Genomic DNA, 72,089 nt, shown 5'->3' with positions numbered 1-72,089 from the left:
TTAGTAACTAATGTTTCCGCCATTAGAATAATCATGTACATGTCCAATTATAAATCATATGCATAAGAGCATGATGATAGACTTGGTGAGCCAAAATAGAAACGTCATGAATTCTCAAGTAGAATCCGATGAGCGATTTCAGTGTTTGACGGAATGTTCTATTGTGTGTCAAGAGGTTGCACATATTGTAGAAAATCCGAACACATATGAGGATTTATGAGAATCCCAAATCTTTCAAGCCCAGAAAAGAGAAATGAGAAGTTTTGGAAAGATGCTTGGTTAAGTAAGAGGTTATTCAAAACAATCTTTCCTAATAAAGCTAGGACTTGTCAGAAGTACTAAGCTAATAATCTTGTCAATTGTTACAAGATTCTACAAAACATATACCTAGTGCATTGTGTGTGGATGGAATACTTGATCGGTACAAGTTATATTATTCATCGCCAACTCGTTCGTTATGAGATGAGCGATGAGAAAGTTCTTTCAAGTTAAAGAACCAAAACCAAGGTCAAGAACCTTAATGTGTACTTGGTAAGATTCATGCTATGAGAACATGAATGTGAAGGAAATTGCAAGTGCAAGAAGTTTGAACACATGGACACATGGGATGTTAAACTTCTATTGCAATCAATAAGTGTTTACACTTATGATAAACATCACAAGGTTGTAATATGATATTGACTACCCGAGTGTGATGTCGACATTTGTCGTTTGAGTTATTATTAACTCACTTGGTACATTGTTATATCCAAACGGGTTGTGGAGACAATTGAACCCCGTTAAAGTGAACATGGATTAACATTGTTTTTGCCCATAGTTACTTATATGAGGTGACGTCTCGAAGTGACTAGAGTGTGATGCGATTGATGGCAAGTTCAAGTGCCATAGAGTCATGTGAGATGACTAGTCGATCACATAGGCAGATGTTAGGAACATTTTGTCGGGCCTTATGACCGCTTATAGAGTTCCGGCAAATTTATATAGCCTGGTCGTGGCGAGAGCTACTATAGTATTCAAATGAGTCGATTCTTTTGACTAAAGACTATTCGCCTAAGATGGCACGATTTCAGATTAACTTTGATTTGTGTTACTACGACCTTCGTAAATGGGGTCAAATGGGCATATTTTGGGTTATGATGGTGTGGCTAGTCGAAGGGAATGAGTGCGATAGGAATTGTCCACCCCTAGTCAGGGTTATAACAATATCTCGGGGCCACTCGAGGAGAAATGAATCGGAAATGCGTGGCCACGCTCGGAAGGTATCCGAGTGGATAAATCCGGTCAATCGGTTATTCTCCGGATCGAGGAAACCACTCTCGATATGATCACTTGCAAGTACGACCTGAAAGACACCTTGCATTGAGTGGGAGATAGTAATAGGACAAGAGAATTGGTGACGCACACTTGTCGAGGACAAGTGGGAGATTGTTGGAATATGTGTCCTCCGACAATAATGCGATCACGACTGTTGATCATGATGATCACATGTTTAAGTCTCATTAAAATGAATACAATTGGGAAGTAATATTGTTTCTTGTCAATGGTCAACATATATCGGTAATGATTGGCTGACTAGAGTTTGACATTACTGTCGTGTGACGGTGGTGATCAGTTGACCCCCTAGGTCATACCTAAAGGGCAACCCTCTTAATTGATTATTTAATTAATCGTATAATGTTACGAGTTAATTAAATTACTTGAAAATTGACGGACAATTTTGGAAGTAAAATTTACGTATCATATTGAAATGTGATTAAATATGATACGGTCTGAGTAATTGAATTGTATCATTACTCGGATGAAATAAATTGTTTAATGTAACAATTAAATTGAATGAATTGTTATAAATACAATCTGTTGTGATTTATAAATGGTAAAATATTTTGGCACAAGTAATTATGAAATTACTAAGTCGATTTTTGTATGTGACGTATTTTTATTAATACGTTGATTTTTAATATGATAAAAATACATGAACAAATATATGTGACATGTGACATGTAACATATAGACAATTGACAAAAATAATATGGACACCATATTATGCAAAGGGCCGAAAATTAGAAGGTGTTTTTAGCTAATTATAAGTTGTGTGTAATTAGTGGAAAACACAATGATTATAAAGCCACCTAGCCATGCAAGCCTATTGTTCCTTGTGAAGAACAATTTCTCCATGCATTGGCTCACCCTAAAGCCCCTCTTACACGGTTTTGGGAAGGGAAAAATGATCATTGTTTTCTCTTATAATTTTACCTAATAATACTCTAAAATGTTTTTAGATTATTCATTCAACTCATCCAAATATACAAGTTCTAGAGAAATAAAATCCTCTCTTTATCTCTCATCAAAACCGAAAATACTTAAGTGTTTATAAATATTTTTGGTTCAATTTTCTTCTAAGAATTAATATTATAACTAGTATTTGTAATATTAATTTAATTAAGAGGTGCCTTGGGTATTATACATAGGGAGAGATCTTACCCTTAGATCTTTGTTCTTCCATTGGAAAAGCTCAAGAACAAGAAGAGAAAGGTGATCTCTCTTGTGCCCTAATAACCGAAATTTACCATGTAAGGACATGATTTCTCCTCTATTTATTTTATTGTTTGCATGCATAAGATCCGTTTTAATTTATGACAAATTAATTAGACATATATGAGTATGTTAAATATGTATATGAATTTACATTTCCTTCAGCTATAAGGATGAGGTAGTAGATTAACTAAATGCTTGAGCTAGATAATTATTGGTTATACTTTGTAAGATTGGCCATTATTCCCTTTATGGATGAATAAAATGGCTTGATTTTCTTGCAAAAAAAAAAAAAAAAAAAAAAAAAAAAAACTTGGAGGAATAAGTCCCTCAAAGTTAAAGCACAATTAAAATATACAAACAAGTAAGAACTTAATCACATAACACCGTCCCCGACAATGACGCCATTTTGATGGTGAGCGCGTCGTTGTACGCCCAATCAAACACATTTATATTCTCAACAAATAACTAGTAGTGGTTAAGTCGAGGTCGATCCACGGGAATGTGTGTTTTGGGTTCTAAGTCTATCTATCTCAATTTATGCTAGTGTCACAATTGATTTGGGTTTGTAATTGTGTTATAGACTAATGCAAGCAATAAAGCAAAATAAGGAACTAAAGGAAGGATGTAAACAAATGATTAAAGCCACTAGGATGTCATGGATTCATAGGGAATTCATGGTGGTGATCATACAAACATGTTTAAATAGTTGCAAGCAATTAATGTTGTAGAGGAACCGAGTTGGTTTATGTCTTACGGTTCATAGGAAGAGTTGGGTCCCGGAGCCGAACCGATTGGATTGTACAACACCTACAAGTCGACTTAATTTCCTCCTATTTACTTCTATGCATGGTCTAACAAGACTCGAGTTGGTTTATGTCTTACAAGTCTTGTTGAATAGATAAGGGATGGGTAAAAATGCAAGGATTCATAGGCTTAGCATTTCATCAAACATAACATGTGCATAGGTTGACATTACAACAAGAAAGCAATCATAAGACAACATATTATATTAAGCATGGATCTACCCCTATCTTATAGTTCCCCTGATCCCCCATTAATCCTACCTAAGGAAACTACTCAATTATTATCATGGGGAACATGTTATTAATGGTGTCAATCATCACAACAAGTATAAAAATGATAAGAGAGTGAAGAAATAAAGAGTAAAGGAATTATACCAAACTTGAGATGAACAAATTGAAAGGAAAGAATAATAGAATAGAACTTCATTGATTGATGAAGAGTTGTCAATTCTCCAATAATAACCTAATAATCTTCAATTACCCAATAATAATAAACTTGAACAATGATTAAGAAAAGATTAATATGTAATTTTGTGGAATGATTGAGATTAATCTATTCTAATCTACTCCTAATCTAATCTAAGGAAGGTTTGCCTCCTTTAAGAGGGCTTTTTTCTAGCTAAGAGTGCTTGGTTTAATCTAAGGAAAACATGATGGTTTGATTATTACAAATGGAGTATATATAGTTTACATCATTAGGTTAAGCAGGGGTATATTAGTAAATAACATTGCTAAGTGTTAAGTAGGGAAATGCAAGTCTCGAAGGGAGATGTGCATATCATGTAGCTAATCCCGCCACGATCCGCCCGGATCATCTTGAAACACGGTCGGTTCTGCCAAGGGATCCGTGCGTCTCTGGGAGAAGACGCGCGGATCATGGGTCTTGGACACGCTCGTCTCTAGTACGGAACGCTCGGATTGTACTGTGCCAGTCCGCTTCTCTCTTTGCTGAGCCGCTCGGATTGTTGCACAGCATCATCCTCTTGCTCCGTGGCCACTTAATCTTTGCATATTCCTTATTCTTCCTTTGTTGGTCGTTTGTTCCTGCCCCCTCCTTCACACTAATCCATCTATGATTGTCAATTTCCTTTCAAATGTGCACGGGAGATGGGAATTCCGTGTAATACCCATCCTTTTATGGACTCGTTGACAACCGTTGACTGACCTTGGGGTTATGTGAAAGCCTTTAGGAATGCGTGCAAGAGTTGCCTTGCGTCATGATAGACGTTGGGGGGATGAGTGGTACTCGATCTAGTAGAGGTTACTCGATCGTGTAGCTTTGGTACTCGGTCGAGTAGGGGCCACTTAATCGAGTAAGTTTGTTACTCGATCGAGTAGCGTATTTACAGCGAGGGTTTATAATCGTGTTTTGATAGAATCACAAATCATTTCCGCATGTTTCCTTCAGACCTAGATGTCGCCTCACCTTCCTCCTTTCACCTTAATCCCTTCCATGGGAGCCTTTGAGGATGCTTGTGCCTTGGGGATAAGATACTTGAGTAGGGTAGCGGTCTTGACGCCGATATACTATGCGTAGGTATGTCATCATCATCATCTTTGTCGTTGTTTTTCCTTGTAGGATGGTGGTGGTAGTAATAGGCTTTTATGCTGTTTGTTTAGGGGTTTTGCTTGCTTGGTTGATGACGTGATTGATCAAGGAATTGCTGCGGTTGGCTAAAGGTAGGTTCGCCTACTCAGTTTCTGTTGGTTGTTTAGTGTGACGGTTGTTGTATTGTTGCTGTGTTAGTGTGGTTGATCGTTTATGGTAACCGGTTGGTGTTGTGTTGTTTCATTGGTTGTTGTTGTGGTGCAGCTGTTTGGGATTGATTGTCTATGGTTCTCGAGGTGCGTCCTCGACTGAGTGGAGTCACTTGCGGGAGTGGTTTCACGCCCTAGTTTTGCCCTCCGTGGAACCCGCCACGGGAGGGGATGTACACATTAATGGGACAGGGTTGTCGCTCAGTATGATGAGCGCGGCTTAGGTGGGAACGGTTGCGGTCCCCCACAGGCAGGGCTGGTCCAGTGGACAGTCGGTGATGGTGATTGATTGCAGGAGATGTGGCTTGTGTTTATGATGTTGTTTCTGTATTGTTCTGTTAGTGGTTGATGTGACTCTTCAGTTACTGACCTTGTGTGTTTTGTCTTTTGTTTGTTTTGTTGTGTATGCCGTGATCCCTTATGGTGAGCAGTTAGTGTTAGTAGGTGATGTCTTGGATGGTAGCAGGAGTCTTGGCGGGATGAGTCTTCACGAGTCATATCAGGAGTAGTTGCATAGTATTGATGAGATGTATCTTTCATATTAGTAGTTTTGGTTATATCACTTGTAAAATAATTATAAATGTTCTTTTATCGACTTTTGATGATTACTTTCCTCGGGAAACCGAGATGGTGATGTCCTTATATGCTAGGGAAGGTCTTATTAAGGCTCCTTGGTATGTGGGGGTGTCACAAAGTGGTATCAGAACGACGATTTTGGAACCTGTAACAAATGAGCCTAATGAATGTAGTGAGTCTAATAAAATGAACCTGGTGTATGTATATTGGGAGCCCCAGCTGATGCTAGATTTTGGGTGAGTAGACCGCCCTCATTTCAAAATCATGGCCCCATTATGCTTAAGCCAGTCAATGGGCATGGGGATGTTGAGTCGGCAATTATGTGCCTAATGTGTATAGTGGTCATACTAGAATGATTTGTAATAAAGTTTCTTTTGAAGTTAGCATGTGTGTCATGTGATACCCGTCATTGTGAGTACCAAAAATAATATTTATAATTCCTATTAAAACTAACCTAGGCTAGTGGTAACAGGGTCGAACCACAAGGAGGCGAATGTAATTAAAAATTGTCTAAATTTATTCTAAGGTAACAAGTGTGGGGGTTGATTTGATTTGGTCTATAGCTAATAACAATAAAAATTAAACTAAAGAAATATATTAAATCAAATATAAAGAAGGGTACTAGGATGGTCGGTTCACTATAGTTTCGGCGGCAGCAAACTAAGTCGGTCTAAATCTAACACATGAGGCGGGAAAATAAGAGGTCCTCTCGGTCCACTCTTAACAGATAGCATCTTTCGATCTCGCTATAAGTCCCTAATATCACTAATACTGACTCTCGTCCTGAAAAGTGACTAACAATCTAAACTTTACCTATCTTTCGATCTCAGCATAGTTTAGTCATTTTAATTGGTGATCTAACAACTTTCCCTATCTTTCGATCTAATGGGTCAGTCATATATTAAGCATTCAACTAGTCGCATGCATTCGATTCGTCAAATACAACATTTAAATCAATTAAAACGAAGGTAAACCTCACGTGGTCGGGTCGATCGACAGTGTGTGGCGATCGATTGATCGACACGCGATTTCAGGCCATGTTAATTCTATTGCCGCCTACACTATAATTCCCCTACATCCTAGCACGAATAAATTAGCTACTCATACTAAGAATGATAACAACAATAAGATTGACTATTAAATCTATTGAATTCATGATTAATACGGAAAGATAAATAAATAACATAAGACGGCAAAATTGGCTTGGAATCTAACTAGCAATTTCTATACTATCAACGCAATAAAGATGAACTGAAATAGAACAGAAGGAATACCAAAATTGCAGAGGAATTGTAACGGAATGATTAGAAATACGAACGAAAATTCGATGCAAACCAATATTCCGAACCCTAATTATTGATATTCTAAAACTGATAAAACTGAATGAAAAACTTAGATAATAATTCGATCCCTATTCTGATGTTCTAGGTTACGTTATATAGCAAACTAACATAACTTTTATTTCCAAAAACCTAAAAAATAATGGGCTTCAAGTTTCCCAATCTTTTAATTCTCGTCTGAAGTAACGTCTTGGTCGATCGACTGCTGGGACCGGTCGATCGACTGGGATGCAATGTACAGTAGCTTCTAGATCCCGTGGGTTGGTCGATTGACTAAGGTTACTGGTCGATCGACTGCTTTAGCTGGTACTTGACTTCTATAGTCTCGTGGATTTGTCTTTTTGGGCCTTGAAATGCGCACCAGGCTCGTTCCTTAAGTGAATACTTCACGTCAAATGCAATGTAGGATACTCGGGGACGGATTTAGCTTAATTTCCGTTGAATTCTTCACATTCCTGCAATAATGTACAAAAACACGAAAGTAGACGGAAATAGGGGAAATGGTATCTTAAACTACACAAATGAGCTTTGAAATGCGTGTAAAATGAGGTATAAAACATCATATAAATGACACGCATCAAACTTCACCAAACCAAACCCTTGCTTGTCCCCAAGCAAGAACTAGACTCGATCTAATGACCTAATGGAACGAGTTCAATCTCAGAGCGAATTACAACATGTAAAGCCTAGACCATTTTAATGCAATAACCAACAATCAATTAGCAATTATGAATCATGCAACCGAGTTATGAAGTCGTTAAAAACTGCTGAAGCATCAACTATAGAGACTTATCAAATTGGACTCTCACGGGTCGCTCATATCACACATAAGCATAGGTGAATATATAAGAGGATAGAAAGAATTCATTTTGTAAAGACTCTCACCTAACTACGACCTATAAGAACATGCCTGCAATATAATATGAAAACAATCTCTACAACCGTACATATGCATTCCAACCAACAAAAGACCATGACACGTGCCGAGGTATATATGTGGATTTGTGAGGTATGGGTAAGAAGAGGCAAAACATTTATGGAAAAGTGGAGGTACAGGTGATCAAGCTAGTACCAAAACGGAACCATATGGCAACATCCAACTTCTTGCTCATAAACAATCGAAACGGTGCTATAGCAAGCACAAAACTCACAATCTCCAGTATAAAAGTAACCAACTAACTCCCCATAAGATACTAATGCAACATGGGAGCAAAAATCGCCATAAGATAAGGATTTTGAATTTATGCGAATTGATTTCTTCTTTTCTTTCGAACCTCAGTCGATCGACCAGAATTGGCAGTCGATCGACTGCTTTGAACAGTACAGAACTCTTTTTTTTTTCTTTTTTGAATCATTTTTCCTTTTTCTTTCTTTGAACTTCTTTCCTCCTTCATTCTTATTATCCAACAAAATCTCAATAAGAGCAAATGCTACCAAAAACTAAGTAACAATCCCAAGAACGTAGACTACTAGCTTGACAAGGGCAGGCTAAATGTAGGATGTAGTTAACGGGACAAAAAGGATGTTTTTGGCAGTGTGAAGCTTATGGGCAAAACGAATAAAGGAAAACCTCTACCACATGTGTCAACAAACCACAAACCGAATGCACACAGGTATTAAGTAGATCAAGTTCATATTTATGCACATTTATGTAACATGTCTCGTAAGGAGTACTACTCACAATCCTAGATAAACTGGTCATGAATGACACCAGTTATGAGCTCTAAATCTCAGAAATATGATGTAGCTTGCCAAAATTCTAAGTCAAGTCTCAAGTTCAGCAAATAATTAACGAAAACTCGTAGATTATGCATATGATTCTACTAATAACATGTCAATTAGCAAGGCTTAGGCAAAAAACAGATGCAAATGCAATGTCATCAATGAAATACTACCGTTCCGACTCGACCTATATGCTAAAATAAACGTGCAATTTTTGATTTTTTCCGACATTTTTCATTTTTTTTTTTTAAATTTGTATATATATATAGAAAATGAAATAACAATGCAAGGCAAATAAGTAAACGTGAAACAGAAATGCAATAAAACATATGAATGCAATGCAAAACCCTTCCCCAAACCAAATCACACAATGTCCCCATTGTGCAAAATCATGTAATGAAATAAAAGGGAAACGGGAATTTGCGAGAAAATAAACTAAACAAGACATGAATTAAGGACTTGGAACTCACAAGACTTTAAGCGCAACAAAAGGAAACCTCCCCAAACCAGCGTGAGCTAGGAGGTTTCAGTAGCCAACAGTGCTACCAATAAGTACCTGAAAAGACAAAAAATACCACGCGTAATCTCAAGAAAGCAAAATTGGGACAGTAAAATTATGTGCGGAAATGATAAAACAAAAGAAAACATAAATTAAGCGGAGAATAAAGTGGAAGGAATACTCCCTTGTCTCCGCAAATCGACCAAACACAGCAGGGGAATGATCGAAAACAAGTACATCAGCGAACATGGTCGATCGACCACATCACCCAGTCGATCGACCAAGATGAACAGGAATAGAAGCCCCTGGAATTTGCAACGCAGTCGATCGACCATAGGTGGCAGTCGATCGACTGGAAAACCTGCTGTAAGTTCTGATTTTCTTCAAATTAACTCAATAAATTGAGCCAATGTCGTCTATAAACCTGCAAACACACATAATAACGCGCCCAAAATTGCGCAAAACCCAAAGTAACTGTCGAAAGTCTAGCTAATTATTAGAGCACACAAAAACAAATAAAGCTAAATGTTCCAAAACCAAATTAAACGAAATGTTTCAAACTCCGGGTTGCCTCCCGGTAGCGCTAGATTAGACGGTCCCAGCTCGACCCATTTTCCGATCATCAAAAAGCACAAATCACTGGCCCACTGCCAGGCTTCTGACTGAACGCAGTGGCTTCAGCAACTGTCAAATCTACTCCCGGCCTCCACAACAAGGCAACGGAAGAACAACAACGTCTCGCAGCATCCAGATCCCAATCTTTCACCTCAGCGCACAGCTTCTTCTTAGACGGCATATCCTCATCAAGACCTCCTCCTGGATCATATATACGAGCAGTTCCAGTCTTCGAGCTAGGAATACCCAACTCACCTCCGGGGTCTTTGAACTTGTCAAGACCTGTAGAAAGAAAAACAAAGCGATGTTCCTCAATTTTGTCCCCAAACTGGGGCGAAGGCGTCAATTCTACAGCAGCAAATGGTTCAACAGAAGGACTAAGAAGGTATACATAATCGACTAAAGGAGTGGAATTACCTCTAATCGGATAGGAATGGTCTTCATTTATCTTCTCATCGTCATCCGGAATAGGCATTGGTGACGATTTAACAATTCCCAAGGATGCAGGGGTTGATCGAACAGCGTCACTACTCGATCGAGTAATTTCCTCCTCCAGCATAACTGGTCGATCGACCACTGGTTCCAGTTGATCGACCGTTCTCCCTTCTACAATGTCATTCGTTCGACCACAAAAATCTGCTTGATCGAATTCTTCATGTGGCACAGCATTGAAGTCTTCAATTGACGCTTCATCTTCCTCCAAATCATCATCCTCCCAGTCATACATATCATCATTTTGCTACTTGACTACTTGAGCCAAGAGAAGCTCAAGTCTTTTGAAAGAAGCTTCTCTCTGTTCAGCCTCTTCTTGCATTTGGAGTTTAAGCATCTCCACCATAGACTTCAATTTCGCACTCTCTTCAGAAGGAAGAGGGTCTTGCTGAGGTGGTGCAAAGGAATATGAAGGCTCTTGAAAGCCTTGTTGATAGTACGGATGTGGTGGCATATAAGGACCTTATTTATATTGCCAGTAAGCATAGACTTGGCCCATATCTGCTCGGCATATAGCAGAATCATGACTCTCAGCGCCACATCTCCCACAAATCTCCACATGCTGCTCCCAAGAATGGAACATGAGTGGACTCTCCTGAAGTACTGCAAATAAACAACACTAAAGAAGAAGATAAGACCTGCCTCAAGGTACTCAGTCTTCCCTTGAGGCGAAAAACAGACTAAAAATAAAACAACTAAAAATTAGTACAATTGCCTCCCCGACAACGGCGCCAAAATTTGATACCCGTCGTTGTGAGTACCAAAAATAATATTTATAATTCCTATTAAAACTAACCTAGGCTAGTTGTAACAGGGTCGAACCACAAGGAGGCGAATGTAATTAAAAATTGTCTAAATTTAGTCTAAGGTAACAAGTGTGGGGGTTGATTTGATTTGGTCTATAGCTAATAACAATAAAATTAAACTAAAGAAATATATTAAATCAAATATAAAGAAGGGTACTAGGATGGTCGGTTCACTATAGTTTCGGCGACAGCAAACTAAGTCGGTCTAAATCTAACACATGAGGCGGGAAAACAAGAGGTCCTCTCGGTCCACTCTTAACAGATAGCATCTTTCGATCTCGCTATAAGTCCCTAATATCACTAATACTGACTCTCGTCCTGAAAAGTGACTAACAATCTAAACTTTACCTATCTTTCGATCTCAGCATAGTTTAGTCATTTTAATTGGTGATCTAACAACTTTCCCTATCTTTCGATCTAATGGGTCAGACATATATTAAGCATTCAACTAGTCGCATGCATTTGATTCATCAAATACAACATTTAAATCAATTAAAACGAAGGTAAACCTCACGTGGTCAGTCGATCGACCAGGTATGGCAGTCGATCTACTGACACGCGATTTCAGGCCATGTTAATTCTATTGCCGCCTACACTATAATTCTCCTACATCCTAGCACGGATAAATTAGCTACTCATACTAAGAATGATAACAACAATAAGATTGACTATTAAATCTACTGAATTCATGATTAATACGGAAAGATAAATAAATAACATAAGATGGCAAAATTGGCTTGGAATCTAACTAGCAATTTCTATACTATCAACGCAATAAAGATGAACTGGAATAGAACAGAAGGAATACCAAAATTGCAGAGGAATTGTAACGGAATGATTAGAAATACGAACGAAAATCCGATGCAAACCAATATTCCGAACCCTAATTATTGATATTCTAAAACTGATAAAACTGAATGAAAAACTTAGATAATAATTCGATCCCTATTCTGATGTTCTAGGTTACGTTATATAGCAAACTAACGTAACTTTTATTTCCAAAAACCTAAAAAATAATGGGCTTCAAGTTTCCCAATCTTTTAATTCTCGTCTGAAGTAACGTCTTGGTCGATCAACTGCTGGGACCGGTCGATCGACTGGGATGCAGTGTACAGTAGCTTCTGGATCCCGTGGGTTGGTCGATCGACTAAGGTTACTGGTCGATCGACTGCTTTAGCTGGTACTTGACTTCTATAGTCTCGTGGAATTGTCTTTTTGGGCCTTGAAATGCACACCAAGCTTGTTCCTTAAGTGAATACTTCACGTCAAATGCAATGCAGGATACTCGGGGACAGATTTAGCTCAATTTCCGTTGAATTCTTCACATTCCTGCAATAATGTACAAAAACACGAAAGTAGACGGAAATAGGGAAAATGGTAGCTTAAACTACACAAATGAGCTCTGAAATGCGTGTAAAATGAGGTATAAAACATCATATAAATGACACGCATCATCATGGAAATGAAAAACGTGAAAGTTTGTGCTCGAATAGTGTGTGAAAAGAGTGGGAGTGCGGAATAATGTATAGGATGTGGTGACGGTCGTGTTTGCTTCAAATAGTTGGTAATAGTAGTTCGTATAAGAGTTTATAAGTCTTATAAGTAGTAATAATAATAATATTTAATAAGTTGTGGATATGTGTTGACGATTATCAAAATAATAAGGGATGAATGTGATATATGATTGGTTGAAAGCTTCCGTTTGTGGCATGATTAATTTAAGTAAACTAAATTGTTTATGTTGAGGCATAGTTACATTTCTAGTAGACTCGGATGATACATGATAGTTTAACGTTGGGTGAGTGCTTAGGGTAATATGAGTACAAGTTTTATTATTGAAGTTAGAGACGAAGAATTAGACATGAAATAATGCGTTGAATATATGCGTAAATGAGTTAATAGCGTGGTAAATTGTTTTGTGTGACGTTCGCTATAGAATGGAGTGATATGTATCGTGGTTGGGTGAAAACGTTGCATTACATTTGAGTAGTAATAGTGTGTTGTGAATGAGTATAGTAACCTGTGACGATTTCCGAATTTGGTTTGGAATCGACACGTGTTGTTGTTTTGCAGGAATATTAAGTTAACCTAGTATTTCCAATCTAGTTAGGAAGCTATAATGTCGAAAAGGTTGGATCTGCCAGCAGAAACTCGACCGAGTAGCTTCAACTCAATCGAGTAGAGGTCACTCGATCGAGTATCCTACTTACTCGATCGAGTAAGTGAACAATACCCGGAATATCGCGTGTTTCATAACCCTCCTTCCTTCTTTCTTTACTCTTCATTCTTCATTCAAACCAAACCCTAAAACCTCTATACTTCTCTCTTGTGCCTCAATCCTTGTTGTTGGGTGTTTAAATCTTGCGGTTTTCCCTTACTTAATTCGTTCCTTTGCCTATTAATCAATCAAGGTATGAATATTTATGCTATTTTGATGTTTTTATTGTTTAGAAGCATGTAGGGTGTTGATGATTGCTGAAAAATCGATTTCTATGTGCCAAATCGTGTTTGTAGTTGTGGTAATATAGTCTAGTTGCTTTACTTTGCTGAATATTGACATTGGGTATGCAAAAAATCGAACCAAATTGGAACTTGACATGACCCGAATTTTCTAGGGTTTGCAATTTTGAATTGAATTTTGGTTATATTTTGTATGTAAAAGGATGAAAATTGAGTAATATATGTCATATACATCATGTTTAGAGATGATTTTGATGATTTTCTCTTAAAAATTTGTCTTAAAACTTCGTCTTAAGAGTGCCCCAAACTGAAACGCGTCTCATGTTATGGTAAACTTGAGTTGTAAATGAATATGTTTTGAAGGTTGAGTCCTAAAAGTGGTGGTGGTAGAGTTAATTCATGCTTATAATGTTAAATATTTTATAGCTGTAGAGACCGTCTGATTTATAAAATTGGAAATGTCACTTGTAATTTTGGAATCGTTGGTGATAGTGTGTACTTAGATGATTCTTTTATGATCAAATATGTGTACTTTGTACGTTTTGGTGTATATGTGGTGGTATATTTAATTGTATTCTGAAACAGATGCCGGGACTGAACTTAGGAACCAGGCAGAGTAAGAGGGGTAGGGCTTCCGCGTCCGAAGTTGGGGAGGGGAGTGGACCGGTAGTTCCAGCTGTACCCGAATACCCGTCTGTGGTATTTGTAGACATCACAGAACGGGAGAAGTTTGTAGTCTTACAGTCCCGTAAGATGAGACCGACCCGCTGTGTTGACACGACCCTCTTAGAGGATCTGGGTGTTGAGACCGATGTCCGACACATCTTTGAGACCTTGGTGTTCACCGGACTATATCGCCTACGAAAGCATTCGTATGCCTTTCTCACCCTAGAGTTCATGAGCTCGTTTAAATACGAGCCGGTGGAACAAACTGTGCAGTTCCGTCTCATGAACACCAGTTTTGTCTTGACTATAGACATGGTTGCCTCTTACCTTGTCTTGGCTAAACCTCCCAAGGGAGCCCTTTGTGACATACCGACTGAGTGTGGGGTTTGCAGCCTTATGCCTTGTATCAACGGGAAATCAGCTCCCACTACAAGTAACATGTTGATCAATGATGTGCAACATGTCACTTTAAAGATCTTCCTTCAAGCTGTGTCGTGTCTCCTCTACGAGAGATCAGATATGAGTAAGTTAAACTCGCATGAGTTGATGCTTCTAATGACGTACCTTAACCCTGAGAGGACTGAGAGAGTGACCTTTAGTACTCCCGCTATGGTGTGTGCCAGTCTTGCCTTGATGGCCTCGTCTGGCACTAGGATCTTGAGTTGTGGCGCTATTGCCACACGTTTAGCTGAGGAGCTAACTTCCTTTGAGGCTTCCTCGGAGTACATCCCTTTGGCCACCCCGGTACCTACCATGGACAAAGCTTACTTCCTCGATCTGAAATGGTTGAGAACTTTGGAGGACGGTATTTTAGCATGGAGGGTGTGGGGCATGAGTTGGATGAAGATACCAGCTCCTGAGCACCTCCCACCGACAGGGCCTTTAGCCGCGGCAGTGGTAGCTGCCGATTCTGATGAGGAGGAGGATGAGGATGCACGTCCTGCAAGGCAGACGTACTTCATCGACCCGGAGATTCTCTGAGTCATGCCTGAGCCGAGAAAAGAGGAGAACGTGATAGCTGAGGAGGATCGACCCAAGATAGGGAGAGGGCCACGCCGAGTGAGGAAGAGGATGGCTGAGACACAGCCAGAGCCGGCAGCACCACCACAGTACCCGGTTCCTAGTTACCCTTTTCTTGATACCCTGGAGACACGTGAGAGATACTTGGTAGAGAGAGTGTCCTCTACCTTGACGCTCTGGAACATGCATGAGATGGCATATACTCAGGGCATTGTGACCTCCGGACCGCATCCGGTTTGGTGGAGGGGAGTCGGGGACTACATCGGAGTTTTCCACTCCTACGGGGTGGATATGTCCATATGGGGAGCACCTCAGCTATACCCTTACGCCGGCTTGACTCCATGGTACGTGAGACCAGATGTTGGAGTCGGTGGTGATGTGGGGCTGGGTGCGTCGGGAGCAGGCACCTCGGGTGGTGAGGGAGTTGAGGATGATGTCATGGATGAGCAGCAACAGCAGGAGTGATACTCCTTTTCTTTTGTTATGATTGTCAGTGTGTTGGATAGTAGTTTATTTCGGTTCGTACTTTTCGTATTTGGTTTGTATTGGTGGCCATAAGGCCGTACTTGCTTTTTCTAGACTTGTTTTACAGGATTTGTGGTTGGGTTACCATCCCGACTCGTGATTATGCGATCATATATATTGTGTTAGAGAAGTTTTGAGTAGCTTTTGACCTGAAGCCACTCGATCGAGTGCCCCTCACTCGGTCGAGTAGCTGCATGTGTGTTATTTTGGGAGCATTCTGATCTCGGGCAACTCGATCGAGTAGCTAAGATACTCGATTGAGTAGGGCCAGCTCAATCGAGTGCCCAACCCACTCGATCGAGTATCACTGTTACAGGAACTTTTCGAAAATTAAATCGTTCAAATGCTTTTATTTTGAATATTTCTACACTAGATTTGGGCGGTCATGGTTAGTAACAGGGTTTTGTCTCCTTGTTAGTCATGTTTTTGTTTGTGCTTGAATTATAAGTGGAATTTGTAAGACATAAGCGTGACGGGACAACGACACATATTCTTGCGGGAACTTGACATGCAACGTGATGTTGTTTAAGTTCATTTTTGTATGTGTACATACCTTTACCTCGTGAGTAGTGGTTACGTGACATCCGATGTCACGTGTGGACATGGATTTTGAGCAATTCACACAGTTCTAGTAGCATTTGTATTAACTTTTTGTCCGTATGCGCGTACCATCTGTCATGGTTAATCGAGTAATATGTTTATAATGTTCTAACTGCTTTAGTGTGATTGTCTGTTATCAAGTGGTTGAGAGGTTACTAGTCTATCACAAGATGTATATACATATATATGTGTCCGTGAGTAACATATGGTTCCAATGGTTTACGTTTGTATGGGTTGTGGTCACGTAATATCCGTTCGTGAAGTGGCATGTGTATATAAATAATGTTAGTTGTGATTCATGAGTAATGTCGATATGGTGCAATATGGGTCGGGTTAAGGGGCAGGAAAGTTGTTTGATGTTGAACTTCGGGGACGAAGTTCCTGTAACAACCCGGATTATAAAACAAGGGAAAAACTTATATAAAATAAATATTAGGGTACGATACTGAAAAACGGTCAAGGTGGCGGAAACACCTGACCAATCTGGTTCGCTACTAAATCCAAAACAACTAATACATTATTCAAAGGTTCTTAAAACTTAAAAGCAAACTCCTATTTTATTATTAAGCTCGCTTCGCACATTCCCCATTCAAAGGTGGTAGATAATGAAGGAAATATTGAAAAGGTCAGCGATCCAATTCAACCGCATGATGTATGGTGTACTAAGGGGAGGTATTGTGTCACTTTTAATGAATTTCATCAGCCACTCAAAAAGGGAGGACGCATCCTCGTTAAATTCATTGGTAATATGGCTCGGAAGGAAAGATTTTGTCCAATTGGAGAGACTAATTGGCACCGTGTGCCTGAAATTTTCAAAGTTGAAATCATCAAGTGCATTCGTGTAGGTTGTTTCTAACTTCATAACATGGATAATTGTGCTAATTTAGTCAGCTCATATTTTTTTGTTTAAATTAACCTTTTTTTTTCGAAGGATCATTTTGTTATTCGCGATGGTGATGGCTATGACAAAGGTATTCTGAAGCGTGTAGGCAATAGTGTGAGACAATATAGGCATGACTTGAACAAGACTTTGTTTAAACCCACGAAAAAAACTAAACAAGAAATCTATCAAACTAAACCAGGAGGGTCCATCTTGATAGTTGAATTCATTTAGTGGAATATTGGTATTCTGACAAGGGAAAGGAGCCAGTGCTTTACAAAATCATGTTCACACAACCGGGTCAATAAGCTATGCTAATATACGGGCGGAGTTTGTAAATATTTTATCCTTTATTGATGATTACCACCATCTTTACAATTATTTAGAATTAAATACAAGCTTAGGTGTATAAGCTAATTACTCACTGATGACTCACAGAAAGAAAAGAACAAAAGGGAACCAACTGAATTGGAAGTTTTCAAGCAAACGCATAATAGGAAAGATGGGTCATATGTGAAAGATACAATAACGGAAGAATTTGTGGTACTCATTTATAATAAAAATGTTTGATGTACTCTAAAATTTCTTGTAAATTGACACATACTAAGCATTTTTTTAATGTGTGCAGTTGGATGCTGATACTTATGTTCAATCTAAACTTGCAACTAATCCTACCAAGCCCAAAACACAAATCCAAAATGAAGCTTTCAGTAAACTAATTTATGGGGAAGATATCCCTAAACGCCCGTTAGGCTATGGTTTCGGCGTGAAAGGAAGTGATGTATTTGGGGTGCACGGTATTTTAAGGAAAGATACTTTTAAATCTGGAGATAGTAGTTCTTTGGAACTCAAGCATGTGGAAAAGGTGCAAAATATGGAAAATGCTGTTCTAAGTTTGAATAAGGACAAAGAAGAGCTACAAACCAAGTTGAATGAGACGAATAGCATTTTGTATAAAATCTTGGAAGTTATGAGTTCGGGAATGCCGCCCCCCGAGATAGCCCAACTTGCAAAATCATCCTTGAACTCAAAGGTATTTTTTTATATTTATGTTGTCTTTAAATTTAATATAGTACTGAATCGTAGTATGATGCAGTTTGGTAGTTTTGTCTATGCTGAATGGTTCTATAGGAATGATGCTCGGTTATATGCCTTAGCGTTAGTTGTTACCCGCAACCCCTTTCATTCTTAACGTTATTTAAAATAGTTGTGAGATGTCATAAACTTGTGACCGTCACAATTCACAAGTAAGAATTTGTGACCAATGTGTAAATTGTTGTAGTTAGATGTAAAACTTTGTTGGTTTCCACTAGGGAATCCCCTGATTACTATTACTATTGTTATTGTAGAAGCGCGAATTAGGTTTCAGATTTTCAGGGATTCTGTTATTGCGTTGAGAATTGAGATGTAAAGTGCTGCGAATTTTTGTTGTTTGGAGTGTGGAGGTATATTGATCATTTAGCCACAAAGGCGTGTGCAAATGACTGTTAGTTAGTATTTCTGTTGTTTGGAGTGTTGCGGTATATTGATCAGTATAGCCACAAAGGCGTGTGCAAATGACTATGAGTTGGTATTTTGGAGTAGACTTGAGTACTTGTGGAGGTAATTGAAACCTAGAAATATCGTAGCATTGGTAACGTGAACCCAGTCGGAAGTCACGTTTTCCTATAACATAATATCAGATCCTGAGAAAAGGCGCATGTATGATTCAGCTGGTTTTGAGGTGAGAAATAGTCGGAGGCATCTTATAGGAAAAAAGTAGGTTGAGTGTGGTTGTCATTTAATATTATTTGGTATTGTTACAGTTGAAATGTAGCTCACAAAAAAATTGGCTATTCCGTTTACAATCCCCATATGTCTAGTTGGTCTAAAAATATGTATTTGTCCCTTAGGCGGTTGAATCTGAAAGTCAAGAGCTCGAGTTAGATCTTTCAAGTTTGGGAACTATAAATACAGTATTTGCCGCACTGTTTAGGTTAGCTGCTTTTGCTTCTCTGTTTGAAATGTAAATCATTTGGAGTTATCTATTTATATGAAGTTTGGTGGTGAGAAATATTACGGGCCTTAACCTTATATTACATGTTTTGTTCTTCACCGTTGAACTGTAAACTTGGTGTACCTATCAAGACCACGGTCTCTGCAACAATATTGGAAGAGGCATTAAATGGTAGGGTAACTGTATCACCTCTTCCCTTTGGGTCACCGTTGTTAAGAAAAGTAAGTCCCGTATGTCTTAATCGCACAAATTCTTATTAATCTATTGGTTTGAGCCCTCTTTGCTTTGCAGGTTGATAAACAATCTGCTCATTTTTATTCTGTTTACAATCAAGATGATGCTCGAGGTGGACTAGTTTGTCGGGTGCAATCAGATAAAAGCAAATTCAAGGTATGTGTAATATCATGATCTGATATTTTAATCGTGTCGTGTAGTTAATCATGCTCATCAAGGTGGCGGAAAGACCTGACCAATCCGGTTCGCTACTAAATCCAAAACAACTAATACATTATTCAAAGGTTCTTAAAACTTAAAAGTAAACTTCTATTTTATTATTAAGCTCGCTTCGCACATTCCCCATTCAAAGGTGGTAGATAATGAAGGAAATATTGAAAAGGTCAGCGATCCAATTCAACCGCATGATGTATGGTGTACTAAGGGGAGGTATTGTGTCACTTTTAATGAATTTCATCAGCCACTCAAAAAGGAAGGACACATCCTCGTTAAATTCATTGGTAATATGGCTCGGAAGGAAAGATTTTGTCCACTTGGAGAGACAAATTGGCACCGTGTGCCTGAAATTTTCAAAGTTGAAATCATCAAGTGTATTAGGGTATGTTGTTACTAACTTCATAACATGGATAATTGTGCTAGTTTGGTCAGCTCATATTTTTTTGTTTAAATTAACCTTTTTTTTTCGAATGATCATTTTGTTATTCCCGATGGTGATGGCTATGACAAAGGTATTTTGAAGCGTGTAGGCAATAGTGTGAGACAATATATAGTGGATTATTGGTATTCTGACAAGGGAAAGGTATTTGCCCAAAATTAAATAGTTGTTTTCATTATCTTCACTATTTTTTCATTATGTCAGCACTCTATGTAATGTCTATTTTATTTAATGCGGAAATTTTCTGAATGCAGAAAAGAGCCCGTGCATCACAAAATCATGTTCACACAACCGGGTCAATAAGCTATGCTAATATACGGGCGGAGTTTGTAAATATTTTATCCTTTATTGATGATTACCACCATCTTTACATTTATTTAGAATTAAATACAAGCTTAGGTGTATAAGCTAATTACTCACTGATGACTCACAGGAAGAAAAGAACAAAAGGGAACCAACTGAATTGGAGGTTTTCAAGCAAACTCATATGAGGAAAGATGGGTCATATGTGAAAGATACAATAACGGAAGAACTTGTGGTACTCGTATATAATAAAAATGTTTGATGTACTCTTAACATTTCTTGTAAATTGAAACATACTAAGCATTTTTTTAATGTGTGCAGTTGGATGCTGATACTTATGTTCAATCTAAACTTGCAACTAATCCTACCAAGCCCAAAGCGCAAATCCAAAATGAAGCTTTCAGTAAACTAATTTATGGGGAAGATATCCCTAAACGCCCGTTAGGCTATGATTTCGGCGTGAAAGGAAGTGATGTATTTGGGGTGCACGGTATTTTAAGGAAAGATACTTTTAAATCTGGAGATAGTAGTTCTTTGGAACTCAAGCATGTGGAAAAGGTGCAAAATATGGAAAAGGTTGTTCTAAGTTTGACTAAGGACAAAGAAGAGCTACAAACCAAGTTGAATGAGACGAATAGCATCTTGTATAAAATCTTGGAAGTTATGAGTTCGGGAATGCCGCCCCCCGAGATAGCCTAACTTGCAAAATCATCCTTGAACTCAAAGGTATTTTTTTATATTTATGTTGTCTTTAAATTTAATATAGTACTGAATCCTAGTATGATGCAGTTTGGTAGTTTTGTCTATGCTGAATGGTTCTATAGGAATGATGCTCGGTTATATGCCTTAGGGTTAGTTGTTGCCCGCAACCCCTTTCATTCTTAACGTTATTTAAAATAGTTGCGAGATGTCATAAACTTGTGACCGTCACAATTCACAATTAAGAATTTGTGACCAATGTGTAAATTGTTGTAGTTAGGTGTAAAACTTTGTTGGTTTCCACAAGGGAATCCCCTGATTACTATTAGTATTGTTATTGTAGAAGCGCGAATTAGGTTTCAGATTTTCAGGGATTCTGTTATTGCGTTGAGAATTGAGATGTAAAGTGCTGCTTATTTTTGTTGTTTGGAGTGTGGAGGTATATTGATCATTTAGCCACAAAGGCGTGTGCAAATGACTGTTAGTTTAGTATTTCTGTTGTTTGGAGTGTTGCGGTATATTGATCAGTATAGCCACAAAGGCGTGTGCAAATGACTATGAGTTGGTATTTTGGAGTAGACTTGAGTACTTGTGGATGTAATTGAAACCTAGAAATGTCGTAGCATTGGTTTTGGTCTCTGTCGGAGTTTTAGGTGTGTCTACTTTTTGTAGATATGACGATTCTTGAGTATATTACTGAGTGTTACCCCTCCCCCCCCAAACTGCTTGATTTTTATCATCCGGATATCTAAGTGAAAATAAGGGTGATAAGAATGAAAATGGTAAGAAACTAAGAACAACGTGAACCCAGTCGGCCAGTCTTTATATGAAAATTGTAAGAATCAGAGTCGGAGCTGAGGGAGTAGCATATTTGGCATGTAATAAATAGCTAGTAACTGTAGCGGTTAGTGTAAGGTAAGTGCTAGCGCTGTTTAGTGTTCATTAAGGTTCATGTAATCATCTTTTTTTTTTTTTTTATGTATGGTTTCTTAAGTATGTAGTATTTTGATTTCTTTTCGTTATTAGTAGCACAACTTCCTACTTGATTGCTTTGTTAATGATATTTAATTTCCTTGCATGTAGATATCAGACTCAACTAATGGTGGCGGTGCATCCGGATAGAAAGACCAAATTTCGAATTCACTTTCTGGAGTAGATTGGTTGCACCTTTTGGCTTAAATCTAATCCTTTCGAAACAATTTATTATTTTTGCGTAAAAGCATTAATATGGATATTTCTTATTTCTATTGTTCGGATGAAATAATTACGATATTTTTTTTTTTTTGAATTTTGAAAGCATGTAATTTGATAATTGCAATTTTAATTTATGGTATAAAATTTTGTTTTGGTTCAGTCAAATTAATGTTTTTTATACACACTTTAATTTATGATATCATTAGCTGATAATTTATATGATTTAATTCAAATCGTATTGACGAAGATAGTATTAGTGAATTTGTCTAGTGACAGGAAAAAAGCTAGCGTAGAGAAATTCAAAATTTCGACGCAAAGAAGTGTAGATAAACTTTGACGCTTAAAACTGTCGCTGCTCTCGACACATAAAAGCGTCGATAAGGTTGACGCTAAAAACCGTCAAAAATTCCTAACGCCCCAAAAAACCACGCTTTTAAAAGCGTCGAGAAGTAAAATGGCGACGCTTTTAAGCGTCGAGAATAGCCCAATAAAGCGTGGGCAAAGTAAGGTGTGTGTAGTAGTGGATGATCAGTTGATTGCTTTATACACTTGTCTTACTTTGATTATTCAGTAACTAACCCCGTTGATGTTTTATAAAACCTGTGGTGATCCATTCGGGGATGGTGAGCAGGATGTAACAAGTGATGCAGATGTTTAGCTATGGGACAGTCTTGGGGAGTCACCACTTCAAGTCTAGCTTCCGCTGTTACGAGTTTAGCTGTCTTTATTTCAGTTGTATTGAGATCCTTGTACTTTTATTAAGAGTTGGTCTAAGACAATGTAATCGCTAACTCTTTATACTTCAATAAACGTTGTTTGGAATTGGTAACTTTGATATACTAACCTCGGGAAACCGAGATGGTAACAGCCTTTCATGCTAGGGTAGTCCTTGGTAAGGTACCTTGGTATGAGGAGGTGTTACAGAAGTTGGGGAAGGGGAGCAAGAAGAAGAAAAGAGAAGTAGACAAGGATAAGGAAAAAGCAGATAAGAGAAGTAGAAAGGGACGAAGAAAGAAGAAATTCGTTGGGTATTAGCTGTAACACGTTTTGACAGCATCTTGTACGTTTTTTTTTTAATGTTGTAACAACCAATAGAAATACAACACTTGGAAGGTCACCAACATTACCATTGTCTCAACTCAAGGTCACCAATTGGCCCTATCTAATTCAAGGTCATCCTAAACAACATCGATTTACTAGTTAATTACATCATTAGTGTGACCCAACAAGGCCAAGGTCACGACCCGATTGGTGACCTTGCTTGGGCATGGTCTAAGTGTTACTCAATACTAGTGTATGCGATCACAACTCGTTACTAATACAGCATGGCTACATAATCACCCTTTACAATGAAATTCGGAATACCACCACCACCAATTAAGTAAAAACAAAAATCACATCATGAGTATCATCTCTTATGACTTTATTAACTAAATTAGTTGACATCTACTCTTGGTTAATAATGTTAAGCAGTAACTAGATTGTAACTAAATTAGTTGACATATATTTTTGATTAATAAGTTTAAGCATTAACTTGATTATGATGAGAATAATAAAAGTTGAAGATATAGTTGATATTTCAAAAATGCGTAAGAAAAAAACATTCTAAATAAAATATGGGTTTTATTTTGGAAGCTTTATGATACAAAATTTCTTCCTTTTTTAATGTATGGAAAAAAAAGTAGTTTCTCGCCCTGTGCATCAAAATTCTCATAACCGGCCCTAAGTATAAAGTGTAAGCGTTTACAAAATAACTACCAGTTTGTTGTTATTACTTGTATATGCCCCGTGCAATGAATGCACAATTTATACAAAATTTTGTTTTTTAGTTTATTATTTGTAGATTTTAAATTGATGGTTCATTAATTTTTTTCGTTTCTCATCCATGTATTTTAATTTGAGGAAAAAAATTAAATTAAAAAAACAATTAAGAGAAATAATTAATGTCATGAAATGTATATTTCAATGAAAATAAAATTTTTACACAAAATAAATGAATTACTGTATTTTGTAGATTTTTTCTACTGCCATATTTTTTAGTTACAACAATTTTTTTTAAAGTCGGTGATAATTTTCATCATCAAAAGTCAAAAGACAAATATTTTGTGTGGGAAAATTATACAAAATCTCGTAAGAGCAAGTGAGAGAGAGAAGGGTGTGAAAGATCTTTTGATCGTCACAAGCAAAATTTGTGCCTTTATGGTAGTAAGTGGATTATACATAGAGGCGGAAATCACTGACACGACCCGAAAACACGACACGAATCCGACACGAAGTTAGCGGGTTAGGGTCGAGATGTTGCAACCCATTTAAGTAATTGGGTTGACTCTACACAACACGAAACTTAAATGGGTCAGGTTAGGGTTGATGTCTTTTGACACGAATCCGACACGAATAACCCATTTATTTAAATTTGTCATAATATATTTGGCTTGAGTCAATAATTCAACAAGACAACTAACAAATAGCATTTTCATGTATCATTTTGTGGGATAATAGTTTTATAACACGTAGTTTATTGTATTAGTTTATTGAGCTAAACGGGTTAAGCGGGTTAAAATGACCTGCTTAAAGATAAATGGGTTAAACAGGTCGGGTTGGCTTATAGAAAATTAAATGGGCCGGGTTAGGGTTGAGACAAATGACCCGTTTATGTAATTGGGTCAGGTTAGGGTAGTGGTGACCCGTTTAATATTGACCCGAACACGAACACGACACGACCCGACCTGTTTGCCAGGTATAATTATACATCTGATGTAATACATCAGATGGTATAGTTTTTGAGCATTAAGATAAAAGTTTTTGAGTTTTAATCTAAAATTTTTTAGTTTTATTATAAAGTTTTTGAGTTTGTTTACTTAAACTTTAATCTCAAAAAGTTACATATAAACTCAAAAAAGTTACATATAAACTCAAAAAAAATTGATTTTTTACATTATAAAACTAAAATGTAATTTATACTCTATAGTACTTGAAAAAAATACCCAAAAACTCAAAAAGTTATTAAGTATGATGTAGTACACCAAATCTACAATCCTTTTTCTCCCTTTATGGTCATAAAAATAGGCCCACTTCTACTTTGTGATGTTTTAAGTGTTCAATTTTAGAACTTTTCTTATTCTTTTGAAGATAAGGGATTTTAATTCTCCTAAAAACATTGATTTGTTTTGATTTTTATCCATTTTTGATGAAATATATCCTGAAAACTTAGAAAAAACAAATTAAATAATTAAATTAAAATAGTTACAAATCAAAGTTGATTTCTTCCTTTAATATTTGTCAAAATTGAAAAATTTAGCTAATTATATTTTCAGTCTACCAAAGATTAAGATTTTAGAATAGACTATAAATAGACAAGATTTATTAGAAAATAAGTGTATTAATCCAATTTATAGGTGTTAACATTCGTGTCTTCCCCTCAACTTACAAATATAATATATGGCTTCACAATCACCCCTTACAATGAAATTTGAAGTACCAACACCACCAGCTGAAGTGGTGAGTAAAATAAGTGAAAAGGAAATCACAGAAAAATATATCTACAGTTCAGGCATAAAGCAAGAGAACTCGTCGCTTCCTTACATGGATCCAGCCTTAGTTGATTTTCAATTACTTTTACATTCCGACGAAGAACTTCAAAAATTTGGGTCACTTATCAATTCTTGGGGTTCTTTTCAGGTACATGTTTTTATTATATTGCATTACATTTGTTATAATAAACATCTTGATAATATACTTCAGTTACTATTATTACATTTATTTTACAAATAATACCACAAAAATATATCAACAACTTTTCAAAATATTTTTTTTTATGATACATATTAGACAAACCGACATATTAAAACCAAAAACAGTTAGTATATTATAGGGGCTTTCCCTCCTGTATCTCTGAAATACTAATTGCACCCTTAAACTTGATTAGTCAAGTTTAAGAGTATAATTAGAACTATGCCAACCGCAGGGGTACGATTAGAAAAAATGAAAATTTCAGAGATAAAAGAGAGAAAAACCCTATATTATATAACCTATATATTTTATAACGCATTACAAGTGCTCTATGATTATAAAAACCAAGAGAAAGGAGATTCACTCCATCAAATTTGACATCCACTATCATTCTCCTTTTAATAAAAGTCGTATTTTCTCTTCAGTTACGACCTCGTCTACTTTTTTTCGGTTATACTAGGTAGTCCGGGGTCTCTAATCCCCTTTGTTTATATTTTGAACGAACGATTTGTACTAGTTTATTTTATTTATGAATGTGTATTGTTGTCCAAAAAAACAAAACAAAACAAGTGCTCTAAACCAAGCTATCTAAGAATTGATGCTAGTATGTCATACTTATATACTCCTTCTATTGCGCGATCATTTGTTTACCTATTTATTATTAGGTTTTTTATTCATTGTTCACCTTTACATATTAGCAATATTTCTAATGGTAATTTGATGTGTCACATTCAATTATTATCTCCTTGTTATCCGTTAACATTTAACAACCACCACAAATGGCTCCATCATCGTTGTTTTAACCTTAGAGGTAAAGGTAAACAAATAATTGAGACGGAAAGAATATAAATTCTATGAATAGCGACACTAGCAGAACTTTAAACCAAATTAATTTAAATAAACTTAGGCAAGGTTAAGGTGGATACTCATATGACGCTAAATGATGCGAAGTAAAAGATATAAATAGAAAAGGCATGATAAATAACAAATATAAACACAAAGCTAAGCAAATAACAAAAGTATGTACAATAATTATTTTATAAATAAATAGAAAAAAAATAGTAAATAATAAATGGGTATTAAGAAGAACAACAAATAGAGTGACGTATAGTAGAATTATCTTTTTAATTAGTTTTGTTGGAAATTTTATATTACTACCAAACCTAATCAATTTCACCATTATTTCTCAGTATATAAATTTGTTTCAACTTTCAAATATATCAAAATAACAAGGTGAAATATTTAGTTTTAAATAACTCAGGTGGCCGGTCAAATTTTATTGAGTTTAGATCATTTATTCAGTTTTTATGGTTTATCTTGTATCCGAATACTTTAACATCTTGACACACCATTTTCAAACAATAAAAATCGGTATATCAAAGTGTTTATGTGTCATTAGAAATAGCAATGGGGCACAAGATAAAACTAGGTATGACAATGGATCCAGGATCCGCTCCAAATCCGCAAGAACTGACCCGCATGGATCAGATACGGATCCTAATTTTTGTGACCCGTTGGATATGAATCAAGTCTGGATCCATTACTTATAAAATGAATCTAGAGCTGGATCTCATCACTCAGATCCAAATCCAATATTAATCCGCGGACCCATTTTCAATTAAAAAGAAAAAAACTATTAAATTACTCGTTTACCGACTTCATAAATTATTAGTTATAGCATAAAATAAATAAAATTGGTAGTAAATGACATGACTTAGTAATTGTTACTAGCAATGCCATTTAATTTGGCCGCTGACATTAAATTTTGTAGATTTTATGCCACTTTGTAATTCTAAAAGATGAAGTTGGAATGCTACGATGTGCGTACAAAATGCCACAATATGCGAGTGACTTAGTCTATTATTAACACACTTAATTTGGCATGGGTAGTTAGTGTTACTTAACTCATAATGTTATTGTGTTTGTTGTTTAATTTGCTATTGACTTAGGTCCTTATAGGATCCAAATCTGACCCGGATCCGTCGGATATGGATCTTAGAAAATTGGATCTGTCAGATCTGGATCCATGTGGGAAATGCGGATCTGGATCTGGATCCAGCTAGATCCGGTCCAAATACGACCCGTTGTCACCCGTAGATAAAATAATAAATAGGACAGAGGATTTCCAATGAAATTTTATAGGATGTTGATTTTCACGGTACGCATGTTATTCTCGCACTAATTTTTTTTTACTATTACACTCTTCTCATTTTCCCTTTTATTTCTCTCTAATTTGTTCTCCTCTTAATCCTTATCTCATCCCATTTCCTCCCCACCAACCATCACCATCAACTACAACCGGTAATTACTCCTTACACCATCATCGACCATGATTATTATTATTATTATTATTATTATTATTATTATTATTATTTTATTATAAGATGCGCGCAGCTTTCATTAAAATAAAAATAAAAGGTTTACATGAAATTGGTGGGGAGCCGAGAGACAATCTGGGCTCCCACACCCTTAGCAATAGCGAAGCTAAGTCTAGTAAAAATGTAAGCGGCTACCCGATCACCCGCATCCTGAGATACGGAGAATTTCTGGATCCGCTTGAGCAAGGCAACAACATCCGAACCCAACTCCCCAAGAGAAGAGAAAGAGAAAGGTAGGAAACCATAACCCGCTACCGCGCACAAATCCCCATACTTAGCACACTTTCGCCTGGCGATTTGAGCAAAGATCGCCCACAACCCGGCCCGCACAAAATCCGCCAACCCCGGTCTAAGTCAATGGTGAAGAACCCACATCGGGTCAGTCGACGCACACATCACGCCCCGTCCCAAGAATAAAGCAATAAATCCGCAGGACGGCGAGCCACCATGCCCATCAACCAAACCGATATCAACCTCCTTCCCATGATAATGCGGATCTATAGCAGATTTCGAAAAGAGTGTCCCGGACAAGGTTATGCTGATGTTTAACGCCCACAGTACCAAAAGACAAGAAACAGTGTGGTCCCCAAAAACATCCTCAAGCAAAACCCGAGAGCAAGCGGGGACGGGGCCTAGATATCGTGAATAACGGAACACCCGGACGATACCCCAAAGACACTACGGTAAGTCCTCCCGTTCATAGTCCGCCCCAACCCCGAGATAGGAACCGCACGTAACCAATCGGAGGAGTGAGAACCTGCCGAGATCGCCATAAAGCAAGCTGGCGCGGTGTCAAAGAGAAAACAGACTACGAGGCAAAGCAAGAACCGTCGTGAAATAAATACTGTCAATTTCTTCATAAGTTTGGGGGCGCAATTTCACTAGGGTGACCTAATATATCGAGAACTCGTAGTCGCAGTAAACACTGCGTGGCATCCTCAAAAGCGGGGCCAGCTGACTACAACACCGAAGGGCCGAGGAGCTTAGCCGCAAACCAGATCGCAAGCGGGACGCAATAAAAGCATAAAATAAAACATCTCCCGCCGCATAGACACCAAGTCCACCAAGATGAAAAGGGAATGTAGCAAGGCGCCACCGCCAATCCCCAAAACCCGGCCCGACGCGCGGTGACAATACGTTCAAGCTAGAACGCAGAGCGGCATCAAAAGGAAGATGGACGGACCCAAAAACACTAGGGGAGCAAGTACGAAGGGAGAAATAAAGCTTAGAAATACCAAAGACAAGCTCGAAGAAGAAGCAAATCACATTGCGGGTCCTCAATCCTCGCAACCAAGTCCATTAGCTCAATGGTCTTAGTTACTCTCGTCGCCACAATCTCACCGCTAAAAGCGGGACAAGTCCGACAGGTCCTCCCAATCTTTTTGTAACACCGCGCAATGGCCGAGAAATAGAAGTGGGGAAAACCCCGGAAGCCGGCTCCGTGGGTCCTCACAGCCAAAAGACCTCCGTCTTGGAGACATTAAGGTGTAAACCAAAACGAGGGCCATCCAACCTAATCAAGTCCAAAACCTTCCCCACCTCCAAAGTATCACCCACAATGGTGCCATCATCTAAGTACCATGCCTGCAAAGTGAGGTCAAAAGTGTTCCGGATCTTGCAAACCAAGGGATGCAAAACCAACGCAAAAATCAAAGGCCCCAACGGATCACCCTGCTGAACACCCTGACAAGACCACAAACAAGTGCTCCCCCATAAAAAAGGCGGGCCGGGCTGGAATAACAAAACTCCACCCATCGGGAGAGAGTCGGGCAACGACGGCGGACCTCCTGAAGCATGGTCGAACGGTCAACAAGGTTGAACGCATTCTGGAAATCAACCAGCAGCATAGAAAGCCCCACCTGACCCCCCCGAGCCTCAATGAGCCGGTTCAAGGCATGCAAGATAGCCTCTCCTCCACCGGACACACCCACCCCGAACTGAAGCCCATCAAAATAAGAAGATAAAGACGGGCCAACCATAGAAGCACCAACCTTAGAGACAAGCCGTCTCCAGACCGTACCAACAGCAATAGGACGAACTCCACCACCCAGTTTAACGAGTGGTGTGAGAGGGGCGCTGGCAATGTACTCACCCAGAGGAAGAAGACACCGGCCCTCAAGAAAAAGATTAACCACCCTAGTAATAGAAGCGATCAAATCATCGGAGATAGCCACAGCAGCGCCACTCAAACAGTCCATAAGGTGCTAGGCACGAAAATCATCCCTCCCACATGAAGTACCACGAGGGAAGCTCCGAATCATATCCAAGACCACCGCCGAAGAGGCAACCAGAGGATGATGATCCCCAGACAGAGGAGGCAATGAAGGAGGCGGGGCGACATGATGCTTCTCACGCAAGGCCACGAGAGTGGCATCGGAGTAGGGGGCGACCCCAGAGGAAGAAAGCACCGACAAAGACGACGATATAATGGCCATCAGAAATCTTCCGCCGGCATTAGCGGAGGTTAAGCTCACTCAAATCCAGATCCTCATCCACAGAATATGAAGAAGGACCCTCATCAAAGCACTCCTGCAACAACTGCCCCCCCCCCTGGTGTCCCCAAGCAAGTATAGCCACGGCAATACTCTCCTCCCGATCCGACGCCGAATAACAGACCGACACTCATGATTACTCCGAGGAGCGAAAGTCCTGAGCAAACAAAGTGGTAGAACAAGCAAACGAACCCAGCGGGAGAGATCACAGGGGGCATCAAACACCGCATCCAAGGCCCCTTTCAAAGCCCGGGCAAACCCAAGACGACACTTAGGAGGAATAGATTTCACGGTGCGAAGGCCTAAAGACAACAAACGATCCAGCGAAGATATAGACCACTGAACGAGCTCTACACTATCATCAGAAGAAACCGAAGTAGAAGGAGCCAAAGGTCTCGGAATACCATGAATATGGAAGGTGTAAATGCCATCAACACACCCCGGATGCTCCACAAAATCACCCCGACTATGCCGACATCTTGCTCTAACAGTACGGGTCATAAAACACACCCCATACAGCCAGAGCCCCATCCGTCTCAAAGAACTCTCGGCATTGGAATAAACAGTCAAACTATCAGTAAGAGTCTGACGCGTAAGGTCCAACGCACAGTCATGACAATGTCGGACCTGTAAATGTTTCTGCCAAGCTGCCTTTGTAAGGCCCTTACCATAACCATCCCGACACCCATGAAGACCCGAAAAAGGACAATGGTACCGCACAAGCTCGGGCATGAAGGAAGATAACCTCACACCCTACCTACACAAAAACCGATATAGCCACCAAAACAACCACCCGAACGAAAACCACCACACTGGCAACCGCACAAGCAGCCTGAGGCAAGACCCACTCCTGGACAAGGTGACCACCAACACACCACCCACTCCGGCGATGATCAACAACCACCCCAAGCAACCCCAAACCCCACGGCACTATCACCCCGCAACACCCACCACAACCACCACAAGGCAGCAGCAGCAAACAGTGGCCATACACAGCACTGACAGAGAAAAAGGAGCAGCAACCACGAGAAAAAGAAAAAATGAAACCGTAATGCGAAAAAGACCAAAACGAAACACATAAACTCACCGGAGTGTAAGCATGGGCAGGGCCGTCAGCCACCACAGCTATGACCGGCGACTTGAGGTCTGATGGCCAAAGGGTGGTGGCACCGTGAGTCAACCACCGCAGGCAGGCAGATGGAAAACATAGAAAAGACGACAGCAACCCACGCAGAAAAACCCTAGACGCAATACAACCACTGATAACCACCAACAAAGGGCTCCCCTGACCGGCGACGTGAGGTCTAATGGCCAGTGAGAATTGTGGGTGACATTTAACGGCGGCAGTACGTCGGGAAAACAGGCGAAATGTATGCCCTAAACAGCCGTCACACAAAACCACACAAAACCGAAACCGCAAAAACCCGAACAAAACACCACAGATGAACCCACGACCGACGGCGTGATGGGACCGGCGTGAGAAGACGGTGGTGGCAGTGGGTGAAAGACGGCGGCTGCAGGCGTGGTGATATGATAACAGTAGAGTTGCAGGGCAGTCGCAAATCGCCAAAACGCCAAATCGCCTCTCTCTCTCTCTCCTCACTATAATTATTATTATTATTATTATTATTATTATTATTATTATTATTATTATATATTAGAGTACATTACTTTTTTTGTACTTTTGTCGATGTAGTATATTAGGTGTTTGTACTGGGATAACTACGGCTAAAATATTTTACGGTGTATTACTTATTGAGTAAAAAAATGTAAAAAGAAAAAAAAAACATGCATGTATTGCGTAAATAAATTTTACAATCAAATGTACTACGTATTATATCTCAAGAAAAAAAGGAGAACAACAAAAAAACATGAAAACCCATATAACACCAAATTTGACCATTACCTCCATTGTCCATTAGCGCCAACCGTTAACCGTTGAGCATCGCTTGTTGCAGCCATCGGCCCTATTGGCCGCCATCGCTCGTGCCCCTCTCCCGGTTCTCTCATCCCTCTCGTACTCCTTAGGCCTCTATCTCTGGCTTCCTCGCCGATCACCAGCCATGCTCTCTCAACCGCTCCTCTAGCTGGTGACATTTGCAATATATAACCAGACTTTTGGTGACATTGCAGTTGGTAAATCATGGCATAACAAGCTCTAAACTTGATCAAGTAATTCAAGTCTACAAAGATTTTTTCGCGTTACCTGTAGAAGAGAAGCAAAAGTACATTCAAGTTCCAGGCCAGTTAGAGAGATGGGGAGGTGACACAATGTCTAAGGATCAGAATTTAAATTGGAATAACAGATTCCTCCTATTTATTTACCCGGTGGAACAAAGAAATCCCAAGTTTTGGCCTGATGAAAGCCTATCTAAATTCAGGTAACAAATTCACTTAACATGTGTACATTGATCTTTTCATATAAAATGTAACCTAAATATTTGAACTTTACGATTATAATATATTTACAATATAAATATGCAGGGAAATAGTTGAAGACTATGTTGCGGAGTTAAGAAAAATATTTGAAGTGGTGTGTTAAGCCATCTCTAAATTATGAGGGCTGATTTATATCGACGACGTTTTGGTAAATATCGACGACGTTTTTCATAAAAAAGACGATGACTGCCCTTTTGACTTTCTCTCTCTAAAAAAATTTCTCTCAAACTCAACTAAATGAAAAACAAAAAACAACAACAACAATTAACAATATGTCGGATCTCGATTCAACGGTACGTAAAAAACTTAATCAATTCAATATTTGCTTAATTTTCAATTTTTTTTGCGCATCGTTCATTCTATTCAATAGTTGAATTACTTGACATATTAACTTAGTAGTAGTGAATTTTTGAATTTTTTGCGTAATTCTGAAAATTGTCCCCCGAAAGATGAACCATGGCCAAAAGTTGGAAACCAACGTTCAGACCATGGTCCAAACGGTGGAAATCAACGTTTGCCATGGACCAAACCATGGATTTCCACGTTTGCCATGGTCCAAACGTTGGATTTCCACGTTTGGCCACAAAGATTTTTTTTTTAAAAAAAAAAAATTCTCCGTGGGCAAACGTGGGATTCCAATGTTTGGACCACGACCAATGTTGGTTTCCCACGTTTGGACCACGGCCAACGTTGGTTTTCCACGTTCGGACCATGGCAAACGTTGGTTTTCAACGTTTGGTCCATGGTCGATTGTTGAATCTCAACATTTAGTCCATGAACTAGTTCATTTTTTTTAAATCGTGTTTAATACGTTTATTTTCCGAATTTTTGAATTTATTTAAGTTTTCTAGTCGATGTGCGTTAATTTCTAACATCTTTTAATTGGTTTAATGCAATGAGAGATCGAAATGTAGTTGGTTTTTAGTAGAATTTGAGAGAAAATTATTTAGAGAGAGAAAATAGTGTAATTATGCAAAGGGCATTGTCGTCTTTTGGAATGAAAACGTCGACGATATTTACTAAAACGTCGACGATATTTACAAATCGGGTAAATTATTGAACTTGGAGGAGGACAACTTATTAAACAAGTATGCAAAAGATGGGATAATGGGTTTCAGAGTAAACCATTATCCTTCATGTCCATTCCCAGACAAAGTAGTTGGCCTAAAAGCACATTCTGATGTGCATATATTGACCTTTTTGTTGCAAGACAAAGAGGTTGAAGGACTCCATGTTGAGAAAGATGGCCAATGGTATAAAGTACCAATAGTTCCTGGTGCCCTTGTCATTAATACTGATGATATGTTGGAGGTAATTCCACCCTAACATTTTACACTAGTAACGAAAATAAGTTTTGAGATTAAGAGACGAAAATTTTCGAAGAAGAATTAATATTGCAAAGGAGCAAATTAGGAAAAGAAAAATATAAAACCTTTACTGTGAAGTATAAAATTTTCATTGTTGGGTTGAGACTGGTTAAGGCCTTACCCTTGAACCTAAACTTTAATGTAGAAAAAAAAACTATTTAGAAAAGTGTATAAACTATGTAATAGCATTGAAAACTATAAAACGACAAATAAAGAAAATGTTAAATCTTTTCTAAAATGACAAAAAAATTGAAACGGATGAAGTAGATTATCTTCAATACTTCAACAAGAAGACGGTATAACTAGTTCTAGATAAGTAGTTCGACTTTTAAATCTTATAATACAAATTGTAACAATAAGGAATGTTGCGCGGAAGCGTTGACGAGGACGGAAGTTAAGTTAGTGGTATTTTAGGATAGAAAGTGGACCGGAAGGACCTTTCCATATCCGTCTCGCATTAATTTGTCGAAGTTGTTTACAGTTGAGTCACTGGGCTACCGTAGTGAACTGAAATCCTGACATGACCTTTCTCTATTTGATAGTTTAAATCTATTTTCCTGCCTTTACTGCTCTTGTCTTTACTTCTCTTTACTTTAAACCTTCTAGTTTAGAAAACCAATTTAAACAACCCCCCATTTGTGACCAAATAGACGGACTTCTACAGATATCTTGCCTCCCTGAGGAGATCGACCTGACTTCCCTAGCTATATAGTTAGTTTAGTTAGTTTATTTTTGATAGGTATACGACAGACGTATCACTTTTCATCCAATTCAACATACAAATCACTTATCCTTCAACTTTTACTCCATACCTCCAATCCTCCACATCCAACATCCAACAATTCACAACACATGCCACTATGTACAAATACAAACCAATAGACAACACATACGGCCCTGACACGTAACCCATGTGACCGGTTTAAAATTGTAGGGCGATTTCGCGACTTTAGGACGTCTTCCAAGCATTTGCATTAGCTCCTACAACTTCTACCTCGGGTTCATTTAAATTGACTCCCTACGTTATTAGATTCATTGGTTACAGGTTTTATGATCGTCTCTCTGATACCACTTTGTGACACCCTCATACTCCAAGTGCCTTACTAGAACCGATCAGGTATAGAAACGTCACCATCTCGTTTTTCCGAGGCAATGATAATCAAATGACAATAACGAAACATAATTTAAATAGTAATAAAGTTTAAGTGATTACAATTCCAAAACCAAACTGACAAAAGTACAATACATGTTCTCAAAACCACATGTCTCAAACTACTAAAGTACGACAGCGGAAGACTCTAATCAGCTCGTGGTGACACATCCCATGTAGCCTAAATGCCTCTAATCAAACCTGTTCAACAACTGCTCACCATCCCCGAATAGATCACCACAGTTTTACAAAACAAAGACGGGTTCAGTACTAATTACACAACATAAATTACAACAAAACAAGTACCAAACAGCTCAATCGTCACATCCAATCCCAACTTCATAATCAATCTCCTCATAACTGACTACACACTAAAGTGTGTAATCCTGCCAGAGTACCCATCGCAACAGTTACTCCACACCGCCAGTGGGGGACCGCAGCCGTTCCCACCTAAGCCCTGCTCATCTCCATCGAGCGATAAACCCAAGTCCATTAATGTGCACATCCCTTCTGTGTCGGGTTCCATAGAAGGCGAATCATGGGCATGAAGCCACTCCCGCAAGTGACTCCACTCAGCTAGGGACGCACCCCGAAGAACACAGGCAGATAAACAATAACCATAACACCAAAATCAACAGCCGTCTGAATCAATCAACAATATACAATCACAACCGTCTGAGTCAATCAACAATCACTAACTACAGCACAATCACCACACATATCATGTAACTAATACTGAGTAGGGAAAACCCTACCTGGAATGCAAACACAAGGCAAACGATCTAGCAGCTGTCTCAAAATCTTTCTTCTACGAATCCTCCTCCTAATCATACAATCACTATTAACATAACAAATCATAAAAATCCCCAATTCCCAAAATTAGGGTTTAAACAAAGTCAACCAAATGCTATAAAAATGGTACGTGGATCTTACCCTTGATGCAAGGATCACTATTATGCAAAGAACAACGAAATCCGACCTCTCTAGCTCCGAGATTTGCCAATAATGTGAATATGGAGAACAACGTAGTTTGCAATCTCTTTTTGAGTTTATTAGGTTTATAAAAGTGTTTAGCAAAGATAACGGCGTATTATATATACTAATTCGCATTATTAACAAACCCGTCAAAATATTACCCGATAACCAATTTACTCGATCGAGTAAGTAACATACTTGATCGAGTGCCGCTTACTCGATCGAGTGCCAAGGCTACTCGATCAAGTACCCTACAGGCAGAACACTGTTTCGTAAATCAAAACACCCTTACTCGACAGAGTAAGGCCCTTTCGTTAGACTACTCTGAGACTCATAAAACCGTAGTATTACATTTTGAGAATCTCTAGACCACCCTCCTCCGTTAACCCACAAGGCACCACTTTGAATGATGTGTGCTGTGGCATTTCGGTTAAGCCTCGTCAAACGAATAATGACAAAAGCTCCACCATTACAAACCCCCCATCCGAATCATTACCCGGATGATCTCTTATTTCTTCGTTACCATGGGGGAACCAACGAAACTCAATGATAGTGTGCGAGAGTGTATATGGACGATGCTATCTACCCGAGGGGGAGGGAGTGCCGGATTAGGCTAGGTTTTTTGTGGTGAGTGAGACTAAACATAAGGAGAAAAAGGGAAGCATCAATTGTGGGGGACTTGTCACTCTTTTTGTGGCCAATTTAGTTGGTACAATTCCCGAAAACCAACCTCAATTGTGGGGTAACAATTCCTACAATGCCGCGAGGTTGGTTGAAACCCACATGATCAAAGTCTTGGATACGGTCCCATGAAGTTATTATTGGTTGGGAGAGAGAGATGTGCAACACATGAGATTACCAAGGAATGCCCCTCTTCCAAGCGGGTTGAGGGCCAGCGACTTCTATTGCCCCGCCGAGAGAGATTTACCCGAGGCACTACCACAAAGAGTGAGAAAGAGAAGAGCCGTATAGCCATCCTATAGTGCCCAACAAGTGGAGGAAAGAGAGGTTGATTTTATTGAGGAGGGATTCCATGATACCCGCCACATTCCTTCATCCCACCAACAACCTCAAGACACACCCATGCATGAAGCCGGGGTTTCCTCAACTCCGACCATGGAACCTTGGCAACATCAAATATTTCAATATTTTGAAGATACCCGTGGAACCTTGGAAACAATTAGTGGAAGGGTTGAGAGCTCTCATACTTGGCAACAACAATATGGGCTAAGGTTAGAGAGCTTGGAACAATTTCAAAATGCCTTTGAGGAGCACAAGAGGTTGGGGGATGAGGCCGAATTGGCCCAAATAAGAATGCTTGAGAGGATAGTCAAAAGGCAAGAGGAGTATTCCACTTGGCAACAACAACCAGCCAAGCTTTGGGCGGAGAACCAAGCTATGTGGCAAGCCCAAAATGAGTGGAGGGAATAAGTAAGTCAACAATTTGGGGTGCAAAATGAAAGGCACCACCAATACATCGAAGATTCCTACCACGAAGCCCGAGCACAAGAGGATTCCTTTGGCATCATTCGAGGCCTCTTTGACTTTCCCTACATCAAAATGAACCTCAATACTAACCCATCATCAATCAACAAGAAGTGAACGACGCCTATGAGAGGGCAAAGAAAGAAAGAGAAAGAAGAAGAGGAAACCGAGGGGCATATGAGCAAGGTGAAGGCTCGTGCCCCTCCAACAACAATTTTTTTAAGAAGTTTGGCACTCCTCCACATTGAGGACAATGTGAGATTTAAGTGTGGGGAGTGAGTTGAGTGTAATTTATGTACAATTGCTTCTTTCAATGCAAGTTTTTATCAAAAACAAAAAAAAACAAAAATCCCGGCTAGGTGAAAACCCACAAGGGTGGGCACCTAAGGCAAGATTGGGAAGGTGGCCGAGGACGGAATGAAAACCTGAAAGGGCATTCCGGGTAAAATGAAGAAACGAGTTGCGAGCCACCATGAGAGGAAAGGAAAGCAAAGGTGAAAACCCGAAAGGGCACCTTATGCAAAATGAGGGATTTTCAACAAAAAAAAAAAATCAGAAACATAGAAAAATGCAACACCAAAAATATGGAGGGATAAGAAGGGAGTGATAAGGAGGGTCTTGGAAGGAGGTTAGGTCTAGGATTTAATTTATTTTGAGTCACAAGAACTTGTCCCAAATTGGTGGATTTTTAATTTGGCTACTTGTGTTGTTGATGCTTAATGGAATTTGGCCGACCAAGTAGCACAATTCTCATATATGGGGTGATAATGGGGTGTTATAAGTGGTGATAAGTGGTATGATATGTGATAGGAGGATGAGAGGTCACTTTGCTATTGCCTTGGGATAAGGCAAGAGTGACCATTACTACCTTGGAGAGATAAGAAGGGTGGAATTGTGTGATGAGTCGGAGTTGGTGGTATGTCGTGTCTTTGTTTAGAGGGATGATATAAGGAGGGCGAGTGAGAGAAGAGTGTGTGTGTCAATTTTGAGTCTAGTTTTTCTTTTTGTAATCGGTGGATTTGTGTGAGGGAGATATAAGAAGGTTGAAGTGAGGGAAGAGGGATTGATACCCCTACACTCACTTGTAGACTACGAAATTGCTTATTTCGGGTTTTGCTCGGGACTAGCAAAGGTTTAAGTGTGGAGGTGTTTGATAGTAGTGTTTTATGTAGGTCTAAGAGGGTGATTTTATCACCCTAGTGTCTTTTAATATGGGTCTTTAGGTATGCTTATCCTAGTATTTGATAATCGGTTATGATGTGGTAACTTGTCCGTTTTACCTCGGTTTTATAATTGATTTTGATGCTCGGAACCCGAGGGTCGAGGAGAACCTTTCCAAGGTCAAGACATGGCACAAGCGGCTCACATGCGGCCTAATATCTAGCTGGGAGAAGTGAAGAGTGAAGATGAGAAGGATTGAGAACAATTGAAGAGGTCAAGAATCATGTAATTGAGAATTCCAAGTCCGAGCTTAGGCGCAGGTTGCGCAATTGACCAGCACAGCTGCGCCCGACTGCGCATGCAAGAGTAACTTTGGCGCAGCCTGCGCAGCTCTGTTTTACGGGGCTTTCTAATCCGCATTTGGGCTTCTTAAGTGAGGATCTTTTTAGGTTTTCGTGAAGCCATATATATACCCAAGATTTGAAGACCTCAAAGAACATCTTAGAACATCATATCATCTCATCTAATCTCATTTTATTCTCATATTTTAGGGTTTGAATCTTGTAACATTTTAGAGGATTTTTCTATACAAGTTGTAATTTTTCTTTGTTATTTAGGTTTATGAAGACTATGGAAGGCTAATCTTCCACTACTTGGTGTAATCCATTTCAAGTCTTCATCTTTATCATTGTATTGACTCTCTACTCTTTCATTTATTTCAATTTCTAAGTTTGAATGCCATGATGAATGTTTTGTTGTGAAAAGTAATTACCCTTTCTTCTATAATATTCATCTATTGCTTGAATGTTGCAAAGTTTCTTACTTTTGTGATTATCTTGTTGAAGCAACTCATATTGTTGTTATCTTGGTTTAATGTATCAACCTTTGTGAGTAGAAATTGAATATGGCATTGGGTTTGTTGGCTTAGACATACTCTTGTGATATTCCATTTACTTTCCTCTTGGTTTTGCTCTTCATGCTCTTGGCTACAATTCATACCTGGTTTAGTGTTGGAATTTGTAGTTTAAGTAGGATTATCATTGTTGACTAAGATAGCGATAATCAATTGCTTGAGGATTGTTGTTGTGTAAATGAATTTAGAGAGAAAAGAGTCATACTTTGAGAAAAGGTGGAGCTTGTAGGATTATACCAAGTTTCCTCTCATATTATTGTTGTTTGCATACCAAGTGTTTGTTACCTTGTTTCATAGGCAAAATCACATCTGATGGGGCATATTCTGCACCCGCTGACCAGTCAGCATATTGAGCAAGGTCAAAGATATCCACAGCAAGTCAACGGCTTAGACAGCCTAACCGACGCCACCTGTCGGCCTGTCTCTTGTGCCTCGGCGGGGACAACTAGCCAGCCGAGGCAAACATCCGCGAACTCATATCCAAGACCCCTCGGCGGTGAGTCAACAGAGCCCGCCGGCCTCCCATGGGTCCCTCGGCCGAGGGGTAGATCAGTCTTTCCACCTGCTAGCCACTTGGCCACTTGGCCACTACGTGACAAAAGGTGAAAGTCTATAAATACTCCTCAACTCTCATTGAGGAGGAGATCCACAATTTAACCTAAGAATCACTATTCATCTGGTAATATCTTCCTTATCTCTCTACAATACGTACTTTGCCAAGTAACAACAACTTACCTCTCTAAGTTACTGACTTGAGCGTCGGAGTGAGTTCGCTCGGTCCAAAGCCGAGCCCTCAGTTTGTTCATCGTTTCAGGAGACCGCAAGGAGGATTCAACTAAAGACGTCATTCTACAAGCACGGGTGGTGACATATAACTGCTCTGGAATTACACCCGGAACAATTGGCGCCGTCTGTGGGGAAGATACTAGAAGCTAGTCACATTCATTCCCAAACAAAAAAAAACAAAACAAAAACCCACCCAAAAAGCTAAGAAGATGTCGAAACAACCAGAGAAGGTGTTGGTGGAAAACGAATTCTACCAAGACGACACATTCCACAACTCAGAAATCGGGCAGTCTCCCACTGGCCGTATCACTGATACGACGAATGGGACGCCGAAGGAACAAGATATGCCGCTGCCCGCCAACCAGGTCACCATCATGGGACATGTGGTTGATGTGGCAAACCGAAGCTACTCCCGGACCTCATTGGTAGTACGTCGGCTCACACCGTCACACCGACAAGAGCGGCGGAACCGTCCAGGAGACCAGGGCCAGTAATGTGACTCCAAGAGACTTGAATGGAGCACCGGAAGAAGCTGGCCCTGTCAAGACGCCGGGGGAGCCCAGAGCGCTAATGGTAGACCTTAGTCCTTCCCGCACTCGCGGGAGGACGGCCGCCCGCAGCGCCGACGAGGCACCCCCGCAGGAGTGAAAGAAGTCCGACTCGCCGCAGTCGAGAAGAAGCCCGACTCACCGTAGTCGGAGAAGAAGCCCTTCCCGCCACGGGGAGAGGAGCCGGACTAGGGATGTGAGGAGCCGATCGCCGCGTGTCGTTCGACACGTGGTCGACACCCCTCGGCGCCTACGTCCTAGATACCCCCGGTGCCGACTAAGTCAAGTTGCCACCTATAGCATACAAAGGAGAAGGCGACCCAACCGACCACGTCGAGGCTTACGAGTCTCACATGTCGGTATGGGAGCAACCCGATGAGGTTTGGTGCCGAGTCTTCCCAACGACACTGCATGGGATGGCACAAAGTTGGTACAAGGGGCTACCCGACGGGTCGGTATCTCGTTACGCCGACCTAAAGGACACGTTCCTAGCCCAATTTCCGCAACAAGAGGAGGGTCGTGGAGACCTCGGACCTCCCGACTATCGACGGGAAGGAGGCGAATCTCTCCGAAGTTATGTGAAGAGGTTCGACGCCAAGGTTCAGCAGATTCGTGAGCCGAACAATGAACGGCGGCACCTTCGGCGATGAAAGGCCTCCCGAGAGGAGACCTAAAGAATGAGCTCATCAAGTGCGGCGGCCAGAGACTAGACTCGCGGAAAAATGGCCGATCAAGCCATTAAGGTGGAGGACTACCACAAAACCCGGGTAGGCCCAGCGAGGCCGAGCACTCGTAAAGAAAAAGGCGCCGGGAGGACAACCCGGATGAAAGACGCCGTGACGATGATAGGAAACGGGTCGACAGTCCACCAGAAATGAACTCGGCGGACGCCGGGGAGTTCGGGAACGAACCGCCGGAGCGGTACAATGATCACACCCCCTGGCCGTGTCCGCGCCGAGGTTTTCGCTCCGAGCAAGAACGAGGGTCGAAGTGGGAGAGGCCTCCCGGCCGAGGAGTGACGGTGACACGAGCCGATCGTGAGTACCACGGCCACACCGGTCACCTTATCGCAACCGCCGGCATCGAAGAATGCCATTGAAGAACGATCCGGAAGGGGAGCCTCGGCAAGTATGTTGCCAAAGGCCAAAAGACGATGCGGCGGTTCAAATAAGAAATCCGTCTTGAACGGATAGGAGTAATCCATGTTGTCATCGGGGCAACGAGAACGGTGGGTCCGCTCATGGGCACAAACGGCACTGAACGAGTGTATCAGGCCATCAACTTTGTGCCCAACACAGCGACTCCCGCTTCCAACATCCCCGATATAACTATTGGGAAGAAGGACTACGAGGGAGTCATCGCCCCTCACAGCGACCCACTCGTAGTCCACTTGGACATAGCCAACCACCTGGTGAAGAGGTGCCTAATTGACACAGGAGCCTACACAAACATTATGTACAACGAATGCTTTCTCAACCTCGGTCTGAAGGTTGAAGACTTGAGCCCCTGCACCAACCCGTTGTAAAGCTTTTTCGGGCCGGCCTGGTACCTTGGGTCAATCAGTCCGGTGAGGTTCGGCGAGGGAAGTGCGGCCAAGAATGTTATGTCCGAGTTCGTGGTCATTGACGGCTCGTCCGCTTACAACGTTCTCATAGGCCGAGTCACCCTGAGCGAGGCCGGTGTAAAGTGATGTCCATCCGGGCTCTGACATTGATGTATATCTCGGACCGGGGGGAAGCGCATAAGCTCGTTTCAAAGAACGAAAAGGACGAAGTGGTCAATGTCCAAGTGTCCGCCAGAGGGTGCAACATGCAATCCTTCAAAGTGGCGAAGAAGTCAGAGAAGGGGAAGAGCCCATCCTTGCAACAGGAGGGCGAGCGCATGGATACCACCGTCGGCATGGTCGAAGGAGCGGAGACCGAAGAGGTAGAGATTGACCCAGGCCGCACCGTAACTATCGGTGTTAACCTGGAGCCAAAATTCAGAGCCGCACTCCTAGATCTGCTGAGAAAGAACAAAGACGTCTTCGCCTACTCAGCGGCCGAGATGCCAGGCGTGAGCCGGGAGGTGATTGTTCACAAGCTGAACGTACTCCCCACCGCTCGCCCTGTCAAGCAAAGAATGAGGAACTCCTGAGCCGAGAAGGATGAGGCCATAAAAGCCGAGGTAGATAAATTACTGGCGGCGGGCTTTATCATGCCTTGTACCTATCCTGAGTGGTTAGCTAATGTTGTAATGGTGAGGAAATCATCGGGGGCATGGAGGATGTGCGTGGATTTTACCAATCTTAATAAAGCATGTCCCAAAGATTGCTATCCCCTGCCTCGAATAGATAGTTTAATCGACGCGACGGCGGGTTACACTATCCGAGCCTTTGCCGGACGCCTTCTCAGGGTATCATCAGGTGTTCATGGCCGAGGAAGACATGCCTAAATGCGCATTCATCACTGCTAACGGCACATACATGTACAAAATGATGCCGTTTGGTTTAAAAAACGCCGGTGCAACTTACACAAGACTGGTGGACAAAGTGTTCCAAAATCAAAAAGGGCGAAACATTGAGGCTTACGTCGACGATGCTATTGTAAAAAGCAAGTCCGACAGCGAGCACTTAGCCGATTTACACGACACATTTTGTTCACTAAGGAAGTACAAGATGAAGCTCAACCCAATGAAATGCAACTTCGGTGTCCGGGCAGGTAAGTTCCTCGGTGTACTTGTCGCCAATCCAGACAAAGTCCAGGCGATCCTAGACCTGCCGGAGCCGAGGAATCGAAAGGAGGTCATGATGCTGACCGGGAGGATGGCGGCCCTAGCCCGTTTCATCTCTCGGTCAGCCGACAAGAGCACCCCATTCTTCAAGGTGTTGAAGGGGAATAAAGACTTTACCGGGGGGGGAGGAGCGAGCACGCCTTTCAAACAACCGAAAGCTCATCTTCAAACTCTCCCAACCCTATCCAGCCGATCGGGGAAACACTATATCGTACACATAGCAGATTACCTCGGCCACGGTCGGTGCCATGATCGTCGAGAAGAGGACAAGCAACAAAGACCCAATCTACTTTGTCACCATACATTGTTGCCCGCCGAGAGAAATTACCCGCCGATTGAAAAAGCGACCTTTCTTTGTCGTCGTCGCTGCAAGGAAATCGAAACCCTACTTCGACGCACATCCCGTGACGGTCCTAACCGACCAGCCGTTGGAGAAAGCATTGGATAAATTTGAGCAATCCAAGCAGCTCATCAAATGGGCAAGAGAGCTATCCGGCCGGCATTCGACATGTGCCGGGCCCTCGATAAAGGGACAGATCGGATTTCCTGGCCGAATGCACATACCAAGAAGAGCAAAACCCCGGAGTATGGGAAGTATACATGTAGACACCTCGTTTCTGCACCCCTCGCAAACCACCCGGTGATGATTGGGCCGCATGTTTGGTACGAGGAACGATTTGTGACAATTCGTAAGATTATCGTCAAGTGATTGCTCAAATATTAATGTCTACCTCTTAATTGTCATCTACGTGCCGATACGGTCGTTTTGGCAGTAATTAGAGTTCATTTGGAGTCCGGGTCAAAAACCGTCTTCATTTCTATAAACCGTCAAATCCCGAGTCAAAGCAATGTGCTTGTCTACCTAAGGTTAATATGTCATAAAATGTTGAGATTATGTCTCATTTTGAGTCTCATGTCACTTCATTAGGCTAAACTAAAAGTTTACATTACAAAATGTGCATTTCATTTAGCTAAAATGATAACCCGACCTTTAGGCCCGTTTTACGAGGTCATAATGACTTTTGTGGGTCAGGTCTATTTCACATAAAGTTCTAGATATTTCTTTTAGCTTTCCAACGCCACCGAAATCACCTTATTCCGAGTCTTGTAGAGAAAGTTATGACTAAAATACGACAGGCTGTCAAACGCGTTTTCTACGCGTGAGAGAAACCTACGGGAAAGGACGCGCAAGTCCGCGCCTCTTCCAAGGGACGTGATCGCTGCGCCTTTTCCCAGGGTTTTCTTTTTGTCCAAGTTTCCGTGTTTTAACCTAAGTCGGTTATTTCCGGATCTTTCCTTCCGTATCCTAGTCTTACCATAATTCCGTCGCGTGATTAGTATAAATAGGAGCCTTCGTTCCTCATATTTCTCACGCGAGTGTCCGCCCTTCTCTTCTCCCTTTGCATTCTAGACTTCGTTCTTACTAATTGGCGCCTACGTGCTTGGACTTCCGACCACGTAAGCTCGGATCTTTCCGGGTACCAGCCTCTCCGTTGCATGACCGACCAATTTGACCACTACACTCAATCAATCTAATTAATCAATCGTTTTCCTCTTTCGAGGGCACTCTCTCTTTGCATTCGCGTCGAGCATTCACTAGTCGATTCTTAGTTCATCTCGTTCCGTCAACATGTAAGTCTGAGGGTGTATTAATTCTCTTTATTTATTGTATTTTATTTATTGTATCAATTGTAAGATTTATGTCGAAAACACCATTAAAACCGATTTCTAAAACCGTCTTTAAAAACCTGTTTTCACGGATTTCCAGTAGACAGACGAAGAGAAAAAAGACGCAAAGAATCGCCGCGCCTCTTCGAAGGAGCGCAGTTCCTGCTGCGCCTCTTCGTGAGGCTGCCGCAGTTCCTGCTTCTTTTCTTCTTCTTCGTCCTCTGTAATTCGTCTTTCGTTTATATTTGCTTTCAATTGTTTTCCGTTTATTCATTCACATCATCATTAATAATTTCATATGTATATTATTCATTCATCATTAACATGTTTAATTCATCATTGTTCCAATTTAAATCCTAAATAATCAATATTTACGGGTTTTCGTCTTTAATATTCAAACCCGGATTTTAGAAGTTCAATTTGTTCATATTGAGTTTCTGAGATTCGTCGTTGATATATTTGCATCCATATTCATATGTTCGTCGTCATTCATCATGTTTAGTTAATAATTCGTTTAGTTAGTTTAATTAGTCATTCATTAACATCGACCCTTCACATAATTAATCCGTCTTGTTTCCGTCTCATCCATGTTCTACTGTTTTATGACATATTCATATGTAAAATAATCCATTAATCACTTTCATCCGAGTCTAAAAATCATAATCAATTCCTTAAAATCACCAATTAACATTAACGGATTGCGATTCGCTTCACGCCCGAGTTCACCCTTGGAACAGACGCAAAGAATCGCCGCGCCTCTTCCAAAGGGCGCAGTGTTGCGCGCGCTGTTCCAGTTGAGTTCGTCTCGAACTCCTTTTCGCCTTGACCTAGTTTAATTAGCTACGTATTAATCAACTAATAATCGTATTATCACCTTCTGACTTGTTCGTATTTAATTCTTTTATTCTTTTATTTCTTTTCTCAAATTATCCGTTTTAAAGGTATTTTCGACATAAATCGCTTTTCCAAATGTAATTAATGTAATTTCCATTATTGTAATTTATATTCATTGTATTTCCTTTATCATTTGTATGTTTTCACATGTAAATCAATATTAACTCCAACTTCGACATTAATTGTTTGCTAACTAATTGTCAACCGACTTAGTTAATAATTCATATGTTAGGATTAAAACATAGATGTTGCATCGCATGCATATAGCCGACGATATATCAAGTACGAATAACTTCCCTAATCATTAGTAGAGGCCGCTATCGAGGCGGGCGGGATTAGGTGTTCGATCAAAAGAGCTTCCTAATACGTACCCTCACCCCTTACTCCAGATCTCCGTGAGCACCCGTGTTCATTGGCATCCACGAGAGTCATTCTAGACATAGAATGCTAAGGGTAACGATTGCTTAGTGTTCATGTCACTACTTTGTGTCTTGACATGACACGAGGTATTCGAACGGTTCCAATTTCCCATAAAAATTGGTGGCGACTCCTTACAAAATGCAAACGCTTGTCCCTCGTTTCTCACCAAGCGCCCCCGTGGGCGGCCCGCTGTCCACAGTTTGGCGACTCCGCTGGGGATAATACACTTACGTGTAGCTAGGGTGAAACTCGAACAAGGTTAGGGAATAATTTGTACAAGACAATTGTCGGTTTTCATAACTCGGTCTTCCTAGACCGTTTAATTCGGCCTTCCTAGGCCCAACCCAACCCATTCGACCAATCGTCCCGTCTAAACGGTCCTAATTCTTATTTGGGCCTAAGGATGAATAGCGATTGACGTCATCCATACCATGATGCTTACTCCTGTTTGTATCAAGGACCTTCACTACTTGAGGAAATGGACTAGGAATCGGCCTTACTCTTGTTTGGCACGAGCCTCTCCACAGACTTCGGGTTTGATGGTTCGGTATGGCAACCCACCCTTTAAACCAAAACCCTTCTAAATGCACTCAGCACCCCGTTATAATGCCTGTATAAATGTGTAAACCCTACGTGATCACCACTTCTAAACAAAACCATGACGAATTTTCAAAAAATCAAAATCCTTTTTTCAAACAAGAATTTCGAAAAAAACAGGCCTTTAATTAGCGCAAAATCCGGTCAAAACTCTGTCCGTTTGTCAAGTCAAACTTCGGGCCTAAAACCCATTTCAAAACTAAATACAAAAAAAAAAAACAAAAAAAAAACAAAAAAAAGAAAAAAGTCCAAAAAAAAAGAAGAAAGAACAAAAAAAAACAAAAAGGATGTTTTAATCAAATATTTTCCAACCATGTAAATGTAAATATGTAAATTCAATTGGGCTAAGTTAGAGTCAAAGTTCAAGCCGGCTATGTCCTAATCGGAACTCTGTCGAGTCATGAACCCCTCTTCCTTTACATTTTGGGTCTTTTCAAAATTCGAGTCAAGTCCTAAGGCGTCACGCCGTCATTTTGGACCCCCTACCCCAATTCAGTTAGGATCTAAACATTTCCGACACTCGAGTCACACGTTCCGAGGCTCAACACACGAGTCTCAATGGGCCTCATATTTGAGTCTAAACTACAACAGTCTTCTTAACACCTATAAGAAAACCTCGAGTCTAGAATCAACACGTGTCATCAATCTCGTCAACCACATAAACGTCACTCTGTCAAAGTCAACACTCGAGTCTAAAGGTCAAGGTCAAACATCGTGAATCCAAACACGAGAAGTCGCTCACGACATTTCACGAATTCACAAATCAAGTCTAGATTTGTCTTATCCTTGTAGTTACTTGTCCCTTCCTTGTTTGTTGCCTTGGTATGCGTGATCCCATGTCGAATCGAGTTGTAATGCGCGTCATTTCTGTCGAGTAGGAATCCAACAAGTTCCGTCAATCAGCAAAGTCATGAAGGAGCTCAAGCCACCATCACCGTGTCTCTCCAGGACGTTTATGCCATGGTCCTGCAAGTTCAAGCTACAGTGGAAAATTTGAGCATTCGCGTCCTCACCCTTGAAAATGGAATGGTGGAAAAGAACATGCCAACTAGGGAAACCTCTAGTCTAGGTCGTCCAAAGCTTATCTCTTGCAATAACCACCGTCCTAGAAAGCCAAAAATAGCTGAAAGGAAACCGGGGAGGCATCAAAGGGTGCTTACTGATTTAGGCATGTCTTATGCCGATGCTTTGAAGAGACTTTCTGCCCAAGGCAAGCTGCATCCAATAGGTCCGACTCCGGATCCACCTTTAGAAAAGCAAGTAAACCTCTGGAAGGGCAACAAATACTGCTTATATCACCAAGGTAGAGGCCATGATATTGAAGAGTGTTTTCTCTTGAAACACACCGTCCAAGATATGATCGAAGAGGGCAAGCTTCCTAAGCCACCTTCTGTCGGAAAATCCAAGAAAATCGACCCTCTTGGGTCTAATATCATTAAACATGACGAAGAATCATCTCTAGACTGTTCTCATCTCCTCGATCCTTATGACAACGGAGATGTCAACATGCTTGAAGACGACGATATCCAAAATGGAATGCTCATGCTTTCCATTACCTTCAACAATAAATTCTCCAAAATAGAAGGAGCCATTGGTACTCTAAACTCTCGACTTTCCAACATGGAGAATCAGTTTACTGAAATGGGTAAGAAGCTTGAGACCCAATCTTTCAGGATGAAGAATGTCCAGACAAACCCTCAACCTAGTAGTCCTAAAGCAACGAGTGGGCAATCCATTCCTAGCTCTTCTCATCCAAGAATCAAAATCAACAAAGGCAACTTCATGAAGCCTTCGTCAAAGAAACCTAACAACCTTCCCAGGTCATTCACAAGTCTAGGCATACCTTATGCCCTAGCCTTGAACAAATTATCCTCTCTAGGTCTTCTTCAACCTATAGGACCTACGCCTGACCCAGAGAAGAAGTCCAAGTTCTGGGATGGGAATTCCTACTGCAAATACCATAGAGGCAAAGGGCATGATACAGAGAAATGTTACAAATTAAAACATGTCATTCAGGATATGATCGAAAGCGGGAGGTTGCCCCTCTCAACCTTTAACCCACAAGGTAGCTTGGACAATCCTCATGGATATACCACTTATCAAGAAACTCTTCTTGACTGTTATCCTTCCAATGTTCCCAATGATGAGGACGAGGTGCTCAAATGGGTGAATGCTCAAAGCTGGATGTCGAAGCCAGTTGCTTACGAGTCTAGTTCTAGTATCGAGTCAAAGTCCGAGTCCGAGTCCGAGTTTTAGGCTTTCTATCTCATATTTGTTCTAGTAACTTTCTTCGTGTCCATTTTCATTCCTAGTGACAATCTGGGGGCTGTCCCACGAGTCACATGTCTTCTCGAGTCTATGTTAAAAACATTCATTACTCATTTCAATAAAAATACAATTTTCACTCCACATATTATATCCTATCTCTTCCTCTACCCTTTTCCTGTGACAACAAGAATTGATTTGAGACATTTTTAAAATGACAACAACAACACATGACAGTCGATGTGAGTACACTTAGACAATGTTCCATTCCAAGTTGTAGAGGACCTGAAACTCCGTGTTCTTTCTTTACCTATTCCATGTCTGGCAATAGAAACCACAATATAACCCTAGTTTAGGACGAGCCTATCTCAAGAGATTCTAGGACGAATCCAGACCATCTCCCTTGTTAACGATCCATGACGGAAGGCAAGCCCATTCCCCACAATAAACAACCCGTGTTACTAAAAGACCAACCCGTTTCACATCAAAAGGGTGCTAGTCTGACCCAAGCAAATCCAAGACGATACGAGCCATGATCAAAGACAAAAGGCTCAATCAAGAGAACCCAAGTTCAATATCCAAGACAAAAGAGTCGCAATAACAAGGCTCAATCAAGCGAGTCAAGTCAATATCGGAAGTCAACGTTATCTTCAAAAAACATGAATCAAGAATCCGAGCAAAAGCCGAGATATATTCTAGACCAAGAATCCAAGTCTGAATCAAGAACAAGGCCGAAATCAAGCGCCGAAAAAGAATATCAAATGCCAAGTCAACAACCGAACCTGAAGTAGAAGATGCCAATGGTCAACTAGCACCCTCACTTAGCCTTTCACATTTCACACCCTAAGTCCTTTTCGAGACCTTTACGGGGAGATAGTTAGGAATTTTGAGAATCCTCTCAAGCTTGTCAAATATACCCATCCTTTAGGGCCAAGACATGGAAACTTGAACCCACGTCATTTCAACCTACCTTTACGTGCTCAGGCTACATCAAGCCAAGAGACTCCATTTCCAAGCCACATTACAAACCTTAATCCCATTAAGCCTTAACTCCACAAAATCAAGCTCCAGAGATTTGTTCATCAAAGCCTCTTATTACCAAGCTCCACATTCCAAACATCCAATCCAGTTTCACCTTGACCCATACACGGAGTTTTCAATACTTTGCTACCCAGAACGGGACATACCCATATCATCCTTAGGGTCCACTTTTAGGTGTGCTCACACGACAAGGAAATTTTTACAAACTTAATTATACCTCTTTGGTCTATGATCAGAGGGAGTTATCTCAAATCGATTCTTCGAGTCACCAAAGGAATATACTCTCCTGACCCATGCACTTTAAGGTCCTAACAACATAGCTTAGGCACACACCTGAACTACGATCTGGTTTGATTTCACCTCTTCAGGTGGATACGTAGGCAGTCCTTTCTTACACAAGAAGGATACAACCACAACACCCAAATAAAATTAACCAAACCTCAGAACTACGATCTGGTTTGATTTCACTTCACGTGAATACGTAGGCAGTCCTCAAGGACACAACCATCCCAACTTTCAACCTCAATTATCAACCATCCCAATTTTTCAACCTTCCAATCCCAATTAACATCCTTTCCACAACCAAATTTACCTCTATACTGGGGGCTTCTTATTGTCGCCCAGCCTCTTTTTTACCAAAGTCCAGAGTCATCTTCTCATCCTGGGGGCTTCTCTTCCAAGAAGCCACCCTTCCTTTAGTCCTCTAAGTCTAGCTAGTGCTCGGTCCGGACAATGACAAAGATCTTAGATCAATTCTCCAAGTCATCGTGCCTCAAGAGGGGTCTCTTTTACAGCAAGCGGCGGCAGAAGACATCCCAGTAGACAGCTGATATATGGCTCATGCCTTGCTTTTATATGCCTTCATCATTCTTGCAATTTTTCTACCTTTGGAACCGATACGCATTGTCACCCACACTTGGCTAGGGGTTGTGCATGCTTAAGCTAAGTCTGTCAAAGTCGTCCCTGTGTCACGTCAAAGTTAGTGTCGCGTCAGTCAAACCTAAGTCTACATTTCGCGTCGCATCCTAGTAGGTCAACGTCGCGTCAGTCACGTGTCTAAAGCCCATTGAATATGCATAACGCATTACAAACGACAAACTTCTTTGAACAAGTTTTAAACAACTTTTATAAAGAAACGCCTTTTGCAAAACCTATGTGTTTCCTCATTCGAGGTCCATGTGATAATTGCTTACGTGCATATGTGTTTATGTTCTATTTGCATATTAGATTGCATTCTTGTGTGGCTAATATCCATGCAGGTAAGTATCAGAAGTAGTGCTCGCTCCGACTGGGGGCTTCACCCAAATCTTCATTCTCCCCAGCGCAGCAGTATTTTGCAGTATTGCTCACTCAAGATTTCTTCCATGACGATCAAGATGTTCCTAGTCGTCAAAATATTTGTCCCCAGCGCAGCAGTATTTTGCAGTATTGCTCACTCAAGATTTTTTTCCATGGCGATCAAGATGTTCCTAATCGTCAAAATATTTCCCAACAAGAGTTCGCTTGAGACCGACGCAAGCAGATTCAACCTCAAGTTTTTGCCAGAGTTCGCTTGAGACCGACGCAAGCAGATTCCCCAGCAGTTTCTACCGACGTCCTGCTACCCTCAATATTATTGTTTCCTCACGGAGTTCGGCAAAGGTGTCATTCTCCAGAAGTACCAGCACTCCTTCCTTAGGTTCGTAAACCCAAAGTTAGGATTCTTACCCTTAAGATTCTTAGATCCCAAAATGCCTTCCTTAGGTTCGTAAACCCAAAGTAGGATTCTTACCCCCTAGATTCTTAGATCCCAAAATAGCTCCCTTAGGTTCATAAACCTTTAAGCTCCCACACCAACATCCTTTGGTTCATAAACCCATAAATCTTTTTGAAGTTCTCATACCATAGAAAGCTTGGATGCACGCATTTAAAACAAGAATTAGTAATCCAGCAGTTCCTAAACTTAACCTTAGGATCCCAATTCCTTTAGGTTCACAAACCTTTAAAGTTCCCATACCAGCCGTCCTTTTAGGTTCGTACACCCAGGTTCACACACCTAGCTCCTTAGGTTCCCAAACTCCCTAGAGTTCATACACTTTTCTCCTTAGGATCATATTCCTTTAGTATCATACTTATATCCTTTAGGATCATATTCCTTAGAATCACCTTTTCCTTTTTAGGATCATATTCCTTTAGGATCACCTTTCCTTAGAGTTCCTACACCCAGGCTTTGGTTACCCCTTAGGTTGAAACTCATATTTGGCCTCCTTCCCGTCGATGCTTTCCTTTAGGGCCCCACACCCTAGCACAATACTTATATATCTTTTAGGTCTTACCCTTAGCTCCCACGCTTAACCTTAGCTCCTATGCACCTCCGGAAGCCTCTCGAGAAAGAAGTCTCAGGTATGGTCTCTTCTTATGGCTGGCGAGCCTCCTTACGTAGTCTAATGGACTTTAAACGACCCTCCCCGGAAGTCGACAGACTCTAAAATGTTCCCGACGACAGGTCCTTGGTTCAGACCCCTTGAGCCGCCTCGCGTCGCCATAGTCGTCAGGTTGTAATCTTCGATTGACCTGATGGCTATACTTTGACTTTCGCCTTGTCCAAGCCTTAGTCAAAGTGGGGGCTCTGTAGACACCTCGTTTCTGCACCCCTCGCAAACCACCCGGTGATGATTGGGCCGCATGTTTGGTACGCGGAACGATTTGTGACAATTCGTAAGATTATCGTCAAGTGATTGCTCAAATATTAATGTCTACCTCTTAATTGTCATCTACGTGCCGATACGGTCGTTTTGGCAGTAATTAGAGTTCATTTGGAGTCCGGGTCAAAAACCGTCTTCATTTCTATAAACCGTCAAATCCCGAGTCAAAGCAATGTGCTTGTCTACCTAAGGTTAATATGTCATAAAATGTTGAGATTATGTCTCATTTTGAGTCTCATGTCACTTCATTAGGCTAAACTAAAAGTTTACATTACAAAATGTGCATTTCATTTAGCTAAAATGATAACCCGACCTTTAGGCCCGTTTTACGAGGTCATAACGACTTTTGTGGGTCAGGTCTATTTCACATAAAGTTCTAGATATTTCTTTTAGCTTTCCAACGCCACCGAAATCACCTTATTCCGAGTCTTGTAGTGAAAGTTATGACTAAAATACGACAGGCTGTCAAACGCGTTTTCTACGCGCAGAGAAACCTACCCGGGAAAGGACGCGCAAGTCGTGCCTCTTCCAAGGGACGCGATCTCGCTGCGCCTTTTCCCTGGGTTTTCTTTTTGTCCAAGTTTCCGTGTTTTAACCTAAGTCGGTTATTTCCGGATCTTTCCTTCCGTATCCTAGTCTTACCATAATTCCGTCGCGTGATTAGTATAAATAGGAGCCTTCGTTCCTCATATTTCTCACGCGAGTGTCCGCCCTCTCTTCTCCCTTTGCATTCTAGACTTCGTTCTTACTAATTGGCGCCTACGTGCTTGGACTTCCGACCACGTAAGCTCGGATCTTCCGGTACCCGACCTCTCCGTTGCATGACCGACCAATTTGACCACTACACTCAATCAATCTAATTAATCAATCGTTTTCCTCTTTCGAGGGCACTCTCTCTTTGCATTCGCGTCGAGCATTCACTAGTCGATTCTTAGTTCATCTCGTTCCGTCAACATGTAAGTCTGAGGGTGTATTAATTCTCTTTATTTATTGTATTTTATTTATTGTATCAATTGTAAGATTTATGTCGAAAACACCATTAAAACCGATTTCTAAAACCGTCTTTAAAAAACCTTTTTTACGGATTTCGATGAGAGAGACGAAGAGAAAAGACGCAAAGAATCGCTGCGCCTCTTGAAGGAGCGTTATTCTCGCCGCGCCTCTTCGTGAGGCCGCCGCATTCTCGCTTCTTTTCTTCTTCTTAAATCTCGTAATTCGTCTTTCGTTTATATTTGCTTTCAATTGTTTTCCGTTTATTCATTCACATCATCATTAATAATTTCATATGTATATTATTCATTCATCATTAACATGTTTAATTCATCATTGTTCCAATTTAAATCCTAAATAATCAATATTTACGGGTTTTCGTCTTTAATATTCAAACCCGGATTTTAGAAGTTCAATTTGTTCATATTGAGTTTCTGAGATTCGTCGTTGATATATTTGCATCCATATTCATATGTTCGTCGTCATTCATCATGTTTAGTTAATAATTCGTTTAGTTAGTTTAATTAGTCATTCATTAACATCGACCCTTCACATAATTAATCCGTCTTGTTTCCGTCTCATCCATGTTCTACTGTTTTATGACATATTCATATGTAAAATAATCCATTAATCACTTTCATCCGAGTCTAAAAATCATAATCAATTCCTTAAAATCACCAATTAACATTAACGGATTGCAGTTCCGGCTTCACAGCCAGAGTTCACCCTTGGAACAGACGCAGCAACTGTTGCGCCTCTTCCAAAGGGCGCAGTGCCTGCTGCGCCTGTTCCAGGTTGAGTTCTGTCTCTGAACTCCTTTTCTGCCTTGACCTAGTTTAATTAGCTACGTATTAATCAACTAATAATCGTATTATCACCTTCTGACTTGTTCGTATTTAATTCTTTTATTCTTTTATTTCTTTTCTCAAATTATCCGTTTTAAAGGTATTTTCGACATAAATCGCTTTTCCAAATGTAATTAATGTAATTTCCATTATTGTAATTTATATTCATTGTATTTCCTTTATCATTTGTATGTTTTCACATGTAAATCAATATTAACTCCAACTTCGACATTAATTGTTTGCTAACTAATTGTCAACCGACTTAGTTAATAATTCATATGTTAGGATTAAAACATAGATGTTGCATCGCATGCATATAGCCGACGATATATCAAGTACGAATAACTTCCCTAATCATTAGTAGAGGCCGCTATCGAGGCGGGCGGGATTAGGTGTTCGATCAAAAGAGCTTCCTAATACGTACCCTCACCCCTTACTCCAGATCTCCGTGAGCACCCGTGTTCATTGGCATCCACGAGAGTCATTCTAGACATAGAATGCTAAGGGTAACGATTGCTTAGTGTTCATGTCACTACTTTGTGTCTTGACATGACACGAGGTATTTGAACGGTTCCAATTTCCCATAAAAATTGGTGGCGACTCCTTACAAAATGCAAACGCTTGTCCCTCGTTTCTCACCAAGCGCCCCCGTGGGCGGCCCGCTGTCCACAATACACCGACGGGTCCTCCACGACGAACAGCTCAGGAGCCGGCATACTTATCATCAGCCCAAACGGGGACGAGTTCGAGTACGCCTTGAAATTTACCTTCTCGGCCTCAAACAACGAATCCGAATACGAGGCGGTGATAACCGGAGTCGAGCTAGCTAGGGCCGCAGGGGCGGAGCACATCATTTTGAAAACAGATTCACTTTTGGTGGCTAATCAAATCAGAGGAGAGTACGAGACTCGAGACGACGGAATGGTAAGATACCTGGAAAGGGTAAAAGCTGACACCTCAAAGTTGAAATCTTTTCAGATACAGTGCATTCCAGTGTCCGAGAACAACCGAGCCGACGCTCTCTCAAAACTCGAGTTCAACCATCAAGAATGTCACCGAACCGTCTTGGTGGACATCGGGAATGCCAAGAGCATTTGCGAGGCCGTCGGCATGGTGGGTAACATAGAGACCGAGACAACGTGGATGACTCCGATAATGAAATACAAATTGACAAGTGAACTACCGGAGGACCGCAGTCTCTCGCAGAAAATAAAGAGGATCGCAGCAAGGTACTTGGTGTTTGAAGGAAATTCAGACAGAGGTCCGTGACGAGGCCACTCTTAAAGTGCGTCGGTCCAGCCGACGCGGAGCTAATACTGACAGAGATTCACGAAGGCATCTGCGGCCATCACATGGGGGCAAGAACACTAGCCCACAAATCTCTCCGAGCCGGCTACTTTTGGCCCACCATGCTTGCGGATTCCAGAGCCAAGACCAAAAAGTGCAACAACTGTCAAGTGCATGCTCCGGTGATACATGCGCCATCCCGAGACCTGCAGCCGGTACTTAATCCCCTTCCTTTCGCACAGTGGGGGATGGATCTACTAGGGCCATTTCCAACGGCATCCGGCGGAAGAAAGTTCTTGATTGTCGCCGTTGACTACTTCACCAAATGGGTTGAAGCTGTAGCAAGACTCGCAAAGACGACGGCGCCCGTAAGAAAGGTAATGGGAAAATGTCATAACTCGTTTTGGGTTACCCCAAGTCATGGTATTCGACCACGGCCGAGAGTTTTGGAGTGACACAATAATGAGCTGGCTGGAAGAACTCGGTATCAAATTTGCATACTCCTCCGTCTGTCACCCACAAAGCAACGGACAGGCGGAGGCGGCCAATAAAACAATCCTCAACGGTTTGAAGAAGACAGTTGAGGACCTAAAGGGAAGATGGGCCGATGAACTACCCGGCGTCCTGTGGTCCCTGCGAACCACAGAGAAAGAAGCAACGGGGTACAGTCCGTTCCACTTAGTCTACGGGTCCGAAGCAGTCCTGCCAATTGAAGCAACGGTGCCGACATTCAGAACGGCCACCTTTAACCCGGTTGAAAATGAGGAAGGCTTAAGAACCTCCCTAGACCTAGTTGAAGAAAGCCGAGATACAGCACGCCTCAACTTGGCGGTATACCAAAACCGAATGAGAAGAGCTTACAACCGAAGAGTCCACAGAAGGGACTTGAAAGTAGGGGATCTAGTCCTAAGAAAGTCGGCCGCCACCAACAAGGGAAACATTCATGGTAAACTAACGGCCAACTGGGAGGGTCCCTACAAAGTGGTTAAAAAAATGAGGCCGGGTACATACCGGCTGACCGACATGGAGGGTGTGCCTCTGATGAGCCATTGGAACACTGACAATCTCAGGAAATACTTTGTGTAGCGGCGGAGGTGTCCAAAACAATTGTTGGCACCCCAACGCATGTTTACATCTAATGAAGAATCACCCAATTTTTCCATCAAAGTGTTTATCCCCTCCGCGGTCATATCGAGGTAGACGCCACGGCCCAAGCCGGGCAGTCACCCCAAGAATGCTGTCGCGCCGTAACCCCTAGTCGCCTCGGCCCGCCGAAGGCCTGGCAGGGGACACAACGGTCGATACGCCAAAGAACGCTGTCGCGTCGTAACCCCTAGTCGCCTCGGCCAACCGAAGGCCTGGCAGGGGACACAACGATCGATACGCTAACTTACGCTGTCGCGTCGTAACCCCTAGTCGCCTCGGCCAACCGAAGGCCTGGCAGGGGACACAACGATCGATACGCTAACGTGCGCTGTCGCTCCGTAACCCTTAGTCGCCTCGGTCCGCCGATGGCCTGGCAGGGGACACAACGGTCGATACGCTAACATGTTCACAACGGCGGTTGGGAATCGCAAATCCGACGCCTCGGCCAGACCGAGAGTGAAAGAGGAAGCGACCAACACGCTAACATGTTCAAGAAAAAGACGTTAAACGCAGTTGAGATACGCATTCTAGCTGCCTCGGCTAAGCCGAAGGTAAAAATGAAAAAGCGCTCAATTAATAACGCAAGAAGACAAGAAAAGACCTCGGCCAAGCCAAAGGCAAAGCAAGCAAACTTTCATTAATGATAACAGATTACAAACGAGAAGAATGCAGACGACGGCCGTCCCCATAAGGATAAGCCAAAACACAACCTACCAAAGTTTTACAAAAACAAGGAAAAGAAAAGCAAAAGGTTACAGACATGACATTTGAAGCGCCAAAAGATGGCAGGGAGGAAAGGCTCGATAGTTGGCCCCGAACGCCTAAAGCTATCCGAGACGCCGGGTGAGTCTGGTGACGACCGCCCGTCTCCCTACGCTTGATGCTGCCCACCATCGGCAGCAGCAGCGTCAACTTCGGTGGCCGGCCCAGAGGAAAGCTTGTCATCTCCACATGCCTTCAGCCTTTCAGCCTCCTCTTCGGCCTCCTTCACCTTTGCATCATAGGCCGCCTTGGCCTCGGCTATCTGAGCCGCCTTCGCCGCCTCCTCCTTTTCCGCAACCGCTTTTTCCGCGGCATCGGCCATCTCATCCAGAAGCTGTTCAAATTTTTCCCACGGGAAGGAGTCTTCAGGAATGAGCCTCTTGATTGCCTCCCTGGTCGCTTCCTCGGCCTGATCCCGGAATTGAGCGCACAGGTCAGGGAGGATCTTAGTTTGAAGCACCTCAATATCTTTCTCCCTTTGGGCAAGAATGACCCTAGTGTCCGCGAGTGCCTCCGATCGAGCCTCATACATCTCCCTCCATTCTTCCCTTTTGGCAACAACGGCGTCGTAGCCACCCTTATACCTGTCCCGCTCCTCCAAAGAATCGAGCAGAGGTGGCATCGCGACCTCAACTTTGGCCCTCTCGGCCGATGGCGCTTCTCGGCTTCCTCCTCCGCACGCTTCCGAGCAGCTAGGAGGTCAAGCTTAGCCTTCCCGGCTTCTCCCTTTGCAGCGGAGAGATCAAGCTTAAGCCGTTGGATCAGTGGCCCAGCCTGGGCCATGGCTTGTTCTTGCTCCATAAGGTAGGAGCCGGCCAGTTGAGTCCACTTCGCCAGCCTCTTGGATATTCTTGTACCCTCTCCCACAAGCTCGGCGGGGGGAACCTTCTGGAGTACGGAGTCAACGGTGACATTCCTATCACCCGCCTTCTCGGTCGCTTCTCTAATTGCCGCTCGAAGAACGGCGGCTGCCGACGACGGATCTACAAAAAATTTACACAGCGCATCCACGTCAACATTCATTGACACATCAGAGAGTCTGTCATCGGGAATGCATAACGAACCAGCTAAGTCTGAACCACAGGTTAGGTCCGTACCAGTCTGGGCCTTCTTAGACGGAGGACCGGGTGAATCTTTCTTTTCCCCGGCGACGGTAGAAGCCGACAGTGGCTCTCTCCCCTTCTTCGGAGGAGGAGGGCCCTTCGCAACAGTCACCACCTCCTCGGAGACATCGATGACCTCCACATGTTCCTTCTGGGCCCTTGGGGTCGAAGAAGGAGTTGGGATTGACGTCGTTGCCAACCTGGACGCTGCCTTTGGTTTTCTCTTCGGCACGCCTCCGAGAACCCGTGCTTGAGCCGCCGCCGGATCCAGTGCCTTCAGCTGCTTATCCATAAGTTCGTTGGGAGCCAGTTTACGATCACGCGCGTCAGCCTGAGGGCGCCGCTCAACGACGTTCCCGTCCTTATCAAGCCCTAACCTCTTCAAGGTCCTCTCAGACAGATCCTGGCCAAACCGGTCTGCAAGAAACCAGACAAGAGTTACATAAAAGAAGTAAAACAAAGCTCTAAAAACAGGAGCGTAATAGGCAAAGATGGGCCTCACACCGACCCTACTCACCCTGGTTGAGGGCCGGTATGAGGCCGACGCGGCAAAGCAGCTCATCCTGAAGAATAATCGAGTCGGGGCACCCATCCCTTCTCAAAGCATCAAACACCGCATCGCCCGCTCCTCGTCCGCACCAAGAGGAACCTTGCTGGCATCCATCTTGAGCTTACTACTCGGGAGACCCATTTTCACGCTCCCTCTTACTCTCGCACCGTAAGTTGACTTGGTCTTTGGAAGGACCGGGGCAGCGGATAGTCATCCGGCACTTCGACATACACCCACCGCCCCTTCCGGTCCTTGCGGGAAGAAAGCTTATCAACGAGAGAGGACGCCCGGCTCCATTCGCACGCCTGTACCACCCCACCTTACCGGGGGTCGATGCCCGAAGATGATGAAGCCGGCGGAATAAGTTAACTGTAGGTACCTCCCTCTTGAAAAGACAGAGCCACACGAAGCCAACTATCGTCCTAATAGCCAACGGATGCAGTTGAGCCACGGCGACGTTCATAGCTTTGATGATGGCCGTGACGTATTTATTCAAAGGAAACCGGAGGCCATACTCCAGATGCCTGATATATACGCCGATATGACCCGGAGGAGGGCAACAGACCGCCTCACCCTCCCCAGGGATAACAATTTTGTAGCCCTCACCGAAGTAGAAATGACCCTCGAAAAGAGTTCCACCGGAACAACTGGCGAATTTATTGGTCCAGGCACGGTCAGGACCAGTCATGCACGCCTCGCCGTGATCCAGGATATGCGGCCTCTCTTCAACAGAAGGAATCCTTTCCTCACAGTCATCATCAACATCATCATCCTCCCAACCCTCCGGAGCTTTTGGATCGACTTCAGGAGACGGAGACCTAGGGCCCCCAAAACTTATCGGGATGGCGTTTAGTATCTCCTCCTCATCAAGACGCGACGGGGAACCCCCCGGCGCAGGCTTACTAGGCCCGGAACCAGCAGAAGACATGTTACAACAAAACTTACGAGTTAAAAAGAGGAAATTTATTTGTTTACCTTGAAGAAAAATGCCACGCCGGAGTAATGATTCTGAAAGCTAGAGAGAAGTTTCGTCAAAGAGGGCTAGAAAGAAGAAAATTTTTGAGAAAATGAAATTGGTGCCCAATTTCAGGGATTAACTGCCCTATTTATAGGGGAAAGCCCATAAAGAAGGACCAATCAGGGCACAGCCCATGAAACGTCAGCCAATCAGCAAACAGACACGTGTCAGACATGCAACCACGGAACGTCAATCAATGCAACAATGACCAAGCGTCTTCAACACGCCCCTTCATATCTCTCTGCCTGTTCACCTTCCTCAACAAATTCCTAAGTATCCGTTTATCCGCCGGCCACATGATCAACCAAGCCAGAAAGCACCGGCCAGGGGGCAATCAGAAACAACCGGCACTCTCCACCCTGGTCTCAGCCAGCGTCATTGCCTCTTTCCACATCGGATGTCCACTACACATCCATGTGGAGGGGGGATATGGTACGGCCTAAGCAGAGCCATGCCGGGGTAGAAGAAGCCGGGGCAGAAATTTTCACTTGCGCAGAATATACGCTCAACATACATCGGAGCCCATACCACGGCATAGACTACGCTGGGGGCAAATTGATGGGGCATATTTCGCACCCGACGACCATCAAGATATTGAGCAAGGTCAAAGATATCCACAAGAAGTCAACGGCTTAGACAAACGGCCTAACCGACGCCACCTGTCGGCCTGTCTCTTGTGCCTCGGCGGGGACAACTAGCCAGCCGAGGCACACATCCGCGAACTCATATCCAAGACCCCTCGGCGGTGAGTCAACAGAGCCCGCCGGCCTGCCATGGGTTGTAACACCCCCATACTCCAAGTGCCTTACCAGGACCACTCAGGTATAAGGATACCACCATCTCGGTTACCCGAGGCATGATAATCATAAGACAATGAAGAAACATACTTTATTAAATAAGTTTAAGTGATTACATTATAAAACCAACTGTAAGCAAAATACAACTGTTCTCAAACTATAAACCAACTGAAAGGAACTGTCCTAACAAACACAGCGGAAGACTAAAGACTCTGATATGTGATGACTCCATCCCAAGCTAGATCCCACGCGTATCCAAGATATACCTGCCAAGCAACTGCTCACCACCCCCGAATGGATCACCACAGTTTTTAAAACATTTAAACGGGGTCAGTACTAATCACACAATTAATATACATGTCACAACAAGATAAGCATGACTTAATCGTCACACATACACAACCAACCCAACTCCAATCATCTCAATCATCGATCGTCCTTTGGACCGACTACCGCCAGTGGGGGACCGCAGCCTGCACCCACCTAAGCCCCGCTCATCATACCGAGCGATAACCCTGTCCCATTAATGTGCACATCCCCTTCCGTGGCGGGTTCCACGAAGGGCGAAACTAGGGCATGAAGCCACTCCCACAAGTGACTCCACTCAGCCGAGAACGCATCTCGAGAACCATAGGCAACCAATCACAATCACAAAATCAACAATCGTCTGAATCTATCAACAATGTACAATCACAATCACAGCCGTCACAATACAATTACTATATCAAACAATCAATCTTAACACATCAACAATCATCCCATTATGGGACTAATACTGAGTAGGAAATCCTACCTGGAAAGCAACACAATCATCAGACGATCTAGCAGCTGTCTCAAAACCTCTCCTTTACAAATCCTTCTCCTATCACATAATCACATAATCACAATCTAACCATAACAAATCATAAAAACCCCCAATCCCAAAATTAGGGTTTAACCAAATCAAAGGAAAGACAATAAAAGGGTACATAGATCTTACCCTCGACGCAAGGAACTCAACGGTATAAACAACGACAAGAACTCGACCGTCGAACTCCGGAATTGCTAAGAATGCGATTAAGAAGATGAACTTGTTTGCTTTCTCTCTTAAAATGTAAATTTAGGTTTTGGAAAAGTGATTTGGAAACAATGACTGAAGTGTTTTATACTTTAATCGCATTATTAACAAAACCCGACAAAACAGCCCCGTCAGAATGGGCTACTCGATCGAGTAGCTAAGGTACTCGATCGAGTGCCCCCTTACTCGATCGAGTACCCTAGTTACTCGATCGAGTACCCAACAGGTCAGAAACTATTTTATATCGCAAAACTCCCTTACTCGACAGAGTAAGGCCTACTCGATAGAGTACCCCAAGACTCATAAATACGGAGTATTACATGGGTCCCTCGGCCGAGGGGTAGATCAGTCTTTCCACCTGCTAGCCACTTGGCCACTTGGCCACTACGTGACAAAAGGTGAAAGTCTATAAATACTCCTCAACTCTCATTGAGGAGGAGATCCACAATTTAACCTAAGAATCACTATTCATCTGGTAATATCTTCCTTATCTCTCTACAATACGTACTTTGCCAAGTAACAACAACTTACCTCTCTAAGTTACTGACTTGAGCGTCGGAGTGAGTTCGCTCGGTCCAAAGCCGAGCCCTCAGTTTGTTCATCGTTTCAGGAGACCGCAAGGAGGATTCAACTAAAGACGTCATTCTACAAGCACGGGTGGTGACATATAACTGCTCTGGAATTACACCCGGAACAACATCTTTTTCATCTTGTTACTTGTTTTCTCCATGCCAATTCTCCTTTTATGTGTTTTTATTGTTGTCGATTGTTAATATCCATAGTTTGTGCATAGTCTTGTGTTTTGTTCATTGTCATTAGTTTACTACAAGCTTTTAGTCTTAATCCCTTATTTTGGGTTCGACCATTACTTCCCTTTACTACTATTCTTAGTGCATAGTGTAGAGTCAAGTTTGGTTTATAAATATCTAATTTGGTGGTTTAATTCTAGTATTTAACGACCTAATCATTTATTCCCTACCAATACAATTCGGGTACCTGTCCTACGCTCATATCCCATGTGCCGCTATAACGGCTCTCATTCAGCGATTATTAGTGCATCGAATCCATCATCAATTGCTGGCTGCTGATTCTGCCCTATTGATCTACCATATCTCCCCTTCCTAGCATTGTGCCCTTAGCATTCTGCCTGATCATGGCATTCCTGCATTCAGCCTCGATAATGACATTGCCTGCACCAGAATTATCAGTGATCCTATCATTTGACCAGCCATAGAATGAGAATAATTTATTCACTAGCAGACTTCACTCAACATGACACAACCATCCCACACCTAACCTTACAATAATTTATTCACTAGCAGACTAATAACCAACCATACGATAATTATTCACTAGCAGAGTAATAATCTTACGGAAAGCTCCTAGTTTTTTCTTTAAGTTGTTGCGTCAAAATAAAGGCATTACTTATTTCAGTGATTTGAGCAATCGGTTTTCGATCCTAATTAAATAACGGGTCATTTCGAGATCCAGTCAAACGGGTTTTGGGTCAATATTTTCGGGTCTTAACCCTAGAAAAACGGGGTGGGTCAGAGTTTGATAGGTCTATCAACACTTAAAACGACAATCGGAAATTTTATGTTAAGTGGAAGAACTAAGAACCTAGTAAAATCCTACACTCCTAACATAGTAGTAACATAGTACCGTACTATGTATGAGCATCAGATAGGATAAAGTAGGAGCATCGCATGAAACTTCTACTTCACTTGTAATATAGTCAGGCCCATCTAATTAGGGGTGCTCTATGTGCATTTGCACTGAGCCTCAAATTTTTTAGGACCCATACTTGACATTATCCACCATATATTAATTGAGGAAAGAAAAAAAAAAAAGGTCAAAGAGCACGACTCCAGTAGTCAATAGTCAGTGCTCCTACTCCACATTCCAATCCTCTTATTCAGTTATTCCTCCCTTAATCATCTCCTTCCCCAAATAAAATTAATTTCTTTCACAAAAAAATTAAATTTACTCTTTAGTTTTTAATCCATCTAACGTTTTTTTTTTCAATCCTTAAGGCTCCGTTTGGCATGACACTTCAGGTAGCTTATTCCCTCCTTAAAAAGAACTTCGTCCCCGAAGTTCAACCCATACATGAAAAAAAACATACTAACTCGATCAAGACACAACAACGTAACTAAGAACTCAAAACAAAACTCCAACCCAAACATGAACTCGTAACACCAACTCCTCTAACTATTCCTACCTCCACAACATGGCTCACGATATCGTATCCACTCCATTATATGTCTCTCAACACTAACTCCATACACTACCAAAATACTCATAACATCAAACGGAATGTTACATTCTACCACCCTTAAAAGGAACTTCGTCCTCGAAGTTTACTCAGACTCATAACACCATCCTCCAACTGTCAACACTATATAAAATAGTCTCACACTTCGAAGCATCACACTACTACAAGTACGGCCATGGCCTTTTATAAGTATCATCCACAAAACAAATCCCTCCTTTACGCTACGCTAACACTCTACTTCCAATTATATTACAACGTGCACCACCATGAAACTCTCTTTTATCGCATCCTACTCCTCTTAAGACAAATATTACGTCCTCGTAACTCACTAATACTAAATCCTAACTATATCGTGTCATTATCCTCATCACCACCGCATGTCAAAGATAACCACTTATAATCTAAACACTCGCCATGCATATATTCAAGGCTCTCTTACTTAAACATTCCTCATACCTCAACTCATTCGTCACACCACCTAACCTATACCTCAAAATCTTTATCTTAACCCAAAACTTCAACTTTTCCACATTACCGCAACATGACATACCTCTCTATATAAAGCACCTATCTCCCAAACGCATAACTCACGATCCACACTCGTTACGTACGCTCACACTAGATCCTCCAGTTCTTTCCTTCATTACCGCAAGACTCATACATAACCTAATATGACACTAATTCCCCCAACACCCTACACTCACTGTCCCAACAAAATATTATGAACCACCTGCAGCTTTCAGATCATTACCACAGATGTTCTACGGACCACTTGTCATTACCATGTCTACTAAAGCCTTATCTTGAACAAGATAAAAATTATTGTAACAACCTCTCACAACCGTGTCCCATCAATAGAACATCACTATACCATGACAACAACGAAAACATATACGACTCTATTTCATATCATATTATACCCTCATTCCCAACTTAACCTGGTAAAGAAAACATCAATAAGCAAGACAACTGTCTATCTGCAGAAACTGAAACTCGCAGGGAGCAACATCAAACAAAACAACAAACTATGAAGAATCGGTATGCACTTTCGAAACTCGAATCATAATCATCCCGCCTACTCCACCACAACCGTGACGGCATCACAACACCGCCACCAACCCACACCGTAGTGCGAAAATACCCGCATCACAACATTATGTACCGTGCCCGGATCACCACCCGAGGCACCACAACCACACCGATAGACATCACAATCGCATACGATTCCCATAAATACCGACCGAGCATAACTTCTCGACAAGAAAACTTACTCAAATCCACTTTATTAAATCACCACGCGACATATTATATGGATAAACAGATAAGCATCTCATGAACATCATCTCTACCATTTCACGGAATACACATGTGTTATTAATACACATAAAATTATAACTAGCCATGTCAAATTAATCAAGTTATTACCCTGTTGGATATTATTCAATTAAATTACCGTGTCCAACCTATATATTACAAAACATTCATAAAACAACTTTATAATTATCACACCATACCACTTCTTGTGAGGTCAGAATCTCACACAAACATTTACACATATCATAGACCCGTAATCACAACCAACTAGTCAATCCTGATCACGTAAGTTACCACTCAACATAGGTTACCTGTCGCCCGAGCTTAACTCGTATACACCTCATAACATATTCTCCCTTTCGCATATCCATCACCATCTGCCAAATGTAGCCACATCATTAATACTCAACTACTAACAACCGCCTCATATAACCACATCTTATACTCTTTCATAACTGTACTTATCAATCTGGTCTCTGCAAAATCAACCTCTTTAGAATTGTTACCTTTCTAATATACCATTACCCTTAACCACTAGTCACAAACCATAACACTACCGCTGTCCGGGCATCACACCTCTTACACTCATCTCTAAACATCACGATTTGTTTCCTATCTTTGGTTGACATCCCAAACAACGAACATCCAATCCATTAACAAAATTACCTCAACATTCTTCCCAATACTATCCTTAATTGTATCATCATCTAACTCTCCACCAAAAATCTCGTATCGTGCAAATACTCCACCAACTTCATACTCCCTTAATTCCTCGAAACTCATGATTAATCATGTTGTCTGAAACTTCAGTATAACTATTAACTTACTTACCCTTGATAGTATCATACATCTCGACGATTCCTTACTTTATGTCACATAACTCCGGTGAACTTTTTCTCAACCTACTTTTATCCTTCTTTTCTCGTTATACTCAAAAATACCATTAATAGCTCAGCTCCTTATTACTTCTATCTAACTCTTTAGTGCTCTGATTATCTTTTCATTGCTCCAAAACTCAAATCCCATTATTTCATATCGATATCATCTCACTCTTTCTTACCATAAATATTATCTTATTATGCCATTAATCACTCTTGCCTCTAGTTTATCCATAAAATCAACGTTCACTGTTCTAACAATTGCATCTCCTTTGTACCTCTCTAGAAATCAGAATTCCTTTTGTACCATTAATTGCCCAAGGAAATCACACAGTAGTTTCATCTCTTAATAAACCAAATCTCCCAAATCCACCTCGCGACATGTCTCCACAAAGTTCACTATATACTACTCTTCTCAACTCCTATAAAACGCACTTTCACTACATATATCCTTACTCAACTCTATTTCTAACCATCTCCCTCCATAATTCTTTACACATCTCAAGCTGCCACTATCCGCATCCTTTCTTTCAATCTTTTCATTCTCACGTTCCTTAAACTTGCATCACTCTTTGCCCACATTCACTTATTCTTACATTACTCAACACACAATCATATCACTCATCCCGTCTCACAAAACATGCTCTATGCCTCGATTAAGCCATACCAATCTCCCTTTTCTTTTTCCACTATCTATTACAACCACGTATAACTCTTGTCCTCCCACCGAACTCATACTCACCACAGGTGCCACTCACTACACCACAAGATTGGGTAACTTACGCGTCAAGTCCAACATACATGTAAAACAATGCATAAAGAAGCAAAATAACCACTTTGAATTAAACCTAATATGCAACGAAGTCAAAAGATAAGCATATGACCCAAAATAAGGGTTACTAAATCGAGTACAGGCCACTCGATCGAGTAAGGTACTTACTCGATCGAGTAGGTCAAGATCAGAAGCACGTAAAACAAATCGCCAGGGCTACTCGATCAAGTAACTAACGTACTCGATCGAGTGCCCCCTTACTCGATCGAATACCAAGGATACTCGATCGAGTACCCCAATTCTCAGCACTGTCCAGTTTTCGTAAAACAGTCATAACTCACTCATTTCTTGGTCGTTTTGGGCGTGTGACCTATCGTTAGAATCGTAAAAGGACAAGCTATCACCTCCAATTGGAATCACATAAAAATCATTTATGCATCTCAAGTTATAACAGTTTAAAGACAACTTTGCTGTAATCAGACGACATAACTATTTGATTTTTACTTCCTAACAACATAGACAACAACCAAGCGAACAAAACCAATCCAAAACTCATAAAACCAGTATTCCTAATCATATGTTATTATGTTCAAAAGCCAAGCAATAACATTCATCATGTATATAGATTATTTAACTCATTAGTCATGTACTAACCGCATGCTTTAAATTTTATAACTTTTCGTAACACAAAACATTCTCATACATTACAAATCCTATTTCCATGTTACTAATACAACAACATTACAAATACACTTCGTCACCTAAACATATTCATAATCACAAAATTCATATTCTCATGCAATTGCTACTCCATCTTTTCCAATCAATTCATCCATTTCCAACACATTACTCATCATTCTCATACACTTTTCTAACAATTCCAACCAACATTGTAAACCAACTATCATGCAACATGCTTTCAATCAACAACATACGAAATCACATCATCACCATCTTTTCTACACATTCCCCATTCTCCACATACATACATCCACTGATTCATGCCACACATCACCATATAGGTACACAATTCACAAGATAAACACATAGCGATCCCGACTCATATCCCATGGTGACCGGTTCAAAATTGTAGGGCGAGTTCGCGACTTTAGGACGTCTCCCAAGCCTTTGCATTAGCTCCTACAACCTTTACCCCGGGTTCATTTTAATTGACTCCCTAGATTCATTAGATTCATTGGTTACAGGTTTCGGGATCGTCGCTCTGATACCATTTGTAACACCCCCATACTCCAAGTGCCTTACCAGGACCACTCAGGTATAAGGATGCCACCATCTCGGTTACCCGAGGCATGAAAATCATAAGACAATGAAGAAACATACTTTATTAAATAAGTTTAAGTGATTACATTATAAAACCAACTGTAAGTAAAATACAACTGTTCTCAAACTATAAACCAACTGAAAGGAACTGTCCTAACAAACACAGCGGAAGACTAAAGACTCTGATATGTGATGACTCCATCCCCAGCTAGATCCCACGCGTATCCAAGATATACCTGCCAAGCAACTGCTCACCACCCCGAATGGATCACCACGCTTTTTAAAACATTTAAACGGGTCAAGACTAATCACACAATTAATATACATGTCACAACAAGATAAGCAGACAGCTTCACTGTCACACATACACAACCAACCCAACTCCAATCATCTCAATCGCTGATCGTCCTTTGGACCACCGCCGCTGGGGGGGGACCGCAGCCGTACCCACCTAAGCCCCGCTCATCATACCGAGCGATAACCCCGTCCCATTAATGTGCACATCCCCTCCGTGGCGGGTTCCACGAAGGGCGAAACTAGGCGTGAAGCCACTCCCGCAAGTGACTCCACTCAGCCGAGAACGCATCTCGAGAACCATAGGCAACCAATCACAATCACAAAATCAACAATCGTCCGAATCTATCAACGATTGTACAATCACAATCACAGCCGTCACAATACAATTACTATATCAAACAATCAATCTAAACACATCAACAATCATCCCATTATGGGACTAATACTGAGTAGGAAATCCTACCTGGAAAGCAACACAATCATCAGACGATCTAGCAAACTGTCTCAAAACCTCTCCTTTACAAATCCTTCTCCTATCACATAATCACATAATCACAATCTAACCATAACAAATCATAAAAACCCCCAATCCCAAAATTAGGGTTTAACCAAATCAAAGGAAAGACAATAAAAAGGGTACATAGATCTTACCCTCGACGCAAGGAACTCAACGGTATAAACAACGACAAGAACTGACCGTCTGAACTCCGGAAATTGCTAAGAATGCGATTAGGAAGATGAACTTGTTTGCTTTCTCTCTTAAAGTAAATTTAGGTTTTGGAAAAGTGATTTGGAAACAATGACGGAAGTGTTTTATACTTTAATCGCATTATTAACAAAACCCGACAAAAACCCCTCAGAACCGGCTTACTCGATCGAGTAGCTAAGGTACTCGATCGAGTGCCCCTTACTCGATCGAGTACCCTAGTTACTCGATCGAGTACCCAACAAAGTCGAAACTATTTTATATCGCAAAACTCCCTTACTCGACAGAGTAAGGCCTACTCGATAGAGTACCCCAAGACTCATAAATACGAGTATTACATGGGTCCCTCGGCCGAGGGGTAGATCAGTCTTTCCACCTGCTAGCCACTTGGCCACTTGGCCACTACGTGACAAAAGGTGAAAGTCTATAAATACTCCTCAACTCTCATTGAGGAGGAGATCCACAATTTAACCTAAGAATCACTATTCATCTGGTAATATCTTCCTTATCTCTCTACAATACGTACTTTGCCAAGTAACAACAACTTACCTCTCTAAGTTACCGACTTGAGCGTCGGAGTGAGTTCGCTCGGTCCAAAGCCGAGCCCTCGCTTGTTCATCGTTTCAGAGACCGCAAGGAGGATTCAACTAAAGACGTCATTCTACAAGCACGGGTGGTGACATATAACTGCTCTGGAATTACACCCGAAACAACATCTTTTTCATCTTGTTACTTGTTTTCTCCATGCCAATTCTCCTTTTATGTGTTTTTATTGTTGTCGATTGTTAATATCCATAGTTTGTGCATAGTCTTGTGTTTTGTTCATTGTCATTAGTTTACTACAAGCTTTTAGTCTTAATCCCTTATTT

At 41.4% G+C, this 72,089-nt stretch overlaps 2 protein-coding genes across 2 annotated transcripts; both read left to right on the top strand.

The window, feature by feature from the left end:
* The first annotated feature begins 18,762 nt into the window (after positions 1–18,762).
* Positions 18,763–22,585, top strand: LOC141594346 (uncharacterized). The gene is made up of 7 exons (XM_074414425.1): positions 18,763–19,020; positions 19,190–19,514; positions 19,585–19,683; positions 20,437–20,511; positions 20,616–20,720; positions 20,807–21,211; positions 22,268–22,585. Exons 2-6 carry the CDS (start codon positions 19,377–19,379, stop codon positions 21,182–21,184), a joined length of 795 nt encoding a protein of 264 aa, XP_074270526.1. The 5' UTR covers positions 18,763–19,020; positions 19,190–19,376; the 3' UTR covers positions 21,185–21,211; positions 22,268–22,585.
* Positions 22,586–25,816: 3,231 nt separating this feature from the next.
* Positions 25,817–33,519, top strand: LOC141595146 (protein LATERAL BRANCHING OXIDOREDUCTASE 1-like). The gene is made up of 3 exons (XM_074415119.1): positions 25,817–26,056; positions 33,111–33,358; positions 33,462–33,519. Exons 1-3 carry the CDS (start codon positions 25,817–25,819, stop codon positions 33,517–33,519), a joined length of 546 nt encoding a protein of 181 aa, XP_074271220.1.
* Positions 33,520–72,089: the final 38,570 nt, after the last annotated feature.

The sequence above is a fragment of the Silene latifolia genome, chromosome 8 (assembly GCF_048544455.1).
Source record: "Silene latifolia isolate original U9 population chromosome 8, ASM4854445v1, whole genome shotgun sequence".
NCBI classification, from domain to species: Eukaryota; Viridiplantae; Streptophyta; class Magnoliopsida; order Caryophyllales; family Caryophyllaceae; genus Silene; species Silene latifolia.
This window is presented reverse-complemented; position numbering and strand designations above follow the sequence as displayed.

Excerpts from the sequence above, each read along its gene's own strand:
- LOC141594346 (XM_074414425.1), top strand. The coding sequence starts at position 19,377 with ATGTTTTGTTCTTCACCGTTGAACTGTAAACTTGGTGTACCTATCAAG. Across the intron at positions 20,512-20,615 it reads CTAATATACGGGCGGAGTTT|GAAGAAAAGAACAAAAGGGA; the intron begins GTAAATATTTTA and ends GATGACTCACAG. Across the intron at positions 20,721-20,806 it reads CAATAACGGAAGAACTTGTG|TTGGATGCTGATACTTATGT; the intron begins GTACTCGTATAT and ends TAATGTGTGCAG.
- LOC141595146 (XM_074415119.1), top strand. The coding sequence starts at position 25,817 with ATGGCTTCACAATCACCCCTTACAATGAAATTTGAAGTACCAACACCA. Across the intron at positions 26,057-33,110 it reads ATTCTTGGGGTTCTTTTCAG|TTGGTAAATCATGGCATAAC; the intron begins GTACATGTTTTT and ends GTGACATTGCAG. Across the intron at positions 33,359-33,461 it reads GAAAGCCTATCTAAATTCAG|GGAAATAGTTGAAGACTATG; the intron begins GTAACAAATTCA and ends ATAAATATGCAG.